The sequence below is a fragment of the Meleagris gallopavo genome, chromosome 12 (assembly GCF_000146605.3).
Source record: "Meleagris gallopavo isolate NT-WF06-2002-E0010 breed Aviagen turkey brand Nicholas breeding stock chromosome 12, Turkey_5.1, whole genome shotgun sequence".
Taxonomy (NCBI): domain Eukaryota; kingdom Metazoa; phylum Chordata; class Aves; order Galliformes; family Phasianidae; genus Meleagris; species Meleagris gallopavo.
In genome coordinates this window covers 4,809,737-4,875,487 of record NC_015022.2, presented here as the reverse complement: position 1 = coordinate 4,875,487, position 65,751 = coordinate 4,809,737, and the positions used below count along the sequence as shown (strand labels likewise).

At 37.5% G+C, this 65,751-nt stretch overlaps 1 protein-coding gene and 1 long non-coding RNA gene across 2 annotated transcripts; one reads left to right on the top strand and one right to left on the bottom strand.

The window, feature by feature from the left end:
* Positions 1 to 5,351: 5,351 nt before the first annotated feature.
* Positions 5,352 to 44,464, bottom strand: THSD4 (thrombospondin type 1 domain containing 4). The gene is made up of 7 exons (XM_031555273.1): positions 44,194 to 44,464; positions 13,876 to 14,051; positions 10,954 to 11,050; positions 9,813 to 10,055; positions 9,036 to 9,165; positions 7,201 to 7,405; positions 5,352 to 6,128 (listed from the first exon to the last, which is right to left on the bottom strand). Exons 1-7 carry the CDS (start codon positions 44,447 to 44,449, stop codon positions 5,913 to 5,915), a joined length of 1,323 nt encoding a protein of 440 aa, XP_031411133.1. The 5' UTR covers positions 44,450 to 44,464; the 3' UTR covers positions 5,352 to 5,912.
* LOC109369598 lies at positions 39,029 to 43,809 on the top strand. Its single transcript, XR_004161031.1, has 3 exons — positions 39,029 to 40,896; positions 41,454 to 41,557; positions 43,497 to 43,809. It is a non-coding gene; the product is annotated as an uncharacterized LOC109369598 (long non-coding RNA).
* Positions 44,465 to 65,751: the final 21,287 nt, after the last annotated feature.

Genomic DNA, 65,751 nt, shown 5'->3' with positions numbered 1-65,751 from the left:
AAAAAAAAGGGGGGTTGTGTCTAAAGTATCCTTATGTACTGCCAAACTTTAAGATAGTGTTACTTAAATGATTTCCCTTCAGAGTGCATCAACATATATAGTAGACGCTGGCTCATCCTGTGTTTAGTCCAGCAGACTATCCTTCCAAGGTAACAGAAGTTTAGAAATATGCTTAGATACTCCCTTCAGCGGGATCATGATTGCTTCTACATATGCACTGCTATTTTCCTTTTAAGTGGTTGCTAACACTGTTGCTACTTACATATTACTAATGAAGTCTGAAGTATTCCAGCTCAGAATAAATAGCACCAGCCTTTGAAGCGATGAGGATGTCTCAGAGCACCTGTAGGGCTGATTGGCCCTTACAAGCCTTACTCATGGTCTCCACCTACACCCCCAGCTCATGGGCCCAGGGACTCCCATTGAGCTCTATTCCAATGTGTCCGTCTTCAGCCACAGCTTTGCCATGGGCTTCACTGACCCTTCACCCTTGGAATTGCTTCCCAGCTTGATCTTAACCCTGTCTCATCACTATGGACCTGCCTAGCAATCTCTGGTCTATGTCTGACTCTGGTTACTGTCACTGGACCTAACTTGGATTAATTTCTCAGCTTGAGCTTGGACCTGCCTCATCACCATGATCTTCTCTCTTTTGAACTCTCCAATGCACCTGGCTGCTCTGGCCACCAAACTGGGATGCTGTGGCCCCAGCTGGCAAGGCCCCTGCTGTGGTGACTTTCACATCATGTTTCACTTCAGGTTACCAAACTGGATAAAGCAGAAGGTTTTTATCTATTTATCTAAAACCCTACAGAGCGCATCTATGCACAAAGTTAATGAGTTATGGAAAGCAATCAAAATTCAAAGTCCAGAAACAGGTTACATATGTCACTGCAGAGTTGGGCTTGAATAATTAATCCTGCTGAGAAGGCTTTTGGAGTTGATTTCTACTTCCACACTGGAGCACCAGTAAAGTTAGTATTGTTGAGTATATGGGCAAACCTAAATTCCAATAGGATACAAGAAAGAGAGCACATTCATTCAGATATATTCAAACACATTCAAAGTGGGCTACAGGTAAAAAGTGAAGAAGGCTGTCAGTTTTGGGCTCTGGAGGATGACATCAATTTGCTTGAATGAGGCCAGTAAGGCAGCAAGGAGAAAATAATGGTCAGTGAAGTAAAAGGCTGTCCCTTCCATGTGTTAGATCTCCCAAAACAAGATGAAGGCTTATAGGGGGCTCTTGGCAGGTAAATAGACAGAGATCCAGTGATAGGCATAATAGTGGTAGGAAATAATAGAACAATAGATTTTAAAATATTTGAGCTTGGAAACAGCAGTGCCTTCATACATGATTTTGATTTAGTTTGATTTCTGGGAGACATGAAACAGCAGGTTATACAAATATTAGAAGTATTTTTAGTATTTTTGCGAACACCAGGTATCTTTGTAAATAATGTCATTGTTGTGTGATTAAATACTAGCCTGCCTTACTATAATTCTAATCTCTGCATAATTTCCAGTATTAAGCTGTCCATCTTTCCTTTAAAACCAAATATATGACAGCACTGCACATTCACCAGATCTCTCTTATCTACCTTTAAGAAAAGCAGTTTGTTTTTGGCAGTTAGAAGTAGTTTAGAAAGTCTAAAGCAAATGAATTTTGTCAAAGAGAGATCAGCTGAGGAGAAGAAAAAACATTCTTTGTAGGTTTTGGCCACACTTCTATCGATGTCTCCTTCAAAACTCTCCTGGCTATGCATTTCATTCTGCAAATCATGAGGTTAGTCACAAATTTATGCATAGGGAACTTCTGCTTTCATATGATTTCCATATGAAATCCACAGAAAGTGATATTTAGTTTTGTTTTCAGTTTAAATTGGAAACAGCAATAATAAAACATAGCAAAACACTTGCTCAAGCTCCATGGTGGTCTCTTTGCCTTTATCTTTTCAGGATCTAGGAGATTTTACTTGAGCTATACAGATTTTAATAAAAAACTGTGAAAGAAGAGTGTGAGCTGCAATACGCTTCAGTGGTTCCACCTTTGACCGGTCAACATGCCCACCTTCACCAGTTAAGCAACACTGTGGGTGTGTGAGGAATAAAGCACCAATTTTTACAAAGCACATTGTAATTCTCTAATGAAAGACATACAGAAGTGTTCTGTAGTATACTGGAAGCATTGCAGTTACTCCTTTAAAATAAACTGAAATGCAGAGCATGTGTTTGATCATTCTCGATTTTGATTCCTGATGAGTAACATTTTCTTTCTCCTTTATAGTTTATTTTGGCCTCAGAATCTCATTAACATGTAAGAATTGTCTGTACTTCGGCTTTTTTTCTAAGAATGCTGTAAATCTAATATGACAAACAAAGGAACAGAGGAGACAGCAATGAGAAATGAATAAAAATGCAAGAAGAGAATGCTGCAGATAGTTGGCAGAAAACACTGATGAATCTCCCACTGCTGTAAATCAGAAGAATGCAGTTTTCTGCTTCTGAGCCATAGGAGAAGTAATCATTCCAGAAATTAGAGCTGTCAAACAATCAGTCATGTGAAATGTTTGCAACAATCTCATCAACTCCAGTCAATCTAGTTTTGTTGCTGAGTTCAGTAAGGTTCACTGGCATTACTCTGCTGATTAAAGCATGCAGTTTGGTGGATCTCTGCAGTTTTAATTCAGTATTCCATCCTAAAAGAATCATGACACAGGAAGCCATCCTTCCATAAATGCATTTAAGTACATCCTGAAGGTTTGCCTAGGTTGCCTACAGGTAAATAGATTTAAAGATGATGTAGAAGACGAAGCCATGAAGCTTAAGTCAATCCTCTTCATTTATACTGAAGATACAGAAATAATGTACACATAAATGTACTACATATGGGCACGTACAAAGCCAGATGACTCTTGCTAGAGATTTTTAACCTATACTCTTTCTTTCCCAATGAAACGAGTAAAAAAATCTGTTTCAAATAGATCCTGGGAAATATGAGGATATGGTATTTACAACTACTTTAAGGACAAATAAAAGAACTTGAAATTTATAGCAAATATGTCATTTGTTCTGAAATTAAGTATCCTATTTATTCCCATGGAGAGTAGAACTAATACAAAAAGCACAAGAACACTACTTGATAGAGAAAATTGTCAGCTACAAAACACTCTTTTTCAACATAGTCACCACCATTAGCTATGCATTTTTGCCAGTGATGAACAACAGCCTGCATGCCATGTTCACAAAAACTTTTACCAGTGGAGATGCCCCACTGTCACTGTCATCACTGCTGAAATGCATCTTCTACTGCCTAACATCCACTGCTTAGTCTCCACCAACATTCAGCAAATGTCAGTGAATGTCAATGGTTGCATTTTTTTCTGCATGAAGGAATTCAATTCCACCCCTTTGCATCATTCACATTTCCATGTCAGACACCATTTTGTCAGGTTGCCCCTCTGCTGTCATCTGTCACACGGCAAAGTGTCACAGAATATCTGCAGGAAGGTTCACCCTCTATTGGCAGACTACCAACATCCACATCTGCCATAATGAGCCAGCAAAATAAAACAGGAGACATTACCTTTGGAGCAGCCCTCATACAACAGTTTGTTTTTTAAGGATAAACAGCTTTCAGTTATCAAATTGTGAAATTTAAAACACCAGCAGTAAAGCACAGCGTCATTTTTATGTTAATATACTGCTTTTCTTGATGCTTCGATAATTAACCAAATCTCTACCGAAATACTCCATTCATTGCATAATTCTGTACAGGCAACTTTGATCCATACTGTGCATGTACTTAACCCACCTCTGCTCTACTTGCTGCATATGCACCAGTAGACACTAAGTGTTTGCAAAGCAGGATCAGAAAAGTACGGATCAGGCCTTCTCTTATGACTGTAATCAAGTTTAAGCTCAACCATTTTAAAGTTTGTGTTCTCAAAAGTTAAGATAGATTCTTTTACCTCTTATTTCTAGCCACAGCCATAATGTCAAAACACAATGGGAGAGACTGTTCTGTGGTATTTACATCTGGGTCTTGAAGTAAGCATGTAATAAATCTCACAATGAAGGTCTGTTCTTGTGACATTTCCACCACAGTTTTGCAGACTCAACAGGTTTGAACAAGGTTTCTTTAACCATCTGAACTTTCGGCTGCTTATCTGAACCATTTGTGTGCTGCCCATCACTGATCTATGCTTACTGCTGAAATGTGGCTTGGCTTGAAGTATTTTTTAAAGAATTTTTGGGGGAGATTACACATACAAAGCCCATGCAACCGGGAACGCCCATTTTTACTCCACGACATGTGTGATTCTGCACATTCCAGTTTTAATTTTTTCTTTTTTTTTTCCTCTTGAAATGAGCTGTTTTTTCCATTCTTCTTTTTGAATCAAACTCCAAACGAATTGCTGGCAGAAACGATGGTGAATATTGCCAGCAACAGTAGCAAGCATTTGGAAGTAATTAATTTGTTCACTTATAAAATCTGAGAAGGTAAAAAATCCATTATTTACTCTTTGACCCTAAGACATTTGTTGTAAGAAAAAACTCTGGTAAAAAAATTGTCTACATTACTTACTTCACTTCTATGTCTCATTTAATACATACAAATAAGCATAGTAACATTCTGCAGTCCCAACTTGCAGCTACAGAAAGTACTTTTAATTCTGCAGCATACAAAATGTCAGTGTAGGATAACAAAGAAAAAACGGATTCTAGAAACTTCATTGGAATGTGTGTGCTTCACATGGTAGAACTGTATTAGCTGATCATGGTAGCTGCAAATATTTTCCCTCCTCTCCGCCATAAGTCATTTACTCAACAATAAAATCTTTTCCATTTCTACTAATATACCTGTAATTCAATTGATAACTTTCTGCCATTGCTATGGAAGAATAGATCTTTTAAAATGTAATTTAACTCAAATAAAATGTATTTGAGTTGTCTGGAGGTTGAAAGTTTTGCAGGTCTCTAATTTTAGCAAAACTTGATCAGGGTTTCTAACATTGTTATAATTTGTGAAGTTCCTCACCCTTCTCTACACCTGAAAGGTGATGCAGATCTTTTGAGTGCCCAGATTTTTATATTATCCTGGTTTTTGGAGATTCTACTAAAATGATATAAATAATGAATCTGTGAAGTTAAGAAATCTTTATGTTTCTATAAGTGAAATTATTTGCCTGCCAAAACGATCAGTCAAAGAAAAGGGAGATATAATCAGGATTTCATAGAGAGTGAAAACTTGGCTTGTGGATAGATGAAATCTGATATGCAGTCATGCGTGAGAAAGACCAAAATACCGATTTTGTCCCAGCTTTAGTTCATCAGCCTTTTAATGAAAGCATGAGTACCAACGGTGAACAACTTCTTGGAACCTAGACATGAAACAAGGTACATCACCATACTCTGTATTGTTTTCATGCACAGTCAGACTCACCGGAATTAAAAAATATCTATATTCACGAAATAGAGGAAGTCTCAGTTCAATCTTTCCTGAGTTTGTGAAGTTGCTCTCCTCTTTTAAAAGCTATAGGAAAATTGTTTTATGATTTCAACTTAAAGCCAGACATCAGACCTCAAACCTCCATCACTTATAGAAACAGTAGGGAAACTCCTAAGATCTGAAGCTTAAGACTTGGGGCTAAGCAAGGCAGAACAATAAATCTCAACTCACTCAGTAGTTTGGGAAGCTCAGACACAGATCAATGCTAAATCCAGATGTTCAGCCACATACCCACAATCTATGCATTTTTGTATCTAACACAAACTCACAGTACCCTTGAGATCCTTGTTTTTTGTATGTTCTTGCCTGTTCTACAGATCAAAGACAAACATAGAAAATACGTTCACTTCTTCTATGGTAGATACATTTATATTTTTTTAAATTTTGATGCATCTAAGTTGTTTTAGAAAATTTTGCAGTACATAACAACAATGAGAAGCCTTACTCTGTCGCTCCATTCTGTAAGAAACCAGCTCTTAGCACAAGGTCCCATGTCACAGTTTTCAATATCATTTGGCCGCAGCTTCATGTTACATTCCTCATCATCAACAATGTCTCCAAGGTTGCTGACACATTTCACATCTCGAGTCCTCTGCCCCACTCCACAAGGTACTGAACACTGTAACAGACAGTAGTTTGCATCAGGACTCTATACAAGATCTATCACATCATACATAGCTCATTTACTAATAATAACATACTCAGAGAAACAGATTTAGAAATGGGAAATAAAAACGAGTTAGTAGTTTTAAAATCATATTTTCAGTCTGAGCATTCTACTGCATACTATGTAGATATATTTGAAAAACATAAAATCAAATCCTATCTCCAATGAGCCTTGCTGTATCTAATCAAAATGAACGGCTGACATTTGAATAACACATTGATGTACTCTGCAAAATTTTGATCTTGGTCTATATACAGATACAAAGGTAGAGAACTGAAAAGAAAAACATATTTTGAATCCCTGTTAAAAGGTAAGGCCTTCTGCCCTCTTTTCTTCAACCAGCTGGAATTTTTCATGGTCTATCTATCCACACAACTCAGCAGCTCTATAAAAGCTTTTTGCTTTGTTTCATGTCTAACTGAAAGAGATTTGTTTATCATTACACCTAATACATCAGAATACTTCCCCTCCCTACAATGGCCATAGAAGTATTGAGGATGGTTGTCATGTGGCCAGAAACTCTGTAAACTACAAAGAAATTAAAGCTCAAAATTGTATTATTCATGTTTATCTGAGAACCTCAGCATAGTCTCAAACCAATTACAGTTACTGACTGTCTCTATACTTAACACATACATAAGGTTAAATCAGTCCTCTAACTAAACTCCATATGCTAAGAAAAACCATCAGTTCTTCACCACAGACAAACTTACTAGCCTTCTTTGAACTTCATTTCATAGAGTATTTTTAAAAAGTAATCATTGTTCAGAAAGCTTAAGTGCTTCTGTACATAGATAACTGTGTGTTTTGTTCTACACAACCACTCTTCTTCACCTTTTGAAAACCTTAATTGTCACAATCATGCAGGTTATTTCTGAACTAATATTTCCTTATTTCTGGGGCTATTCACATTCTGCTTCCTTGCTTTAAAGAAAATCAAATTTAATTTTAATTGCTGATACGTTTGAGAAAATACTTATTCTTTTCTGAGGTTTTATGCCCCAAACTAATCAGTCATACTTACTGAAGTCCACTCTGTCCTAATCTGCCATTCACTGCAGATCTTCAGCTGGCAAGTGCTGGTGGTCTCTGGTTTCTCCAGGTGATGGCAGCGGTACTGCTGAACTGTCAAGGTACGGTTGGCATATATTTGCCTACATAAGATCTGTCGATGCTGCATGCCAAGGCCGCATGTTTTACTGCACTCAGACCACTCCCCTATGTCCCAACTAAAGGAAAGGGAAAAAAGGAATGGGAAAAAAAAAAAAGAGAGAGTAGCTTTTTCAGTTAAGATTCACAAGATTAATCTAACGCTAATCTCAATAGCACGCTAAGGACATGATTCTAATTGAAATGATACTTAAAACTTTGCATGCAAAACAATCACTTACGAAGATAACATTATATCCTACAATCAATCTAGCTGTATTGGATGGTACTAATAAGCACGTGTTTAGATTGCACAATGCACGGTTTCAAAGCATATTACAAACATTAAGTCACTAATAGTTGTGTTGTTTTGTTGTATGTTTTTTAGTTTTAAAGAATCTATAATATATATTTCTGCCTTAATGATACATTCTAAAAATTTAAATCATATTGCGTTTTTGGTTGTTTTTTTTCTGAACTCAGTTCAGCAAAGGCTTACAAAAATTACTTATTCCATGTAGGCATTAATTCAACAGTAAAACTGAAATGGCAAATGATCACTGAATATAGAATCACAGCATGACAGAATGGCCTGGGTTGGAAGGAACCTCAATGATCATGAATCTCCAACCACTCCTCCACATGCATGAATCTCCAACCACCCCTCCACCAACCTCCACATTTAATACTAGAGCAGGCTGCCCAGGGCCCCATCCAACCTGGCCTCAAACATCTCCAGGGAGAGAAGAAAAAATCCCTAGATACTTTTTTCTAATTACAACATAGATTTCACTGCATTTCTTTAATCTTTTTGTATAAGCATTACATTTTTCCTGTTCAATTTTAGTTTCAGGCATAACACATAAGGAAGGGAAATATCTGAATAGTTCAAACATTTTATTTTGGAACTCCTGTGGAGAATGAGTGAAATCTGTGCTCTTTCTAGTATTTATATTCTGATATTAAAAAATTACAAACAAATACTATTTTAAAATAATATTTACACATCTCTTTATATTCTTGATATTGATCTCTAAAAAAAATGAAATAAGAAGAAAAAAGGAATTAATGAGTTGTCAAAAAGAAAAAGTTGAGAAAAATGCTTTGCGATAGAAAAAATCTCCAAGTAAATTGCTCCAGAACAGTCACACCTGAGCCTGTGATATTGGGAGCTCTAGAAGCAATAGTTATCACTTTTAAATCCAGACTTTGAGCTGAGCTGAAGAACTATTGAATTCCAGAAGAGAGGTCATGTTTATGAGGGGGCTGTTGTGAGTTCTACCAGGTAAATCTCAGCTTTAAATACAACACCATGCAATGAACAGGCAGGTACTGCATCCCACCGATCCCACATGAGGTGATGTAACCTACAGAGCCTCTTCTTTAGACAAATATTTGCAGAAGGCTGTCACTTGGTATGAAAAAGATTCCCATAAAGAGACCATAGATGTAGTGTGTATGCCTGAATAACCACACAAAACTGAGAAATTACTGGGCTCACTTGGTGACAATTTCCCTTTTGACTCCTCTGAATGCTACTGCTACAGTGAAAATGGATGAAGATAAATCACTAAAGAAAAAATATACTCTGCACTTCATAATGTTAAGTGCACAGTGCTTAGAAGTTCAAACTCGTTTCCTACTCCAGATGTTCTGCAAAACTGCAATGACACTGGATTATTTCACTTGACTTAAACCACAGTATCTTACAAAGCTGGACATGGGAAAATGTTGCAGGCTTCCTCTTCTGGAATAGGTTTGGTGCTGCTGTCACAATAATTCTCAGGAACTTCCTCATGTGTGACTCTGTTGACACAGTGGAAAATTGGGTACTGGGATCCTGAAATGAAAATTAAATGATACATGGCAAAACAGTCTGCAATAGAAGCTTTTTATTGCAATAGAATCCAAAACAGATGCAGAAAGGAAAAGCATAACAAGCACAGCATAACAAGAGGAAATTCACACTAAGTTTTTGTCCAAAACTTCCAAATGTACATGAAAGCTATACTTAATATTACAGTGTAAGCAGTGAAGTGCTTAGTACATAGAAAGTACAGCACAGCATTGTAGGGAAAGCTGAGAAAACATCTCATTTCTGTTCCAGTAACATTCAAGGAGGTAAAGATTTGATGGAAGCCCTGCAAAATTGTCCTGTAAAGATCAGAAAACTGTTGACAAAGATACAGAAAGCAAGAAGGGTGTATCAGACAAAAGCTGGAGAAGCCAAACTGAAGTATAAGGAATGACAAAGAGCGTTGCGGAAAGCTGCTGTGTATCAACGGTATAAAAGAGCAGCCTGATAAAAAATCCTGAAATATTCAGCTCCAGAAGCAAATGCTGCATTCTCTTTTAATTTATATACTTTGTACTTCAGTTTTTTAAATTTTTCTATTGAAGTGCACTTCGTAATATTCCACGTTTCTCCTCTCCAATACCAGAATTCTGCTGTATCTATTTTCTGTGAATGCTATATGAAGCACTTACCTTTCCCACATGTAGTGGTACACTCAGTTTTTCCAATCTGTTTCCAGTTGTATTCTCGGTTTTGTCTTGATAGCTGCACAGCAGGCACCTGGTTTTCTGGCTGATGAGAAGGAAATCTTCCTGGCTGAATAACTGGGAAAGTTCCAACTGACTGTCCAGTGATAGTGTCTGTCTCCCTATGCAAATTCTCCTCATTGTGATTTGTACTTTCAGGCATTTCTAATTGACCATTCAAGGGCTCCCCTGATGATGGAAAGCATATTGAAAACAAAGGAACATAATGAACCTCACGTGCAACTAGTCTGTTTTCATCCACTAATAATCAGTACACTGGAGTATCATTAAACATGAAAGCAGCTTTTATTTCCTATGCAGAGACTTCCTAATATTGGTCTATGAAGACTGTGTTGTTTAAAACTAAAACAGCCAAGTTTTAGCCAGCAAACACTTTAAGAACAGAAGACTCTCCAATCACACTGTAGAATTAATGCACCCTGTCAACATTTTCCAAAGCATTTTTTGTAACATACTCTATATTCTGTGCCTCCTCACATCACAGTACAGCTGTCCTTCATTACGAACAGACTGCATAAAAACTTAGAAATTTGTCAAGGCATGAACAGGAAAAGTAGAAAATTTACAAGTGAGTTTGGTCGTACTGTCCTTCAGAAACTTCCTATTGATACACACAGCACCTCTCCACAGCACAGAATCAAGAGCATAATCTGCCCAAATTCTAGCTTGGAGAGGTACCAGTTTTCTCTCTCATCCTCTCTGGTCGGGAGAAGAAAGTGAAAATGAGAAGAATTATGTTAAATTAGCTCAAACTCTGAAAAGAAAAATCAGGTACAATCCAATTTCTGAGACACAGCTACAACAATCCAGCTCAAGTAAAGCCATAGTTAACGTCTTAAGAACAAAACTATTGCTGAAAATAGAAATGTATGATGAGATTCCCAGCAACTCAGGTCAGCAGAAATTCACTTAAGTTAACAAATCTATGCAGACTTCTATTTCAATGAGAAGGGTGAAATCCTGGGCCTTTCACAAATTGTTTACACTGAACTTAATGGTACAGATTTCTCCATTAGTTTATCAGGTAATAGAATGTGCTTAATAATAGGAAATACTGGCGTTTTACCTGGCCTCCTGTGAGCAAGCAACTGAGGACTGATGACATTGTCTCCTGGAATGATATACTCATAATGTATACCTGGGTTAGGCTGCTGATGTATCATCTAAAAAGAAAAGCAGCCATTTATTCACTTTTTCCAATCATTATATTACTAATGCTGAAAAATGTACTTCAACTGATCAACTGTGTAACATTATCTATCATTGGTCATTACAGAAATAATGCTTAATGATCGTGTTTAAAAGTGAAAAAATAAGGTGACTGTTTGCAAACTGAGATAGCTTGTGATGGCAGATAAACTGTTTCTCTAAACCTTCCATAAAAACCACAGGTCTGACAGGCTGTAGCTGAGGGCAGCTGCAGTAGGCAGGACCCACCCTGGCCTGGACAGTCCTGTGGTCACCAAAACACTGACAGGGGGAGCTTGGCAGATGCCTCTGGAAATATGAGCAAGGAAGAAACAAAGCAGAGAAAAACAAGTGCCACAGTCTCCGATCTACAGATCAAGCTGCCTTTTTAAAGGTTTATCAGATATATACCCAAACAGAACACATGCAAATCAAACAGTTTGTTTGATCATCATGCAGCCACCCCTACACCACTCAGTGGTATCTCAATTACCAGCTAGCTAAGTTACTAATGGTGCACTACTCTCATCATATGCATTACTCAACAAAGCTTAAGTGAACAGATTATAAAGGCCCCCATACTTGTCAGGGTGACTGGAGAGGCATCTTTCCTGCATCCTTCCATGGTCATTTGCAACTGAATGAAGATGTAATGTACTTGCAGACAGAGTCCCTGCTCACTGCTTTACAGCAAGCCATAACAACTCTTTCAAGTGTTCCTTATGAACACATGTGGGAACTTTAAACAAATGCAACTGTTTTCAGAAGGCTGCTGAACAGCCCCATGCATGTTGACATGAGCACACCTCAAAGGCAGTTCTTGTGTGCTTACCTAAGGAGACAGGCATAATAAAGCTTAAGAAGATATGACTTTAAGAAAGTTTTAAAAACTGGTAGCAGAATACTCTAGTTCCCGACTGGCTTTGCTGCTGAGAGACTCAGAACACCCATACCATACATACGCATACTCCCATCTGCAAATCTTTTCATTTTTCTATACAAAGTAAAAATGTAGACTACAGATGAAAACAATTACATGCAGGACAAAGACTGAAGGAAGACACTGTATCTGTGCGACTACATATTTCAAACTCGTAAAAGAGGCTGTGTATTCTGACCCTTGGATTTCTTTTAGCTAGCTCTCTTCCAATACAGTGTGGGAAGAAATGCACAGATGTCATCAGCTGCTAACTTCACTCACTTAGCTTTGATTACTTCAGAACTGCTTCTACTGCTTTAAAAGTCCTAAATTCTCTGAGAGGTAGAAGGTCCAAAGTACACTTTAACTTAAAATCTGTTTAAAAAGAAATAAATAAATGAAACCCCAGAGCTTGCAGTAGTTCTCTGGTCCTAACAAACCATGAGCCAAAAGGCAAGGAATCATGCTATGCCACTGGCTATATGACCTACAGTAGATTTATGCTTCAGGCTTTCAATAATTTCAATAATTTCAATTAACACCAACTAAGGACACAGACCTTTCTTTTTCCTCATCCTAGAATTACTTTTCACTTGCCAAGTATAATAGCTAAATCATTCTGTAAACCATGTCCCTTAGAGATCATCTACTTTAAGCCGTTTGATGATACATTATCTGGAGTATTTTCTGTAAGGGTTGGCCCTTCCAACATTACTTTGTTATTTAAAAATACACCTTCTTTGTCTTTTGTGCTGAGAAAACTGAGCACTGAGGAGTTGGCTGCCAAGTACCCCTCACCTTCCTGCATCAGGACCCTCTTCTGAAGATGGTTCCAGGATCAGCTTCCCAATTGTTTCCATGGTTTTTCCACCACACTTCTACAACAGCTTACAGGCACATTACAGTGAGCTCAACTGATGAAGTCCCTACGAATATTTGTAATAGCTTTCCCATAAGAAGGATGGAATTATACAGCACCGTTGCTTTTGAGATAGTGGACCAAAGTCTTTGAAGCAATGCACACCTCACACTTGTAAAGCTCTTCTTACCATCTTGCTAATGAAACCTGTTGTAACTTAGCGTTTTTCCTTATTTTATTTTATTGAGAAAGGAAGAAAGACTGCATGGTTTCAGCAAATAGGAACAACAATCCATTTGGAGCTCCGATCTGCAAATCTTTTCATTTTTCTACACAAAGTAAAAATGTAGACTACAGATGAAAACAATTACATGCAGGACAAAGACTGAAGGAAGACATTGTATCTGTGTGACTACATATTTCAAACTCGTAAAAGAGCTATGTATTCTGACCCTTGGATTTCTTTTAGCTATCTCTCTTCCAATACAGTGTGGGAAGATAAATATGGAAAGACAAGAAGATCCTATGCTGTCAGCTTATAATGAATTCTAATATTCCTCATATCTACAAGAAAACTCTCAGATAACAGTCCAGTCAAATTAGATTTGACAATCCACAGTAGTAGACACTAAGCAAAACTAATAAAGCTGTGTCCATCATGCCAGCTTTATTATATTCACTGTAAACGAAAAAAATACACCAAGTATAAATTTAAACATTAAGATATTTTATACTTAAACTGAAGTTGTTTTGTGATACTTATTTGAAAATATCTCCTTAATCCATTTCCTGATCCATTTCTTCCTGGATCATTATGTATTAGGCATCAACCAGATAGCAATAAAAACTTAAACCTCAGCTCAGAGCATTATGTGAAAGAGATAGTAAAATATTCAAAATTCTGTTGCAAGAATAAAAAACAAAACAGTAACAACTGTTGGTATTGAATGCAGTTAAAGTGTTGCATGTAAACACCAAACCATTTTTTTTTCCTTAGAAAGATTATCTTACAAGAAACTTACATAGACATCGAGGACTTCGTTTGTTGGACCATCAGCTAAAAAGGACTCTCCTGCAGTGCTGGATATTTCATTTGGGCGCTTATAAGTGAACATCGTCCCACCACCTTCGTATCTTCCAGGTCGATCAATTGCCCAGTTTCCATTGATGATGGACCGCCCTGATCGACTCCGCAAGGCTGTGCAGGATAGGGAGAGAGACACAAGGACACTGATCAGAAGAAATCACCTTCATGTACTGGAATCCTATCAGATTCCCAAACGTATTTTACACTGCCACGTATTCCCTGATCTTGGGGACAAACTGTATGATAGCTGAAAAGAACAGTTACATTAACAGTCGTGCAAGAAAAGGCAAGCTTAGAAAACTTTGCCTGAATGCTCATATGACAGACAGAAAAATTAGGCAGCTTGGAAATGTTTTCCAACAATTTTTCATAGGATGCCGTACAAGTCTCTCAGCCAGCCAGTGGCATGCATTCTGCACATAGATGCCAAGAAAGTGGTTTTTCTCACCTTCCTTTCTGTTGAACCAAATATTTTATGAACAAGGTACAACAAAATACAGAAGCAGATACAGAAATCCACTACGTTACACAATGCAGAAGAATCAAACAATCAGTTAGTTTATGGACACATGAAAATCCTAGGCTGACAAATATTCCCATTAGTCTTCATGAAGCCATTTGACTACACTTCCTTTTCAGAATATTATCTTTGCCAGAACATCTGCAGAGCCCTTATCTCCAGAACGACGTGGAATGATGAGCTACGTGAAAATCTTGCAGATGGGAAAGTGACTTGTTAATCAGATAATAGGTAAGGAAGTATAAATATGGATTCAATCATAGAATCACAGAATGGGTTGGAAGGGACTTTTAAAGATCATTTTGTACAATCCCCAATCCTGCTGCCAAAAGCAGGGACATCTCCCACTAGGTCACATTAGCCCAAAGCCCCAGCCAACTCGGCTAAGGAGTACCCACTTTGGGCAACCACTTCCAGCACCTCAGCACCTTTGTGGCAAAAAATTCTAATTACTAATCTACATCTAACCGCTTTCAACATGAAACCAATTACCCCTTGTGCTACACCACTACAATCTTTCATCACCTTTCCTGTAAGGTCCCGTTAACTACTGAAGTGTGAACCAACTGTGCAGTGCATGTCCTTTGTGATCACGGAGAACACGCTGATTATTAGGTGCCTCTGCTCCCTCTTGTTTATGCTTCTTTTATCTATGTGGCTATAATTGTAAGTCCCTACTTAAACTCTTGCCACATGCACATGCATAACTTCATACAACATTAAATTTCTGCAGCTCTTAAAATATAGTATGTCTAGGCTGAAGCCACGTCAGATGCTGTTTAAGTATGAAGGAAAGATATGATCCTTTTCCCCAAAGGCTCTACTCAGCAAATTTTCAATTTCACTATAAAACAAATTGTTCTCAAATGCAGACTTAGAACAGACAATGAAATTTACTAATAATTTTGCTGCACACTGTGTATTTAATTCAAATTCAATGTACTAGCTTTCACTTTATAAAACTTTAGAGTTGAGGACCTGGCCACATCAAAGATAGCATCTTTTTGTCCTGTCACAACTGTGAGAAATAGATAAAATGCAACACTTTCAGAGTCCTTGTTTGGTAAGCCAAAAGGTTTGAAGACTTTTTCCCCTATGGGAATACTTGATGCTGACTAACCTACTGTTTGCAATTTGTTTAATCTCAATGAAATTATTTATAGAAGAAAACTTCATTGTGTTTTTAAAAAATATTATAAAATGCGCTTAGATACAATCATGTATGTAGGCCTTTTGTAAAACCTTATTGTTATTTGATAATGAAAAGTAACGATTCATTAGACTAAGTGGGAGACTTAATCAGTCTTCAAGCATCAGCCAATTGGAATCTTCAGTTATGCCTGTAATTTGAATTCAGCTTGTTGAAGATCTTCTTATGTAGAAAATGAGATATGAAACACTGATAATATCAATCTACTCCTAACTGCAATTATATGAGCTTTATTAATCCTCCCTGTACTAAACTGACTGATATGACTGATAGTCGTATCTCTAGGAATGCTAAGGACACAGCAACCTACTTTTTCAAGATGGAGAAACAAACTACGTGAGAAGAACGTGTGCAATCTGCAGTATAAGTCAATTTGTAATTATATCCTAGTTTGTACAGGAAAAGTAAGATCAAATTTGCTTTTTGTTCAAAGGGAAGCCAGGTAGTAACTGAACAGAAAAGGATTTGAAATTGATAAATGAATTTAAAACTTCATATTATTGCATTGCCTTCTATCTAGAGTTTAAAGAAAGTATTGTTTCATAGCTCTAGATAAAATGTAAGATGTAGAAAGGTTAAAGCTTAAAGCAGCTGGCTACAGCCAACAGAATCTATGAGAATGAAGCCCTTACTGAAGTCAGTCAAAACTGCCATTTTTACTTTCAGGCAACATATAGGATAGCCCCTGGATGACTAGTCCCCGTAAACAATCTTAAATGGTAAAGTTTCATTCTTTTGTCTTTCCATCAGAAGTAAACAAAACCAAAACCAACCAGATTTTAGCAGCTGCACCATGTAAGCTCAGAAGGCACGAGTCATGGTGAAGAGCTTCCTGCCTTTTGGTCTCCTAAAGAAAAGTAATTCAGTATCATTCCCAAAACTACATTAAAACAAGTGGCGTCATCAAGAATTTGCCACATGTGGCTCACAATATAAATATTCGTTATAATTTTACTCAATTCAACAATTTAAATGGCATAAGAAAAAGTGCTGGCTAAGATAAAATTGGTGTTAATAATGAAGCTGTAGAAAGATGGCTGCCTGGGAAACTATGAATCCACAAAACTTTCATTTCAAATCCATCACCTGACAAGTCTGAATGAGGTCTCCCCATAAAAAAAGAAAATGCGCCCCTTTTATGATTTGATCATCCTGCAGCTACCACCTCAACTCTGCCCCCTGAAGAATTTTTATGGTGCTAATATTTTTAGCTGAAGCATGAAAGAGTACTGTAAGCTTTGCCCTTTATTCCTCATGAAGAATTTCATTTCTCATACAGTCTGTAGCTGATTTCATCTATCTTTCATCCTGGGCTCAGCTTCTTAACTAAAACTGTGCTGTTTACAGCGATTTTCAGTAAAGCTTTGCACTGGAGTGACAGAGTATTGCAATACTCTATCAGCATGTAGTGGCAGGCTACAAGCCTGGGCTACCACTTCTGTGGCAAAAATCTCAATAGGCTATAATTAAGATTGTATTTCAAGTAGCTGAAGAATATTAATTTCCAACAGTCCAGTTTACTGCTCTCTTTTTAAAGATGTTCTGCAGTTCATGCTTTCCTGCTTATTATTATTGATTCTACACAGCTGCCCCTGCAACTTGAAAAACTCAGCAGGAATTTAAAGCAAAGATAGCCAGTGCAGTGGTGCGCTGTGAAGAATGAACTCATACCCTCTTTCAAGGTCAGTATTTCCTGAACGAAGTTGATATCTGATGATTTGTAAGTGTAGCGTTTGTAATCCCAATTTAAACTGCATCACTGCAACCAGAAAATAAAAGAAAATCAATTTATCCAGTACTTCAAAGATAATCCTATTACTATATTTCCTTTTTATTGCATTTTTCACTCTTGCCAACTTTCTCAAGTCTAGATCATGTGCTGAGTCTTCTCAAAGCTCCAGTCCCTAAATCTCCTGACAAGTTCATACTCACAGATGCTTTTAAAATAAAAAACACTACAAAAAGCTTTGCATCACTCTGAACTAGAAAAATATATCATGGACTCACAGAATCATAGGGGATAGGAGGGACCTAGAGATCATCTAGTCCTAACCCCCTAGCAAAAGCAGGTTTCCTAGAGGAGGTTACATAGGAAAGCATCCAGGTGGGTTTTGAGTATCTCCAGAGGAGACTCCACAGCATTTCTGGGCAGATTGTTCCAGTGCTGTCATCCTCACAGCAAAGTTCTTTCTCATTTTGTATGGAACTTCCTGAGTTCATTCCCCCTTGTCTTGTTGCTGGACACTGCTGAGAAGAACCTGGCCCAATCCACTTCACACCCTCACGTATTTTAAGTATTGATATTCATCCCTTCATCCAGATCACTGATGAAGTTGAATGAGAACAGACCCCTACACGAAGATGTAAAATCAGCATATATAAAAAGTAACTCAAGTTTCCCCATTATTTTTGTTTTTGTGAAAAAATATCATCCAGTCTGCATTAAAACTTTCTATAAAAGTAAAGGTAAACTGCAATAGTAAGTTACAAATCCTGTACAGAAGAAAATGCAGTGTTCTTCACCATTTGCTAACTCATTAGTTCTGGGATAAATCAGTCACTTCCCATCTTCTTCAGCTAAGGTAAGTTTCAATGTTCCAGTTCACAACAGTTTCACTCAACTTTTTTTTCAAACACAAAATTTCTTTATCAAAACTACGGCATCACATTTACAGCATTACCACGAAGAAATCTTAAGAAGTGCTGTGGATGAAATTCTAGTAAAACAATTTATTTTTCTGGTCAGAACTCCCCTGCCATTTTTGGAAATTATCTTCAAGAGAAGCAATGGTATGAATTGGTTTTGAATTCCTTTCTATCTAAAGCTTGAACTATTCTAAGCCTTGCAAGTTCTTAAATGAGCACGCATGATGTTCATTTGGAAAAGCTGTTCTCTTCCAGGAAACAGACTGCATTCTTACAACTGTGGTCGGTGGGAAATAAAGTGAAGACTTGTGCTGCTGAAGTTAGATCCAAATGTCTCTCTGGTAATTTATCCCAGAGAACCTTGACAAATTGCAGGGATGCTCACAATTCTGGCCAAGGGCTGATAAAATATGGTAAAAAATTAACCAATTAACATCTTCAGCAGAGGCAGTTATAAAAGATGAGTGGCTGAATGGATTGGGCTCTCCAGCCCTGCTTGTTTTGTAGCTGCCAATTAAACCAAAGTGTCTTAGAGGGCAAGTGTAGCAACTGCCTCATTTTTTCCATTTCAGCGCAATGATTTTTGCTTGTCAAGTAACATTTGGAATATATTTTGCTGTTATACTTTAAAAAGCATTTTAAGTTGAATTAATGTTTAAGAATGTTTTAGCTACACTGTTTTGACTTACAAGGAAGGCCTTCCCAACACTGTCAGAATAAGTACCCAGAAACAGCTAGAGTAAATAATATGACTACTTCTGAATAAGCACTATGACAAAAGAAGCAAAAGAAACACAGCTTCTATTAATTTTTCCTGCAGGAAAATCAGTTACATGGATCAGAATGCCAATCAGACTTGCAATACAGAATGCACAATAATTACACAATTAAATGAACTTATTACATTTACAACAATCTAAAAATACTGAAAGTCATACATGTGACAGTGTAGTACCCTGATGCATACAAAGAATAAGAGAGTAACAGCTAAATGCTATCTGAATATTCTAAATATCCTAATAATAGCCTAATGCTATCTATAATAACATACAGATTAAAAATAAAGCAATAGAGACTGGTTCAAATGGATTCTCAGAAATAATTCCTTTCCAAAAATATGGCACAGCTCCCAGAGGACTCTGAGTTTAATTCAGGAAACATTAGTATGGCTGAGGGATTGTAACCAGAAAGAATCAAGAGATAACAATCTGACGGTTTCTTCACTGGCAACCAAGACAGGGGAAGGGAGAGATTTTTCCTGACCAAAAGCAAATAGGATTTGTTTTATGATTCTACTGACCTTCTCAAACTTCAGAAGAAACTTGTGACATGATAATGCATCAACTAAAGGAAATGATAAAAGTTGATAGAGACAAGTTTCTTCTTTCTAATTACATCTTTTCCTACTATAATGTTTCACCTGAAGCCTTATGGGCACTGTGTATGTACTCTTCTGATGCATTCATTTTTTAATGTCATCAACAAACCTGTCGCTGAAGGGGCAGGCAGGAAGATCTGTAAATAATACTCATATCATATTAAAAAATCCTGCTTTGTATCCTAGCAGGTTTCATACAGTGAATTGCATTAAATTAATTCTCCCAACTTTGTCCTGATATTCTACTTTTGGCTTTATCTTTCCAGAGCAAAAAATCAAAAAAAGCCAGCACAATAGACTGAAGTTCTGTCATCTTTGGTCTCAGTTACTGTTGTTTCAGTTGTGCAGGAACAGACATTCTGGATGCACTTCCTAATAATTAGAACAATTTTATTTTTTAAAATGTGATATAGTAAATTTTTTGTCGATTGGAAGATTGAGCACTGCAATCTTCACTGTTAGAATGGATGTAGAAAGCCTAACAGTAACTAAGAGCAGAGGAGAATAACTGAGATGATGAAAAAGAATTATACCAAGAAAATTTATCTTTAACTTTAACGACTGACTATAAACTAGCATTTTGAATGTGTAGGTTTGTATTGCCAATGGAAGTTACATGGCGATGTTAGAAAAACTATCTTTATCATCAGTGCAGATCAATGTGATGGAATCCAATTGCTTCAAAGTTCATTTACTTTTTGCTATTTGCTTTGCTTGACCACTTTAAGATGTCATCTTCCTCCTATCTTAGCTATTTCATTTAACCTTTTTTTTAAGTGCAAAATCATCTACCATATATATTCATGATTCTCTGGAATGCTGCATAGTTTTAAAACCTTTTTCTTTTGAGTTTGACTATGTTACAAGTGAACCCAACATTAATAAATTAATAAAGGTAAACTACAAGATCTTTCTGTGCTTTTCTCTTGTAGGTTGTGATCAATGTGTTCAGCTCTGCATTATGCACTAAGATGTTTCAGTGACTGCAGCACTGCATTCACAAAAGACAAACTATTGTTCATTTTTCCAACTATTTTTGGAGATATGCAGCTCCCTAATTTTTCCGTTTAGATTTTCCAGCTACTCTTCTGAGCTCCCATGCTGCTCACTATAATGAATGGTCTAAAAGCAAACAACTGATGGCCATTTCTATACTCTCTCTGGACGTACTAGATGTACCAGCTCAGCCAACAAAGCCAGGCAAACCCCAAAACCAAACAGCATTTTTTTGGCACAAACAGAAATGGTTTGCTTTGCACTCAGAGTTGTAGTATCTCTGGTCTGACTCTGAAAAACATAGATTGAATTTGATATTGTGCCAAAACAGAAATTTAAAATTACTGTTTTGCAAGCACTGTCAATTTCTTGAAAAAGTGGTGGACACAAGTACTTCCCAAATCTGACACAGATGCACAAATAATTTTCAGCCGGTCTCAGCCCTTCTGGAACTTGCTTATTTTTGGCAGGGATTTCCCAGGTTTTCATTACAATGGCAAGTCAATTTTGGCTCACTTGTAGATTTTCTTTTTTTCTTTCTGTATAATCAGTTGATCAAATCAGCAGCAATAGTAATGCTGCCCAGTAATATGCTGCTGTCAGCAATAATTCTTTCTTTCATTATTGCTCAATTTGTCCTCAGAGCATAGTTTAATCTTGCTCTGAGTTCCTCATGTGCTTGCTCTTGCAAATCATCTCAGGCAACAAGTCCCAGAAAAATACTCCTGATCTTTTCTAGCTGCCAGGAGAAAATAAGACATACTTGCTTAAACATCAAGGTTTCCAGTTAATTACTGCAATCAGAAATGCTCATTTTCTACCACCACAGCAACGAGTCATTTTCCTCCTGGAGCATCCATTAAGCTGCTGTTCTAATTTTCCCCTGTTGATGCAGCTCCCTCCTCATTCAGTTTTGCCTATTTTTTCCTTCATTTCTAACTCCAAAAATAATGTTGACACATCAGTAAGGGAAATGCTGGGACAGCATAGCAGAGCAGAAGAATAATTACCAATGCAATAAGTAACAGTCTTTGAGAAATAGAACTGGTTTATCATATAGTCATACAACCTACGCAGACTCACGCACTACAGCAGAATTTGAAGTTTCAAGAACTGTCAATAGAATCTTCAAGCAAATCAATCCACACATCATAGAATGGCATATGCCTTCAGCATCTATCAGAGAATGGAATATTTCCCCACATTGTTTATATCGTCTTTCCTGACACATATTGGTAATAGTCAGCTGAAATAAACAAATCTTCTCCTTCTCTTTCTGAAGTCTTTTTGATGAAAAAAGAAGCAAAGTGAAGTGAACATGCACACTACAGCATTCTCACACCAGTCTCCAACACTGACACCACTAATACCGAGAGATAATTATGACATGTACAAGATGTATGATTATGTAGAATTTACCATGCTTCTTCGCCACTATTGCTCTTCCATACATCACACTCAATCTTACTGGGGAAAACTACAATACTGAAAATCTAACCAGGGATTTTTTGAAAACAGATAGAAAACAGTAGTGTTAACCAATCAGAGGACTTTAACAGATAGTATACTTATGCTGCTAAGAAAGGTGGTAAAAACTTATCTATATAGTAGTTGGAACTTCTGAATTATAGAGTTTATGAAGTAGATTAGAGGATGCAAGTAAAAAGGGAATTAAAGCAGAATTTCAGCATTTTGGCAATTCTTCCATGGGAAGGTGAAAGCTTTTCCAGATACTTACATATTCATCTTTCATTTCTTTCTTTAAAGAAGGACATAACTAAGATTAAAGTTTGTAAGTGGCCGTCCCAGAACTTCAGCTGTTCTAAGGCCTGACAAGAACGATGGTGACATTACAGTGTAAAGGCATAGTTTGGATTTTTAGAATCATATATATTCCTCACTAACAGTAGCTGTAAACCAAATATTAAGAAACAACAGTAATGTGAAATAAACAACACTCAGGGCTGGAAACTAATAGTCTCTAGGAGGGATACACTTTCAACATAGCAAGCGATATTCTAAGTGTGCAACTTCATTGAATTCTGCAGATTTTAGCATTTGGCGTAGTTGGACCATTTCAGTTAGAATCTAGTTCTTATATTTCAGAAGCTGATGGGACTGGCTCTTAATGGGTCTGAAGGCGATAGCTGAGCCTTCTGGCACAGCTCAGCTGCTCATTAGTTAGCCCAGCATAGAAACATTGCACACATTTGGCCTAAGTCCTATGGGTGGATTGCATTATCTTTTAATCTAGATACCACTTCAGTCAGAATGGCCAGATTACTAAAAAGCACATGTGCAAATATCCCACTCTTTTTTCCAGTTGGCATACTGAGAAGTATTTTGCAACTCCTTGCACTCTCAACAATTGCCAAGAACTTCAATAGTTAGGAGGCAGCTGAGTAAAAAAGAGCAGATTGTGGTATCTCTGGAGAAAAACAGCACTGTATCTCACAATAATCAAAAGTTGAAATAGAATTATAACTGCTTCTTTTGTTTGCTAAATAGCTTTAATTCCTAGCAATGAAAAACTGGAACTGGTGAATGTTTCTAAGCTGTTTTAAATTTTAACTGGAATTTTTCAAACATTTTTTGATTATTGCGGTAACGTCCAATACTGTAACTCAAAACACACAGATGTGGTAGCTACAAAGCATTCCTGGGTGCCCTAGTTTAGAACTAGTTTAGTATCCTCTGCCCTAGTTTAGTATCCTCTTCTGGCACAACGTCAGTCATCCATCCTCTGGGGAGCTTCTTCTACACTACCTACCATCTGATTTCAGGTAAGTCCAACAAAAGTGCTGAGTCTCCAATACAAAACTATCTGAACAAATGCAGGTAACAGGATAGAACAGAGATCCAAAACAACTTTGTCCTACTGGAAAGCAGGTTACAGCATGAGCCTAGAAGCTATCTGTAATGCCAGGCAGCCAACTGGTCTGTCAGCCTGCGCAAAGCTGAGATCCTGGACCAGCAGGCAGGGCGGACCTGAACATGGAGACTGAAGTTGTTTACAACAAGGTGAGTGACCAGAGGGTGTTATAGGTGGGAAAATTTGCTTTGATTTACTTAGTGGCTATTACAGTACTGACACTGGACACAAACCAAATCAGACAGACCTTGTTCCACTGCCCACAGACCAAGTTCAGTGCTGAACAAATCTACTTTGTCACTTGTTCTCCCTTCCAATACAAGCTCACAACAACTTAGTACTTCTTGGTCATCAGCTTAAAAGAACACTGGTTTATTACAGAGTCTCCCTATTATCTGGCTCTCAGCAAAGAACAATAATACATACATTAGTGAAAAGGTGTCTCCATTTACCTGAAAACATATTGTCTGAAGATAAATTCCTGCAACAAGAAGCTGGGTGGAAAGAGGAAAGCTGGAAATACAGCAGGTCAGTTCAGCATTGGTCTCCGCTTTCTCATACACAATTTTCTGGCCACAAACGCTCAGGGCAATCTTCCAGATGTTATTGGTTATGTCATCAAATAGGCAGTCAACACATTTAAACATAAAAAAGATGCTCTGAGACTGAACTGATTTGACATTTATTTAATAGAGCTATCAAACCATGTGAAGCAGCTGACACATGCAGGTAAGCCCAGCAATCCATGAACATGGCAAAAGTAGAAATAACCTCATTGTACTGATCATTTTCATAGGTCCAAGAACAAGAAAGAATACAATCAAATTATTTCATCGATAGCAGAGGACTGTGCCAAATACAAATCATTTCAGTGCATCACTCCTCATTCTATCATTGTTACTCATTCCAAAACTATAAAGGTAGTGAAACAATTTTTCCCTGGTTAACAAGGGAAGTATGGCTTTGTACGTTCTAAGCCTCCCACTTAATCAGACTGGCTAATTAACTGCAGTACGTTGTCTGTGGCATACACAAAGCAGCAGAGTTCAGATAACAGAAAAAAGTGAGTTTAGTATCCTTAGTACAAACTACAATTATTTTGCCAGCGAGAACTACACTTAAATTTTTAAAGCTTATGCTGGAAGCATGATACAGAATAAATGGTTAAGTGAAAATAAAGTCTTTTCCCTTCTTTACTAAGCATTTATTATTTAAAGTTTTATAAACTATCTTCTTTAAGATCACTTTTTGAGAAGTATAAAAAGCATACATAAGAAGTATAAGAAATATAGGATCAGAGAACACCCCAAGTTGGAAGGGGCCCATAAAGACCACTGAGTCCAATTCCTGGCTCCACACAGAATCATTCAAAGTTCAATCCCTACATCTGAAAATGCTGCCCTAATACTTTTTAAACTCTGGCAGCTTCAGGCCATGGCCACAGCCCTGGGGAGCCTGTTCCAGTGCCCAACCACTTGCTGCTGAAGTGCCTTTTCCTAACACCATCCAGACACCCTTCTACTTTCCTTCAAATGTACTGTAATACAGTGCAACTGAAAAGTTTGAGTGTGGGTTTTTTTTGTTTTTTTTTTGGGGTGTCTTATCCTACATTTATCACGACGGTTATCTATAGCCCTCATTTTTGTCTTAACCAAAAATTGCACAATACATAATCTTACTTTTTCTGCATTTCAGACAGCATTGTTCAAACTGTTTAGATTAATACCAAATTTAGTTTTCATTGTAAATAATTTCTTGTCACTTCATACTTCTTAAAAATGTATACCTAGTTTGATATTCAGCTAGAAACATCTTATCCATATTTACAGTTAAAGTATCTTCTTAGGAATGCTGCCCACGGGTCAAGAGCTCATCAAATATTTAACCTCCAGAAAATCATTTAAAATGTTGTTCTGCTACAAAGACAGAAAAACCAACTAGTACAAATGGCAACAGGTTAAACATGTAGAAAAACTATGTCATACTACCAAACGACAGTGCAGATTATTACATGGAGACAAAGTCTTTAGCTTCTAAATGACTTGTTTCAATTTGATTCAAGATAAAAACAGAAGCTTTATCAAGGGGATGGTGAATAAATAGAAATGAATCTTCTTAATCCATGTCATTGTGGGCTACACCATAACAACTACCATAATTTATTACTTTCACAGGCCACTGCCAAGTCATGAAACAGACCACTGGTACTTCTATGCACATCTTATACAGCTAGGCCAGTACCTTAAGAAGTCCTCTCCTCTACTCCAGCATGTTAAAAGAGCAAGCTATAACTCTGGTGGATAAAGCTATGTAACTGTATGTGCTATGATTTATTGCAGGATTATCCTGCAAACAGGTTTGACTTCAGGTACCCTCTTTGAGTGGCACTCAATTGGCTCTTAGTCTACAACCTTGCCAGGAACAAAATGAGATCAAAGTTGCTTAAGCTACCTTAGAAAATCTTCATGCTCTGTTAAGAGCAAAGCCTGACTATTCTGCAATACTCAAGTAAATTAAAACACTTCCCCCCCCTTTTAGTGGCTCTTGCTTCCCCCAACTAAGCTCTTCGTGTATTTTTTGGCTATATAATTGCAACTGTTAAACTGGAGGCACATGACACATCTTACAAATTATATCTGATTATTGACTAATAAAATACAGAAATACTCCAACTACTGACCAAATAAAATAAAACAAAAAATTCTGAGTCCAGAGAGCCAAAGAGGATCAACTATATAAACTTAGGAGATTCTTTAGGATCCTTTAGAGACTTTAGGCCCATGGTATGCAACTGTTATACACACCTGATAGCAGACTAGCAGTAATTGCCCAGGTTAGCAGAGCTGTTACTTATATAATGTTAAGGAACTGAATGTGAGATACACTCATTCAGTAAAGCTACTAAGTAGCTTTTTTTAACGTACATGCTAAAAAAATAGAAAGTTCCAATAAAGTAAATAAACAAAAAAAAAAAAAAAAACTTAGCAAAGATTATTATTAGTCCAAGTAAATAGCAATCCATAGATATGTTTGATTAATTTTGATAAAAATATAAATCCAGATTAAAATTCATCCTTGCATTTTTAAAGTCATTGGTAGAGAGTTTAACTTTGAATGATTTTTGATTTTTTCCATTATTCTTCCTTTCAGTTTGTATGTTCTTTACCTTCTCCACTCCTTTCTTTTTTTATTCATTTTTAGTTTCTATGACTAACTGCCAAAAATTTAAACTAAGGCACAAACCCTGCCTACCTCATCCAAAGAAACCAAAACCAGCTGATCCAATAACAGTATTTTTCCCACTCAGGCCAACAAAGTCATTCCATACATCTGCAATGACAGAATCTTCTCAAAGAAAAAAAGAAAGAAAGAAAGAAAGAGAAAAGTTAAAGAAAGACACAGAATAATACTGTAAACCTCTGCAATAAATAAATAGAGTACTGGCTAAGCAACTCGTATAATAGCCTTCGCTGGCATAACACACACAGTCAAAAAGCAGCAAGTACTGTTCTCTGAAGTTCTCTGAAGCCCAATACTGCTGCCCTGCTAATCAGTTAAAGGAGCTTCTATCAAAGGAGAAGTTCAATACTTTTCTCAAATACATCATGTAAACACAGCATTTCTTCCACTTCTAACTGCATCAAGAGAAGAGAAAGACTGAAAGGCTTTGTAATGTCTTTCAGTTACCCAGCAAAGACAGATGCTAGGAGCCTTAGCAAAAACAGACTTCTCTGACACCTCCATTTGAATTGTGGTGGGAAGCTCAGCACTTCATCCGGTAACTGATGCTGAAGGCAGCAAAAGACCTTCAGCGCACAGATTCACAACCAAAATGGTTGTACGTAACTTCAGTGGTTAGCAGAATTTGTTGCTTAACTTCAGTGAAGACTGAAATAAGTCTCACTCTAAACACTAAAACACAAATAGGCTCCTTTTACAATGATTTACTGCCAGATACAGTTTAGGACAGTCACTCAAAAGCAGAAAGAATGTTTGGTAATTCAGTGGGAAGATAAAAAATATTTTTCATTTTCATACAACAGTATGCCCACAAATACTGCCGACTGGTTTTATTTTGTTTACCTTTCTTTTACTTTCATTTAATGTCTTTCTTTTGACTGTATCACATAAAATCTGTTCCAGGTGTTTGTAAGTATTTCTTCATTACAGGTATTATTACTATTATTATGAGATTTTAAAGCTCTTTATTCAGGTCAGGTGTTACTACATATTGCTTTACTTCCCAAGCAAAAAGCTAGGCCTTTTAGCATGTTTAGGGCAGCTTAGTTGTGGTGAAATCAATGGCACCATTGTAATTTACAAGCTGCTGAGGATCTGCCCCTGCTTGTTTGAACAGCAGCTTTTTTACATCCACAAGCACATAGGCATAAAAGTCTGCTGAAAGTTCAAAAGCACTTTTAATTTTTGTGCACTTCTTTTCAAACACTTCTAAAGTTATTTGGGCAGTAGAGAAAATACTTTTATCCAGCAAGGCTCCAAAGGTGTTTAACACAGTTCATTGCAGTACGAGTGCTTAATGGGTATTTTCAGGCTGCTCCTTATCCTGCTCACAGGATCGTGAGGATCCAATTAATTAATGTCAGAAAAACACTTTGAAGATAAGAAGTACTTTCTGAGATGCTTTTCTCAAAGAACCAAGGAGCTTTTGTTTCAGCAGCCAAATTTGGGATGGAAGCATGAAATACAAACCCAAACACTAGTAGATTTCAGTAGAAAACACCACAGAGAGAAAGTGAAGGAAGGCAGTGTTGCACAGCAAGATGATTTAATCACTGCTCTCTCACCTTCCCTCTGGAACTTACTACACTGAATAGATCCTAAGCACTAAACAGGTACACTGCTATTGATTACTAGTTTTAAAAGGCAGTGTCTTGAAATACTCCTGTAACATACAAATGGTCTACTAAGGCCTGGGAGCCTTCCAAGGAAGGAGAAACCAAGGCAGCTCTGCTTAAACTCATAGGCACATATGCTAAACCTTGTGCAAAACATAAGTTTTGCCCCATTACTGGATTTCCTCAGACAATTAGTTCTAGGATTTTTCTCATATTGATTTGAATTCTGAGAAAGCTGGATGGTGATGACAGTCAAGAGATTCAAAATAAATGTATAACCCAACTGAATCCACCCTGTCATTTTGCTGGAGACATGTCATGTGAAAAAGGGCAAATAAGTTTTGCAGAAAATAAATCCCTGTATATTTTGGCTTGTCCTCAGATGTCATTGAAGCAGGGAGTAGCTGAGCTTAGCTTCTGAGTAATGCCCAATTTGGCACTGGCCGGTCGCATTCAATATACAAAGTATTGTGATTACAGATTCACGAATAGCAAATTGCTCATTTCATCTAATTGTGTTCAAATGCACTTCCACGACTTCTCCCTTAAGGAATTTGGCCATGCCCAATGAAAACTCTCACAGCTAGATTAGTGAATAGAGCAGCTTATTAAAGCAACAGATTACAGATTCTTTTGAATTGCTGGGACAACTCTATCTTCAAAGCATGCGAAGTTAACCAAGAACATGAATGCAGATACAGAGTAGGGAACGAGATGTGATTGCACTGCTCTAATCTGCTCTGGTGCAGCCTCACCTGAAGTACTGCGTAGAGTTTTGGGCACCACAGCACAAAAAGGACAAAAAAAAACTATCAGAGAGCATCCAAAGGAGGGCTGGAAAGATTGCGAAGAGTCTAGAGGGGAAGACATATGAGAAGTGGCTGAAGTCCTTGGTTTGTTCAGCCTAGAGAAGAAAAACAATGATCCTTAAATAAAGAATCCTTACAGGTCTCCTCCAACCCAGGACATTGTATGATTCTATGATAAAGTTAGTTTAGCAGTTTCAGTAGTATCACCAAGGCCTCATCCCTGCATAACGATCATGGTGTTTGGCCATGGGACCTGAACCCCGCTCCATACTCTATGTTGTTTTTCTTAGAGTCCAGGCTCCCCTGGTGTTTGCTAACAGATAAAATCACAGGTTACATTCTTAGGGAACTATAATGGAATGGATTATCCACCACATTCCATCCTAAGGGTTTACCTTCTCTCAAAATGTGGAGGTTTCAGTAAGTTACCTCTAGTAAATATTCCACATAACCCACTCTGAAACTATAGTCACTCAAGCTTCACAATATTTAGAAGGAATTGGAGACATCGCATGCAGTCTTGTTATCGGGATTAGAGCTCAAGGGTTCTCAGGCTGCTCACTATTTATGGGGTAAGATGATTGACTCAGTCACAGTATTTATCAAAACAGTGTTATCAGTCCCAAGCAAGGCCTAAGGCATAATGGCCAGGCCAAAGGAGGAGGTTGGGGGCAGCAGGGAGCATATCATCACAAGATGGAAGCATGCAACCTTCGGTAGTACCTTCACTGACATGTCAGTAACAGAAGCAAAATTTTGTGAAACTCAATACTTTGTACAAGTTTAGTATAATTTTTCTCATATACAGTGTGAAGAAACTTAAGATACTTAAGTACATTTGACTAATTAAAAATATTAGCATTACCTTTAAAAATTTGCCTGAAAACCTTACTTATGCAGTGTGCTTTTAATAACGCTTTAAGTTGCCAGAGCCAGGACAGATGCAGGAAAAAACATCTACTATTCTGCGCCATTAGGTAGAGTAGAAAAGTAACCCTTGCAAGTGGCAAACTGCCTTACCAGGAGAGAAGAAAAAGACACAAGAATTGCCCCCAGGACATTAAAAGCTGCTGCTCAGTAATTTTTAAGGGGAGAGCCACATGACAGACTGCTTTAAACTGGATGAGGGCAGAAAAAAACACAAGAAGGTGGCGGTGGATAACAGTCTTAAAATCTAAATCCAAATGAAATTTGGCCCTAGGTATACAGTATTGTAACTATACAAGTTACATATAGGTATTGTATTACAATAAGGTAATACAGTATTTTAAGAACCAGGAATGCCAGAATGAAGGAGTAGCAGAAGACAACTCCTCTATGAGCAGATGCTATAGTCAGTGGTTATTGTTAAACCTCATTAACTTATTCTACCTATAAGACATGATGAAAACTCAAAGATACTAAATGAAAAAAGCACAGTTCAGCTAGATGAAAATGTCCATGACCAATTACACCACATTCACCAGGAAAATCTACAGCCTCCAATGCATACACTAAATACACTAAGGAAAAACTAAAGATTCCTTTATACATTAATATAGTAACAGTATTCCTTAGCCTTAACTTAACTCTGTTTCAGATTGTTTTACAATCTAAGAGGTAGCTTATTAATGCTTACACTAAAGAGAGCTTTATACTATGGAGAGTACTTCACAGAGCACTCATCAGCACCTGCAGAATTATGGCCAATTGCCATCTAACTATAATTCTAGGTCTAGCCCGGTTCTGACATGCTTGATTCTATGTGGATTTCATAGGAATCCTGACCGTATTACCACTGTTTTCTCCTGAAGTTTTAAAGAAACTCAAAGGTCGGTACAAAATTGTTCCATCTGATTTCACCTTTGCTTCAAAAATATGTGGAAACAGTGATGCTAAAGACATGGGACACATATTCTAAACAGAAAAAAAATAATGAATGCTAGTATCTCCTGTGTGCAACACTTATCAGGTTAACTTTCAACTTCAACAAGAAAAAATAAATCAAAGAACACAACACAAGCATGTTGTGCTGATACATGACAGGGTATCAAACATCATAGTGACAGACCTGCCTGATTCTCAACAAATAGTAAATAACGTCCATGTTCCAAGATGTATACAAAAAGTCACGCTCTTGTTTTCTTAACTGTTCAAATTGCTGAAATAACTGGTTTTTTTTACAATAATATTTTGTTCTACTTTTTTTTCAAAGTCTGTTAAGTAAAGATAAATACAGGTAGAGAACAAAGACAAGCTGTACCCATCTAAGGAGCTTGTGAGTTTTCACACTACTTCTATGTTGTATACTTTTTGTGCATACTTCTCCTGAGGTTTTGGGTATGCACTTCTGCAGACACACAAATTGCAACTAACTAAAGCAGATTGTCACGAAGAGGCATGCTAAAGGACCACTATCAGTACCAGGCAATCCCAGGTTGATTAAAATAATCAGAATTTCTGTTTTAATCTTTTAAAATTAAACTACTTGCAACATACTATATAACAAATATGTGACACTTCCAGAAATAATAGAAGGGAGAAAATACAATGGAAGAAAATCCTCTCTTTTTCCTTGTAGAACCTGTCTTCTGTCCAACAGCTCAGAATGGAGTCTGTATTATAAGGCACGGGGAAACAATGGTCTGTTTCATTCATGTACCAGTGAATCATTACGTATAAGTAACAGACAAATTTTGCAGTTTCAAAGCATGATACCTCTCCCTCTAATTAAATTGACTGCTACTGGCTAACAGTAAACTTGGTCAGTTGCTCATTAGGATCGTAAGAACATTGTTAAAATAATGCATGAAAAACTGTTTTGAATCAGAGACTCGAAAGCTTTAGGAACGGACTGTGATGTCTATTAAGAGAGACGAAGGAAATTAAGGAGAACTTAATTTCTCACTGCATCAGTAGATACAATTGGAAGACACTGGTAAGTTCTTAGGATAATGTGCTTTCAATGACACTTAAAAAGTCTCATAAATTCTAGTTATGTTAAAAATACAACAAGAAATGGTGGTGATGAAGAGTTACAAACTCTTAACAAAACTGCTGCTTCTTTATTTTCTATGTTTTAATAAGACAACCAAATAAAATTATTATTCACTTATAATACAAATTTCAGTTCAAAGGAACCCCCCTGACTGACCTTCCCCTGTATTATTTAAGTCTGGGGAAGGAATGGAACAGTTTTTAAAAAGAACAACAAAAAAATGAGAGCAAGCCATCACTCTGCATACATAGCCATCACTCGTAGCTCTGCCAGACTCAAGGAAAAACCAATCCTCCCTACCTTCTGGAATATGAACTAAAAAGAGAATGATGAAGTGTTACGACAGAAATTTAACAGTAAACTTATAATTCCACTTATTGAAGGAATCTTTATTCTGTAGTCTGACTGAACATCTGTGGACAAATTATACACTACAACATTGTTACATTAGGTCCTCACAAGCAATTTAGAAGAAAAATGACTGGACCTCTTTTTGCCAATAAAAATGTATCACTTCCCTAGGATTTCCAAAGCCCTGATTTTACTTCTTATAAACATTCTTTGAGTAGACTAATTTTGCTCAATGAAACAGATGCTTACCTTACGTATTTATTAACTTGGACTGGGGAAGGAATGGGGGTTGCCTAAATTACCTTTGGAAAAACAAGACAGACATCTAATGCAATAACCCAGCGATTCAAGTTTAAATGTAATCCAATTATTAAGAAATAATGTACTTATTTAGTCAAAGAAAAACAATACGATGCTAATCTATAAATAATTAAAACAAACAATAATAATGCTATTTTGATTATTTATCTGAGAGCTTAATTTGCAGAATTTGGTCTGAAGGCTCATTCATTGGAAAAGGTCATTGCTTTGTTTACTTTTTGCCAGTGTCTTTCTCATCACAGAACCCATATCTGCTGACAGAGCAACCTGTTTGTCTATCAAGTGTCTGCCTTAACACTAAAATTTGATGACATCGCTCTTGAAAAACACACTGCTACTTTATTTCTTTCTTTAAAAGGTAAAAAAATCAAGACAAATAAGTCTAATAAGTTTCAGAAAAATCACACTTAAAAGTAAAGTATATTCATCTCTCCCATTCCCAATCTGCCCAATACATTCCAGCTAAAGCAACCTTTCTCCACAGTCATTTGAACCATTGCACAATTATCTGCTGAAGGTATGCTCTGGCCTCCTCACCCTGATTAAACACAGGTATGTCACCTGAGAACTCCACGAGCTCTATACAGTCTGCTTCTCTATCACTGCTGGTTTTGGCAGGGCCTTACATGCATCAGTATGCCTTAACTATCCCAACCAGCTTTACCTGGGGCCTCCACCCACCCTCCAGCCCCTAAGCCTTGCTCCTTCTCAAATTTAACCTCCCATACCCAATGACTTCAGTAGAATCACAAGTCAAAATCCTTATTTCAAGTTATGTTCAGAAGTTCTCTGCTCTGTAACAGCTCCATGTTAAGAGCTTTATAGGTGCAGAGAAAGCAGTTCTACCCTCACGTACCAATCACCCACTTCAACTGGCTGCATGCTGATTAAAAGCTGAATGTTATTTTATTTTGTAGAAGTGCTGGTGTAGGTTAATGCGGGTGAATGAGATACAGACATTAGCCTTTTAATACAGACTGGCTGCAGCTGGACTATCATGCCCTTAATAAATGCTCTCATTTTCACTTTGTTTGACTGATGATCAACAGGTATTCAAGCTTTTCTGTCTAAACCATGTCCAGGTTAGTCCAGAAGTACAAGCTGGTCACCTTCATTGAGTAGCTCACTTAAAAACATCTAATCTCACAGCAGACATTCATCTGAACTGTAACACAGGCATGCTATCAAAATTTTTAGAATTGCAGCAGTTTAATTATAACACATACATAAAATAAAATGAGTCTTGACTGTGGTTAACTACCTCTGTCATGGACACAAGCACAAATGAAATAATGGGCCTGCATGACCTCTAAGTACCAATTCTTTTCTGACACAAAGACGTGAAGCAATATTCAATAGAAAACAAAGACACTGGGAAAGCAATGAAGATAAGGATAAAGTTTAATCTCCCTTGACTAACTCAATCACACAGTCTATAAATCAAATTTTAAATCCTCATGTATACCTTGGATTTCTTTTGGAATTTAATGCTGCAATGTAAAAATATTCTCTGCATATGAAGTCTCTTTATTGGATCCAACCATGAAGCCGCTAATAATGTAGATTTCTTCTGGCTGATTATTTTACTAAAAGATGTAAGAAAGAGTAAGAAACAAAAATGCTGAAACTTACAAGTTCAAAGGGAAATCAGCAAAGCAAACAGTAAAAAAAAAAAAAAGATAAAACAGTTTCTTCTATAGAATCAGACAATGATGTAACAACATATTCCAACTAAATCAAGGGATGCTTAGGGAACAAAGAAGTAGGTTTTTCACTATCCAAAAGAGAATTTTGCTCAGAATAAAATAAGATTAGGGAATAAAAGAATGCTTTACAGAAATGTCCAAGACAATTGAAACCAGGTTCCCAGACATTTTTTCTTAAGTTATGTTCTGCAGCACTTGAACAGCTATTTAAATAAGTAACAACCTCTCCTTTGGCTAGGAAAAAAAAAGATATGTGTCTTGATATGATTTGGGAATTTGTCTATAGATAGTTTAAGAATTTGGACTGTTACCATTCATTCTTTAGGGGTAGCTGAGTCAGAGCATAACAATCATTTTGAATGAAAATTTTTAAGAAGAGGACAGTACTGTGACTAACACACAAAACAGCCATGACTTTGATGAACTCACAAAGCTAATGATTTCCAAAGGATGCATGACATTCCAAAACTGGTCCCTCATTGGCTATCTTAGAGGAGAAGAATAGAGCAGGAAGTCAGCTGTATTAAAGAGAGGAGAATCATCCATGTTACAAAAGAAAAAACTTATGCAAAAGGCAAGGATAGAAGCTGAAGTTTTAGATCTCTTACAAGGCCTGGCTGTAAACCAAAGACATCTCAACAGCGGTGGGCACCCTGACACACAGAAATATGTAAGATGTCCTATGTAAATTACTTGTACCGCCTACTCTGAGATGTAACTTTTTAAGTATTACTATTGTTAAGTTTCTAGAAGACAATGTGTACCACACATGGACAACCATACCGTTAAGGATATAAATAGCACCTCAAGAAAAGGCGGCAATTAAGTACAGTCATGATATGGAAGAAGAAAAGAATATATCTATTTCATGCTGTTGTATGAAAGAAAGCATGACTATTACAGCCAAAAGGCAGAAAAGCCATATCAGGTAAAAAATACGAAGCTTACTAAAATACAGTGGATGCTTTAGAATCATAGAATTGCTCAGGTTGGAAAAGACCTTGAAGATCATTAAGTGCAACCACAACCTAACCATACTACCCTAACTAACAACCCTGTGCTCAATCACGTCCTGAGCACCACATCCAGGGATGGTGACTCAACCACCTCCCTGGGGAGCCTATTCCAGTGCTTAACAACCCTTTCTGTAAAGTTCTTCCTGATATCCAACCTAAACTTCCCCTGGAGCAACTTAAGGCCATTTCCCCTCGTCCTGTCACCTATCACCAGTGAGAAGAGACCAACCCTGCTCTTTCTACAATCACCTTTCAGGTATTTGAAATATTCCAAACATTCCAGTACACAGAACCAAACAGCATCCTGATGGCTACCCATCCAGAACTGTGATGCAGGGAACCACCAAACTCTTCTAACAAGCCTCTTCTATCAGAAAGCTTTTATTTTGTAAATTGGTTTTCAAAACCGTTTTACCGATCTTTTTATCTAATTAACTTTCATGTGAATAACAGCAGAAAAATAATACTTTATGCACAGCTGAGAAGAGCCTCTTAGTTTCTCCTATGAAGTGAGAAGAGAAGGAATTGAAGTTTCACTCTGTTTGACAATGGAATTTTTGTGAGTGGGACCAATGGAATTTCTCCCTCAAGGGAACATGCATGAACCTAGATGGTAACGTAGATGCATTGTAGATTTCATTGCAATGAAAATTTAAGATTAAAGACTCACCAATGACAAACAGAGATTAATTATTATTTAGTATGACAAATGTTTGAAATAAAGACTGGAAATGAAGAAAATAGTCACCAACATTGGTCAGTGGCAGAACAAGTATGTTCCTTAAGATGTTCAACATACATTGTTAAAAATAACTTAGATTTTTAAGTAAGCTTGGAAAACTGTGCCAAAACAAACTACTATTTTCATGTAAACTACTTAATGACATATTCACCTAACAGAAAACAAAGACAAATCTAAATATTTGAGATCTATCAAGTTCGGGTTAATTGAGTTTAGATAAATAAAAACTCACTGTTTTTCAAGGCTCTTTGCTCATCTCTCTCTCTTTTTTTTTTCATACATTTTCTTTGAAATTTTGCATTCAAGTTCCTTGGTTTTGTTCATAACTGGAAACAGAAGTATAATCAAAACACTGTGAGAAAGACTGAAATTAAAGATTTTGGGGTCTGATGAGAAGCAGGAAATACCAAAAATCTTGCAGCCTCCAGAGGCTTCCACGCCAAGGGGGTTTGGAAAGTTATATAAGCAACCAGACTGCCGGGTGCTTTACAAGCCAAACCGAGCAGCCAGCCTTTCAGAGTTTCACTATTTTGCATACCTCTCTTTATTCCTTTCCCTTCTGTTCAAAACAACCTTTCCATATTTCAAGGAAAGGAAAAAAAAACATTCCTTTAATACAGAACTTATGAAACAAGCACCTCAGTGGGACTCATTGCTGCTGGCTGTTGTTCAGATGATGTATTTGCAGGCAAAATCATCAAAGCAACAGCAGGCTTCAGCTGTAGTGATAGCTGCTTCTGTAAAAACATTGCTTACAAACAAATGGTAAAAAAACAAAACAAAACAAAACAAAAAACACCACTTTTGTTAAATGCTGACAGAATCAGGAAACACAGGAAATGAGAACACTAGGAGCTCCAAAACTGGTAATAAGTGTTGACATCAGTGAATAGGTATGAGCCAAAAATCCTAGCCACTGGGTGCTAGAAAGAGATACATGAATAATATGGTCTCGTTTTGTTTGTTTGTTTGTTTTTAAGGATCTGCCACTCAATATATGAAAAACAATACACTCAAAATGTGCCTGGAACCTAAAGATCACTGTATGGACTGTCATGTATCAGTTCGCTATTTAATGAAGCCAGGTGGGAAAAGGTCACCTTGGAACATATTATAATAAGATAACCTTATAAGAAACTCTAAAATGTGATTAGTTAAGCAACACCAGTATTGAAAAAAAATAAATGGTCAGGAAAGAAAAATGTCCTCGATGTATTCTGGTTCAACTACAGGTCATTATGCAAGGTAAGATTCTTGTGCAACTTGAATTCAGTGGAGTTGAATTCATTAACACCAGGGTTGAATTTCATCCAAAGTCTTAACAACTTCAAGGGTTTTAGTAAGTGTTTCTCCCTAGCCAAATGCTACACGTTGGCTATAATATGATGAACATTTTAAGGAAAGAAGCTCTCTCTGCAGCAAATTGATTTGAAATTATGTTAAGGAAAGTAATTCAAAGAATATGAAAACTGCATACGTATGCTAGAAGAATCAAGCAACATAGAAATGAATTTCAAGTAAGAAGTGTTAGAAAGATAGCTCTTGCACTTTTCTGCATCTTAGTTTATTGACTCTAACCAGTTCTTAAACCTCTAGCATTAAAAGCAAACATTTTGGTAACTTATCTACATGCACATTATCCTCAAACATGTGCCGAACTCCAAAAGTGAAATAATGTCACAACTTGCCAGTACTTCAAGTAGCACTTTATCACTCCATAAGCGAAATCCCCTTTACAGATTCAGAAGTGTTCACACTACATTTTAGATTGCCTCCCACTCTACAACATTTCTTGTGAAGTAGTCCCAGCTTGAATCATTAGTCCTGGCTTTATCTGTTCTTCTTTTATATTCAATGATAAGATCAACGCACAATGCTGTTTTCTAAAACTGTACTTTGTAAAGGCTTTTCCTAGTGGAAGACCCAACACTCTCCCAGGCTTTGTGTCCTCTAGATGTTTCTGTAGCATCACCATAGAAAAGGCTTTTCAAAAGTGAAATTAAATAAAATTACTATTAATTCAGATGATCAGTATACCTACAACCAAGCATCCAGTGTTAACTAACCTCAATTATCTGCTCTGAGCATCAGATCTTTTCAAAAACTCAAAGAGGACTGAACCTTTTGAGATGCCTCTGTTAAGTATCCATTAAGCAGAATCAGAAAATCCCTAAGCAAAATATTAAGAACTGTGGGAAAAGACACAAGTCTCAGAGTAGAGAGGAGACTCAGCAGAAGCCAATAAATAGTATTTATTAATTGATAATATCATATTTTAATAGGAATACTCCATTTAGCAAGTATTTTAAGAAAAAAAAGTTTTCCTCTTTCTGTGTAGAATTTCTGAACTCTTCAGTTCAATCTTCAGGAAGTAACTACAAAATAGATTTGCTAGTATTCCTTATGTCAGAAAGCATATTTAAGGAACATTATTCAAAATGTCACTGCTAGCTTTACAGAGATTAACTGCCTGTTCAGTTATTGATAATTTAATCCAGAATTTCCTTAAGGTTTGAATTTGCTGTGTTTATTGTCAGTTTATTTGAGATTCAATTCTTTACATCTTTTCTTCACAGTTTGGAGAAAATCTCTGTCATCTGTACAAGAAAATGATGAAAATGTCTTTGTTGTTGTCTTTGTTTGTTCAGCTCCAGTGGAGAACCAAGGACAAAAGGTAAAAAAAACAGTTATCCTAATCCAGATAACACAATTACATAGCTTACAAGTAATGCAGACAGTAAGCTGTAAATGTGAGATACACTCCAACTCTGATGCATACACCAACACATATACAGATGCACTCAATGAATAATGTACACCACAAAAAACACCATGTAGAAGTCTTTGTGGGGATTTCACAAGTCTATCACAATAAACACATATAACAGCTTAGCTTTTTCTTGCTGTACTTACTAAACTTAAAAGAAAAAATGGCAATGTTTGTTTCTGAATAGAAGTGGATGGATTATTAACAGCTCATTGGCAGCTCTCACCACTGATTTGGGACAGTCACTGAAGTACTGTAAAACTGAAGTTTGCTGTATATATGGTAACAGAAAATACAAAAAAACCCTCTCCTTTGACATACTCTTGCATGTTAATTCCAAGCCTTGAAAATTCAAGCACATATTCTCTCTTCTCTGTATTACTGGGTAGTATCTGTTGCAATGGCTTTGCACACCAACCTTATTCTTATCTTCCAAAATAAAAAAGTGTAACAGTAAAAAAATTCAAATAATCAGAAAGAGCAATTCTAAAAAAATCTATAATTAAGTGTAGTAATTTATCTAACTAGCACCACATGAAGAAAATCAGTGGCTTTTTCATGAGCTAATATTTAAATTACAAAACGTCTCATATGATTGCTTGTCACACAGCAGTGTCTCCAACAATGTTTATGTTCTAAATTCTCTGCCAGTGTTCTAATCTACTTCTATACTTGCTGGAAATTTGAATCTCTAAAGTGATTTCAAAATATTATTTTAAGCTCAAGAGCTGCTAACAATATTTCATCATGAGACATGCTGTTTGAATGCTATCTGTGCTGCAGGGTATAATGAATCAAAATATTTTTCAGAGCATCTTTTCACTGCCTCTTCACTGTTATTTTCACGTGACTAGTCCCATATTCATGTTCTCACTAACATTCATAAGAATACTAATAAAATATCTTGGGCTTGTATTAAAAACAAACAAACAACAACGTATACTTCTTATTTAAATCATGACTAAAGTATGCCAGCATGTGGTGAGAGCAGGTGCTAGAATAGCTCAAAGTCATTCTACAGAAAGCAAGGAAAACAAGTTAGTTCAGCGATCTAATCTTATTTAATAAATGAAAAACTTCATGCTATGAAAAACAAAATTAAAACACATTATTACATTCCATTAAGGAATAGCAAGAAGCCTTACAACTAGCTATAAGCATCTCCACCTAAATAGTATTCACATAAGGCACTAAATGTTAAGAGGCTTGTCCAAACTCTAATGTATAAACTTTCCCTTCCATAACATCTCATACATGTGTACTGCCAATGACAGCAAGCAGTTGGTGCTTCTTGGTACTGTCTGCAGAACTGAATGTTCTAGAAACAAACCGTTGCTTCAATTATAGGACATCACCTACCTCTTTCTGATTACAGGTTTGCAATACATGGTTAATGTATTTCAAAACTAATTCATTTTCAACCTCTGTAACTTTCATACTTTTATTAAGCTAAATTTCCATTTTTACTTTTGATACTTTCATCATATGCTCTTACTATTAAGGCTATGGATATGAGTAACCATCAGTATCTTTAAATAAGGTTCTCAACATCCACCAAACAAAAAAACACCTTCCAAATAATCAGATTCATGTTATCTGGCTTTATATTTTTGTCATCCTAAAATTCAGACCCAAAGATGCTGGATTATTTATACTCAAAACCCACATTTTCTGCAGCAAAAGTGCTAAAATGATCTGGTTTCACACAAGGTATTATGGTCCTCAATGGCAAACTTTCTATTTCAGTATATGAGAATTTGCCAGCTGTTAACTACCAGTGGGATAAAAGGTATGTTTGTCTCTTTCCTATACAAGATTAGCATGTTAGAAAAGTGCTTTTGACAATGGAAAAGTCTCTCCAAGGTTAGCAGTTCTGCTGCCCTAAGGTCTAGCTGATCAGCCAAGAAGAAAATATTTAGGAAAAATACTTAGAGGATCAAGTCATTCTGTGCATAGCTCAGGACTATACAGCCTACAGACTTGGCTAGAGAGTTTGAACATACACTGTAATACATACCTTTTGCTTCAAACTGTAAGGAAATTACTAGAGTAAACATACAAATCGATTAATATATTGTGAATATATTAATAGCCATTTTTTGGGCAGGTTAATACCAAAATCGGGCTGCTTCCCTTCCAAAACTGTTTTCCTAGGAAAAAGTAACAGTTCACTGAAAATAGCATAGGCCACTAGATGCACAAGAAACCTGTGATGAGGTAGGTGTGGTAGATTCAGTAAAATATTGGTCGTAAAGGTACATAACTAGGCTGTTTCAGTGGTTGTTCAAACATATCTCTATCATAATAATCATCATCATTAAAACTACATTTTCTACGAGGTCACAGGTTTTGCTACAAGGAGCGATGGATTATGCCTCAGAACTTTGCAAAAGCAGCATGGAGAAGCTTTCATATGTTTGGAGGACTCAGCTGAATGTGAAACTCTTTCAGTAAGAAGCATCACATTCTTACCTGCTTTTTTCCAGTACAGAAATCTCAAACACCTCCCAGTGAAAAACCACTTTCCTGGCTGCTGGTTTGCTTAGTATCTTTGACAAAGCAGTGAAGATGTACAGAGCTGTGTAAAAATTGTTTAATGAAATCATATGGAACTCAGATGGTCTCCTGAAGAGACAAGCAGAATAATTCAGAGTCCCAGAACCACTGGTTGACATACTTAAAAATAAAAATAAAAATTAAGTGACCTTGAGCTGATTTGCGATTTTGCATTGAAGAAACTATGAGATGTAAAAAGCAAAGGGAAAAACAAACTTATATTCCTTACAACCATAAGAATGCTGCTTACAAGCAACTCTGATGGTTGCAGTTGGACTACATCAGAACAATGACCTGAAACTTCAGTTTTGCAAAGTACTTCAGTACATACTTAAAGAAATGGCTACTGGGTTATTGTTGTTTTTTTTTGTTTGTTTGTTTTGTTTTGTTACTGCAGCATACAGAAAAGTTTAAAATTATTTACCAGTTTTACAATTCAAGACTTACGCCTACTAATATTGACAAATCAGTAAGCATCAGATGTGAGTGTTCAAGCTTCCCTGCTGTACCAGGATTAACTGTTCTACAAAGCCCTCAATGGCTAAATTTTAAATGCTGTGACATCAGTGAGAAATTTGTGTCCACTAATAGACAAGAAACAAAACAAACAAACAAAAAAAACAATTTCCCAATTACCATTTATCTTGTATACTGCATTGCTTGGTAAAACTTTTTCTAGTTTCAGTTTTTTGATCTGCTGGAACATGTTCATTCCTGTCCTGGAGCAACTACACCTGCCTCAATAAGCCAAGTTTATAGTGTTACAGCATAAGCAGAGAGGCTGGAGGCCTTCTAGATGGAACAGCCTCAGGAATTCAGAACAGGGGAAGGAGTTGGTAAATTTAGCAGAGTAGGTCTGTACCAACAGCTTTAAAATGAAACATATGTAATGAATAAAAAAGGAGAAAAAAGTTGATGGCATAAACAAAGAGCTCAGGGGAGCATAGCATGGGAAAGAAAAACCTTGCAACTTTCTCATACATGCCAACAGTCTTGATTATTTTTAAGCAAACATTACTATTTCTCTGTCCTGCCAATTCCAAAAATGTACTTGTAGCTCAGAACATTTTAATATAGCTAAGCGACCTTTTCTGTCTGCTGTTTTCACATACTGACATGTAAATCTGATAATAAATCATATTCAGTTTCATAATTTTATAGATTAGTAGTGCAGTGACTTTCATCAACGTGCTAAGTAAGTCTATTCTCATCCATTTGCTAGTAAACATACAGTATGTATATGTATAGAAGCTCTTCCCATGGAATAATTGTTTATTTCCTTCATCAAATGAGTTAGTGTTGATGGATACTACACAAACTGTCCATTAGAAAAAACTAGCACTGGTGTATACATGTTATCTGTATCCAAAATACATTTGAATAAAATCAGGACAAATCAGAACTGATGATGAGTTCACCCCAGAAGTGTGGTCCTGAACTTTTGATATTTGTGGGCTTACAGTTTATATTCTTTCTTCCCTTTTGAAGAGTCCGATTTTCTGCAAAATGATGGAGATGACATTACAGTACACTCTGTCCCCACCATAAACTCCCATCTACATGCAGATGTTTCTGTAAAACCAGTTACTGCTCCAACAGAAACTGAAGGCAAGAAGATTCAATAATGAGCACTTTCCTTTCTTAGACTTGAGCAAATTGTGTGATACTGAGATGTTTAACAGACAGAAGTGAGAAACAGTGGCTGTTGGAGTACAGGGATTTTAAACTTCCAGTATATCTGGATAGCTCTACTGATAAAAACACTGAGCTAGCAACCAAGGCCTCCTGTAGTACCATTTTTGTTATTTACTCTGATAATTCTTTTCTCTCCAGATCTCTCAGCAAAATTGGCTCCTGAACAGAAGCACACAAAGACCTCTGTAACCTGGAAATGAGTTTTTAAACAGGAAATGTCTCAATTCACAAAGGCATACAAGACATAATTTCTTATTTGCAGCATGCTATGCACCTCAAAAATATATCTCCAGAAACTACGATGTTGATATAAATATTCCAAGATCCTCTATCGTTTTGAATTAAGGACCTTCTTTAGAATAAATAACTGTATCAATGATCTGTAATCTGAGAATACGATCAACAAGACTTTATCTTGATGCAATTTTGGTATAATTTTCACATTAAAAGAGCTGACATTCTTAAGCAATCAGATGTTTTCTTTTCTTCTCTAGAAGGCTTGATATACTTTATGTAAATAAGTAGGCCTCAGTGCTGGATTCTTGTACATACAGACTAGGTTAACAATGCAGGGAGTGTAAGCATAACAGTGGATTAACTGGTAGGAAACACCAAAATCACATCATGCAGACAGGGAAACAGACAGTAACACATCTACAGTGTCTGTCCTGCAAGATCAAGCCAGAATTACACACTGTCAGTTAGTTCTGAGCAAAATACCTGTATAGTCAATTGTCTTTCCATTTTCTGACATCTATTTCACAGTCCTTAGATGGCACTCCACCCAGTTACACTAGCACACAAAAAGTATTTTATTCACTGAGATACAACTTACCCAAATAGTTGTTGCTCTTTGACATCTCAGTAATGTTAATTTTAGTAGCTCCTTCAGGAATTTCCACTATCTTGTGATAGCCGAGATTTGTTAGTGTGTGTTTGAAAACTCCAGAAACAACCTTGCAAGCAGTGTTGTCCCCTCCGCATATTCCACACTTGTCAATCACCTTGTCTGAGCCCAGATAGTCGTCACAGCCAATGCTCTGCAAAATAAAATAAGATTTCTGCTTCCAACATCTTACAACTGCAGACATCAAATATAACAACTGAGGATAGTATGACTTTCAAAGAACAATAAGTACTGAAAGGATTTTTCAAGTTATTACTTCAGCAGTTTCTGCCCTTGTTCTTCTGACTTGGGGAATTCAAGTTAGCCTTCAGCTTTTTATGCTATGTTACCAAATATATAAGAACACACTAAAGATCACCAATGCATTTATCTTTGCTGATTACACCATCACACCAAGAACTTCTTAACAATGCAGCTTCTCTAGCTGCTAGTCGGGAAATAAATCTAACAGAGCTGTGGCTCTGTTCTGATCCAGTAGAACTACTTTTTACACAAGTAGATCTGCGTTACATATAACGCCTTAAATTCCACAAAAATATTAGTACTGAGACTATTCTTGGCAACTTAGGTTCCTAAGAAGACTTTATACTGTGCCAAGACAGTATAGAAACTGCCTTACCATTCACTGAGTAAAGAGTGGCACAATCTAATGTTCAACAAACCCAGTAACAACTAAAAAAGTCTCATTAAATAATGTAAATTAAAGGCTATTAAAAAAAAATTGAACTTATACTTTAAAAATATACATATTGCAGAGATGAGCTCCTCTTTTGTAGAAACATTTCTATTCATTATATTGCTGTTTTGTATTTAAAAACTTTAAAAATCATTTATCATGTACACTTATCATCTGCCTGTATGAATTATCATCTATTGGAAATGATGTGTTGGGGCACGTGCACAAAGAACTTCTCTTTTCCATTCAGATAAGAATGAAAAAAATCATGAGCTGGTAGAATATAAGCCTTTCACTTCTCTTCTATTTACATGAAATGTAATAACTTGATGGAAAATATTCAATAACTGATTGCTCTATTATTTCAAATTCCACAAAATACTTGCAAATATTTGTTAAAATAAAAACATCATTGTTCTATGGTCTTTTCTGTAAGCAAACAGCCAAGTAAAGAAGGAGAAGAAAAAGAGATTTTTGATACCACCAACATAGGGAGTTTCTCGAGCCTTGAGATCGCTGTATTTCTTTCCAATTCCCAACTCTAACGCTTGGCCCTTGCTGCGAGAAATGTTCTAAACTGAAAGCCAAAGTCTGCTTACTTCCAACATAAATATTTAACACCCAACACGTTTTTTATGACTGTCCAAGAAATACAGATAAAGCCATCTAAGTCATCACTGCCAGGATCATATGGAGCTTGACAATTATGCTTGTCATGAAGCAAGAGTTAGAAGATGATTCCCAAGCATGGTGTTTCATGGCAGGATAACCTGATAAACAAGTGCCTAATTTATCCCATTAAATCTACTGTGAGCAATTACTGCGTGATTTCAAAGAGATTTTGAATTTAGAGAGAAACATCTGGTTTAGCATCTTGCATTTGCCTAGCACAGCAGAAATAATAAGATCACATATGAGTGTAATTTCTATGTTTTGCCTTAAAATGCATTTTACTTACTAACAAAGCATTATGTTTAAACACAGAAATTACCACTGTAACTATACCAAATCATGCAATATAATTTCAGACTTGCTAAAATTTGCTAAAACAACTCAAAAAATGTGATTTAATTGAAGATTGCCATGCCCAATAACTGGTTAACATCTACACTCATTCTCTTGCTATTTTATTGAGAATACAAATACTTTCTCCACTACACAGCCTTTGGATGGAAATGTAATAAAGCATCAACCAGTGCTATCCAGTGACTTTCAGGAAACTTCCACTGCCAGCAAGTTGTTTTATGGAGGAAATCCCTTCAAATATGAGGTGCTATTCCATATAAATTGCTAGCATAAATGTTTAATGGTATTCTGCATCACTACTGAGTCCCATAAAGGTTAATATAATTTTCTTCCTTTTAGCAAATAAAAGAGAATAGAGAAATACGTGTGATATTCATTGAGAGCATAATGCAGAACTACCATGGGGCACCACGAACAGAACTTTTTTTGACAGAAACAAAGCAACCAGTCAGTACAAATGTGATTTTTCCTAGGGAATAAATATCAAACCCATTTCAAACTCACACAACATTCTAAGTTAAGCATTAATGGATGTACAAAACAGCTGCCATTCTTCAACTGTACATCTTGGAATTGTTGCCATGCAGCACAAATAAATGCTCTTTCAGAGAAAATGACTGATAAAGATACAAAGAATGAATTAGTGGAAACAAGAACCTAATAATTTGAAGCCAGTAACTGACAATGAAGAAACAAATACTGAATCATGACTAACAAAGATATAAATACACCACATGCAATATGCAGAGTGCACTCAGATACACATTTTACATACCAATAGACAGGGTACCTAACAGCAAATCACAGTTTTACAATGAAAAACTAGAAAACCAGAGAGATGGCCTACTGAGACTTCTGTGGAAATGATGTGCTTTAAAGTATTGCACAGATTTCTGAAGAACTGGCCAGTAAAAATTGATACATTCTGGAAAACCTTGAGATTCACTCAATACAGTTTAGGCAGGCATATAAAAATGACTGTGTACTGTCTTCTAGTCACAGATCTGGCAAGGATACATACAGCAAGTCGTGTCCCACATGTTCTATGGGAATCTCCCACTCTAACTGTAAAGGACCATAGATTTCTATCAATCACAGGTCAAAAGATACTGGATTAGACACCTGCCACCGGTCCAGAGTACATCCTGGGCCTTGGTTCACAGTTAATGCTGGTAAGATGAAGAAATACCCTTCTGGATAACTGATTCTTCTAACTCTACTTCTAAACAGACTCTTGAAGCTATTCAGCGATTTGGAATGGTAGCATTCATCCTCTCAAAATAAGGCTAGTAAACAGGATTAAACTAAATAAACTAAAAATGTAGAATTCATGCAACTGTACTGAACAGATAATGTTTGTTTGTCCTGACTCCAAATTAAAGAAATATCACCTTACTATTTGGCAAGCATACAATCACATAAAAAGACAAACCAGCTCAACATGTACCCTCTCAGGTTGTGGTATTTGTTACATTGAAGCACACATATATGCAACAAACAAAAATCCCCTTACCACACTGCTTAATACACAGCAATTCCTCAGCAAGAAAAAACAATGTAAAGAATTGTTACCAACTGGAATCCACTGATAGTGTGTCCTTCCAACATTTGCCCAGGGAGCACAACTTCGTCTTAACCATTTCAACGGATATAAAGATCAGACGTTCAGCAAGATAAGCAGATAGATATGAAATGCCAGATAACCTTTTTGCACAACTTTGAAACATAAGGTGGGTGCCAAAACACTAGTGCCCAACTTAACATCCCCATACACTTTCACAATGGTAAAAGAAGACTTTCATGTATAAAGAATTCCTACATCAGTTTTTGATTGAGCAATATATATTTAGGAATCCAAAAGCAGATGTTGCTTTTAGAAATAAATCTTATACAATATTCCTACATGAAAAATACTAGGATTGTGAATAGGAGATCAGTGAGAAGACAAAGGTAAATGAAATGCATTTTGCCCACCAAGAGGATTTTGAGTCATGCCTACTTTTTGGACAGGACTCTTGGAAGCTGTTCCATACCTATCAACATGAGGACAACTAGAAGAAGTCTGTCCCTAAAAACAATTTTGCTGAGATGTGTTGTTTCTCAGAAGAGCTACTTTCGTCTTCTAAATTTAGTTTTGATTTAGATATATCTTCTGTATCATTCAACTGATCTCTGCAATTTGGTTCAAGAAGCCCTTTTAAGTTACAGGTTAACATGAAAGACCTTGTTCAAGAATTACAGCCAACAGTATGACAACATTAATTCAAATAATAAGTATTGAGAGAAACAAGAGGCAATCTGGATGAAATATTCAGTGGTGGACTTAACAGGGATTTAAGACTATATATATGTTCAGGACAATGCAATGGGGCTGGTGCCAAGCATTTGGAAACATGAAATGCTGATTCTTGTAATGGAAAACAGATGTTGTAATTTCAGTTCTAAATGGTTGCACTAAAATTGCAATCTACATGGTAAAGTGACAAAAATAATACAACATGACAATAACTTGCTTCTATTGTTTGAGCTGCATCAGGTCAGAAAGCTACAGTTGTCCGTGTCTAGCATGTCAATACCATTAACTTCAAAACTTAGCTATACTGATAATTCATTGGCTGAAAGTAGTAATTACTTAAGCAGTTTGGAGCCCAGGCATCCATGGGGATAAAAGGCAGAAGAATAAAATGCTTATTAGAAGTTATATTTAAAAATAAGTGAAGAAAAAAAAAATCTAAGAAAACAGTCAGGGAGAGTTACAGATTTATCACTGCTTTTCCAGCTGCTAAAGAAATGTCTGATAGTATATGGCAACGTGAGAAGAGTAATCAAGCAATGTGTATACATAAAAACTAAAGAACTGAGAAGCAGCGAAGTACAGAGTATTGGTGAGAGACTTGCTTGAACAGTACATTATTCATTAATTCCAGTTCTACAAATTAAGGAGACTACTGCTGATTACAGTTTATATGTTACTGTGTTAGGAAGCATAGGCTTCATGAGAGCCATCATATTTGCCACTCAGCTTGAGCAATACTGCATCTCCCCCAGCTTGGTGACACTGAGCTATCAAAAAAAATGAATTCTTCCAATCATAATATGAAATAAATAGAAGTACTGATTAATTATTACCACTGTAGTGATTTCTGGGAGTTAACTAAAAAAATGATTCCATGTATAGAATTAACTCAGAAAAAAATAGATGACTTTTTAAGGCTAAGATCTTTACAAGGACTCTCTCAGCATTATACAAATTTTTTACTTAGCTTCTCATTAGTATTCATATAATGAAATTGAGACATTGCCATTATTTTGCTTTTTGTGTTTTTTGTGCTTCTTAGGCCCACGAAGAGAGTTCAGTCTTTAAGAAATCCCATTGTTCGTTTCAGAAATGATTCATGTGCTGGATTCCACAGCTGCTGCTTATTCAGCGATTATTGTTTGTTGCCACTGAGATTAAGTCAAACAAACAGCACTGAATAGTAATTCCAACACAAGTGTAGTATCTGGGTATGGCTCAGTTTTCACTCTTCTTTTTCCTTCTCCTAGAAATTATTCCTTTTCCATCAGTCTCCAAGATGGCTCACAGGGTTATTTTTGGCCAGCACAGAACAAGAAATATGGTGCACCTTTCAGCCCTTGGTCTATTGTTATTTTATTCTATCAAATGAAGCATTTAGAAAATAGACTTATACACTATCATACAACAATTTTGCACATGAAATTAAGCTAGAAATTACTACGGCACCTTTTGAGTTCTAATTGTTGCATGGCACTAAATAACAATCCAGTGCTTCGCTTACCCCCGCTGCAATTCAGAAGTTGTCAGAGAAAGCCAAATTCCAGTGAACCACAGCTATGTCAGTAGACACTCCCTCTGCTGAGTTTTTCGCTCTTGGTTTTCCTCTCAAGCAAGACCTTCAGGGCCCCTACTCCTATTCAATCTATGCCTAATCAAAGTCCATAGAAGAAAAGATTTCTACACATCTAGTCCCTCCTTCTAAAAGAAATGAAATTAACTATGGACTTTGAGAACAATGAAAGAGAAATTTAAGTTTAAAACAAAAGGAAGCATTACAAATGCTAGTAAAACTAGTTTAATTTGGCTTTTCTCTAAACTCTAAAAATTCTCCCAAACTTGTTCATTCAGATCTGTCAAAAATGCTTATTCAAGCACAAAGAAATTCTCAAAATGTACAATCAAACCAAAGCTAAAAGTCACAATGTTCTAATAGCTAGTGATAGCTAGCAGCAAGTAATAGCTAGTAGCTGCTCCTAAGAATATGTGATGATGAATATAAATCTCTAACACAAAAAACTTCTACAAATACTTTCTGGGAAGCTTTCCTTCCAGTATTTTAAGTTAGGAATGTCCTGCAGAGATTTCAACTGAAGTTCACTGAAATCTGTTTTGAGTGTTTGTAGCTGGAAGAGGCCTTAGGCAGAGCAGCCATCTAATGCTTAAGCTTCTTTTCTTTTCACTGTGCTCACTTCTGGTATTACTGATTTTGCCACTTTTTATGCTAGATGTTAGAGCTTGTTTCTCACCACATCCTGAAAGGGGAAAAATACTGATTCAGTCTTAGCCATTCCCTTCCACCATTATCACCCCCCTCCCTGCCACTGGTGGTCAATGACGAACTACCACTTCTTGAGAAAGATGATGATTCATCAGCATTTTTTTGCTTTTTCTTTTTTCTTTTTCTCTTTTGGCTGCTAGCATATGCTTCATTTCAAATGGATACAAAAAGAGGCATATCCAGTTACCCCAACTCAGTAATGTTTTTGAACACGTGCACAGTCATTTGTGATTACAGAAAATACTCAAATTCCACCATTCAAACCGAGAGAAGGGGAGGAAAACTAAGAAGGAAAAAACAGATGAAATCCCAGATATGGGCCAATGGAACTGCAGTTATTCTTTGCAAAATAGTTCTCCCTAATAGTTGTTCAAGTATTATTGAAGCAGACAACAGAATTTTACTCTGACTTCCTATGGTGCAACTACAGTTGTGTTTCTAGAACTAATAAGATTTTGCTTCTTTCCATATTTTTTTTTATAATTCCTAAACTTAGGTGATTCAGCAGATTATTGCAACTTAGAGTAAATCAATTTACTTCTCCTATATATATTATGTATTTTGTACTACTCATTCAAGACAGAAAATGTGTTTATTGTTAAATATTCACTCTAATTCTAGTTAAGCATTTTGATATTATTTAGAGATCTTGCAACTTTTTAAATAGACATTATTTGGAAAGCCCAAAATGGAGAAGATTGACCTGACTGAATTCAACAGATCCGTACTTCTCAATATCTATCCTTCCATGATTCTAGGAGCATCTACTGCAAAGCTTTGTCATGATTGAATTTTATTTATTTGTTTTTGGAGATTTTTATTCTTGTGTTCTCTCACACCTATAAGACAATTCTGAGAACCAAGATTCGTTCATTTAAACAGAGAGCTCTACTTTACATATAAGCTCAATGCTGAAATGTTGTGTGCATGCAATATCTGAAACAAGACAGCACCATGTATTTTCTGAGATATTCATTAGCGGGCAGTAAGGCTGTCAACCGGAATTTAAAAGCCTTTGGGAAGAAGCATGACAGAAGAGCTGTTAAGAGGGAAAAAAAAAGTGTATACATGTAACATAGTACAAACTGCTGATAACTAAAAATTACAAATGTTATTTCATGGTATTGCACAAATCACTGCTAACAAGCCACTCTCACACTGGGACACTTGGGATCACAATGTAAAGAGCTTGCCAAATTATCAGACATCTCAGATCTGACTCCTATGGCATTCCACAGAAGCCTTACGCAGATGATGCCAGAAAACATAGCAGTCTCCTCATTATAGATGTAGAAAGTACTCTACACTTTCCCTTTAGAAGGATTCCTTGCTTTCACTCCTCAGTCCTTAAATAAACTCCTCTTTCTCTTTTCTATCAAAAAAAAACAAGCAGGGAATAAGTCAGCCATAGCATAAAATTTGAGACACAGCTCAAAGCTTTGGTATTTCATTTTCTCACCAGCATTCAGCAACAGTCAGCTCAAAGATGATGTATTGCCTTCATATAAAAAGTCTCACTTAGTGACCACTGTCTAGACACATACAGCTCAGTGACTGTAGTGAGTTGCAGAGCCACTACTAAATAGGCAACAGTTTTGAAAGGATTAATAAAAATGTTTTTTTCTGAATTTCTTCTAGTTTCCCTACTCCCAAATTCAAAACCATAAAACATTCACATCAACAGTCCAGGCTTTATTTTTGGTAGGAGGTCAGATATTTCGAAGTTTATCTGACAATATCTACTTTATGCAAAAATGTACTTGTATTCATTAATTGCTGTTGATCAAAATCCTTCTGAAATCAGTGGAAAGGCTTCCCTTGAAATCAGTGTGAGTTGGACTTAGGAATGCATATGAAAAGGAGCATCAAGTCTCATATCCAGTGAATTGCCATTTACAAAAGATATCAGAATAAATATAATTTACCATTCCCAGTTCACTAGGAATAGCTTGCTGAAATGTCAATTTACCTCAAGGCTCTTGCTAAGTGTGGAGAATTTTCAAATTAAAGTTGTGAGATTTATTATACCACAAACGCGCAGTGATTAATGGCCTTTCAGAGCCCTTGCACCTCAGACAGTAACTCAAGAGGCCCCCACGGGGACTACTCTTCGCCAGTATCTCATCTTACAAAGGTCCTAAACTCTGAAGAATCGTAATGCTGTTCATTTTCTCAGCTGGTTTATGATTCTATTCCTTAGTCTTCAAATTCCATCTTAAATTAAGGAAGTCTCAGCGCACCAGGACAACGACAAAATGATAGACCACACAAAGAAGAAAAACTCTATGCTAATAGTGAGCACCTTTTTCACTTGGTGATGCTTCACAGATACCTTACTCTTTAGAACTTCTGCGATAGGAATTGATCTCTTTATCAAACCCAACCTACTTAAGAGGTGTAGTCATTTCAACATTAAATTCACACTCGCAAAAAATTTTGCTGATTTTTTAGAAAAGTATTTAGTGTGTAGATATTTCTGTCTACAAACAAGATTTTTTTTCTGTCTTTGATAGAGTCTCTAAGCCATAAATGTTTGGATTTCTGGGAGTCCTCTTCCATGCCAGATCCCCCACAAAGGAAATGCCCTCAAAGCTTTTAAGAACCATGCCTGTGTTTCTGTATCACAGGCTAACCATATATTCCCCAGTTTGTCTGAGAAGCTTTTACATGCATTTTTAGTAATGATATTTGTTCCCATTCTGTCTTGAACACAGCTATAGAAGCTAAGAAAAACGGTCAGTACTCTGCCTATCACCATGACTCCACTGCAATCAGAAACTGGAAACTTGGGAAAATAACTAAACTGAGTAAAGTGTTAGGAAATCAAACATAAAGGACAACTCACCAGAGAAGTAGAAAGTGAAACCTAAATGTTTTCTGGCTCGTTTCACCTCTCCATTCTAGGCCTGAAGCGGATTAGGATTAGTTCCAGTTGAAGCCAATATCAGTTAAGATGGGTAACATGGTTGGGTAAATAGCTCACATTGCAAAACATGAGAGAAATGTTAGGCACATGTGACAAAAGCTGGCTTACAAAAAGGTGCTTTGGCTAGGAAATCAGTTAGATTCTCTTTCCTGCTCCTAGCCAAAGTGTTAGGACCTCTGACATCTCAGTGTTGCAGCTGCATCTGGTAGTCAGAGCAGGACTGGCTAGAAATTCTGGCAGTGCACTTGCTGTGAAGGTGTTTCAGAAACACTACAGCCAGAGCTTGGCAGCTGCAGGATAGTGCCTCTCTAGCCTTGTTTCCCAGCCTTTGAACTAGGAGAAGGTAGTTCTTAGATGGCAACTCTGGTCTGTTTTATTTCCTGTTTCAGATCTTGAACACAACTCCTGTGGGGGTTTAGCTGTCCAGGCTCCGGGCCAGCCTTCTTAATGCAGCTGTACAGCCTTGAACCAGAGTACAAATGCCTGGTATCTCAGGAGGTGCTTCTGAGGTCAAGGATTTCACCTTTAGGCTGTGTCCAAGCTATGCTGCACGTACTTATCTGTGGGTCCTGTAGCTCCTTCCCAATTCTAAACCTGGTCCTGACCTGCTTTTCTGCCTTGATGTTGAATGTCTCATCACTAGGGATTTGCCTGAAATCTGGACTGTTAGCTATACTGGGCTTACAGAGCAATGTCTGGGTTGTGAGGGGATGCAGGAGAGGTTTTTGTGAGCAGAGCCCCTGTCAGATCAGAGCCAGTTCCAGCTGCCCCAAAAGGGATCCACCACTGGCCAAAGATGAGCCATAAACAATGCTGGTTGAACCTCTGAGAGAGGATAGTTCAGAAAAGGAAAATAATGCTGCAGTGCATTTGACAAAAAAAAACAACCTAGATATTTCTGAAGCTCCTAGTAAATTGTAATTGCCCTGTAAACCAGATCTGTGATACACACAACCTAGCCTCCAGGATTGGAAAGTGACTAACATAGAAATTGCAGTAAGAAATCCAATGATCTTGAAAAGTAAGATTCTGCATTAAGAATAACAGAGTTTGGCTTTATTCACAGCCACTAAAGTCCATGGTTAACTGTTGACTGACTCCAAAGTCCTTACAGATTACTCAGATTCTAAAGTCTCGGAAACTAAAGTCTCAGAATATCAGTGAGCAAAGTTCTGCAATTCCCGGAAAACCAATTCAAGTTATCTTTGCACACAAAACTTGAAACTGAATTTTACCAGGCTACCTCACCAATTTGCATTCTGTAATGAGATACATGATTAATTATGTTGTCCACAAGGTGGCACTTAAAATTCTTGTGAACCCAGTATGCAGAAGTTCTACACACATAAACACATAAATAAATAACTTCTGCTTATACCTACATACAAAATTCATATTCTTCTTCATTTCAAATTAGTCTCTACTACACAAACAACAAATACTGCTATTTTGTTATTGGTGACATGTTGCTAAAATTTATCAGTCAATCCACAGATTTCTTTTTGTTTGGGAAGCATTTAAAGCTAAATTAAAATGTTACAAAATGTTATAAAAAATGTAAATGAAGAGGAAACACTGGGAACTCATTTTCCTCCCATCATCTGCAATCCTTGTCCAGAGACCAGGTGGACTTCATCTATTAATCATAAACAAATATTTTAAGCTAAGTCCTTCCATCTTCCCTCAAAAGAGAAGCTTCACTGATTTCAAAGTTGACACCAATTGGAAATTTGCCAAGTCACAGTAGCTGGATTCTATGTAGACTTGAAAGAACAAAATTATATTAATGCCAAAGTCTTTATAATCTTGAAAATTTAGTAGGCAATTTCAATGACTATTATTTTTAAGTGTATCAAATTTCTTCATTTTTATTTTTGTTTAAAATTATATCGCTGCCACTGAGTCTATAGGAATGAAGCATTAGCAAAATAGAGGAAGAGCAAATTAGAGAGCATCTAAGAAAATGACGTACACGAGTCTTTGGGAACAGATGGGATGCATTGAGTACCAACAGTGGATGACATCAGTATGAGGTCACCGTGACTGGTGGCAATACTCAATACACATCCATCTACGATGAGGCAAGGAGCAGGATCTGAGCCCCAGTTGAACGCTAGTCACCCTAATCCCAGCCCTTAGAAAGCTACAAAGCCAATCGTTCTGGAAGGAATTTCTAAGCACAAGAATAATAAAAAGAAAAACACCCTGCTGTTAATAACCGGTTAATTTGAGCAGGATTACCTGAACAAGCCAAGCCACTGTCTCCTGTGATTAAATGACTGATCAGTGGACAAGTGGAGAGCAGTCTATTTTCCTTACCTAGGCTCAAGCAAGGCCTTCAACACACTCTCCCACAGCATTCTTATAGCTAAATTTGAGAAATATGGACAGGATAAGTAGATAATGAGCTTGGTATAAAACCAGTTGGACTGCCAAACATGAAGGATAGTGACCACTGGAAGCAGGACACTCCTCAGAGGGACCCTGCCAGGCTGCAGAAATGGGTGGACAAGAACCACATGAAGTTTTATGAAGATCATGCAAAACCTTGCCTCTGGCCCTCTGGTCTCAGAGTAATGCCATACACCAGTACAGGCAAGAGGCTCACTGATGGGAAGCAGCTCTGCAGAAAAAGACCTCAGGTGTCCTCATGGACAAGCTTAACAAGTTTCTCAAACCTCCAGGGACGCTTCATATTGTCTGTTTAGAGCTGGATCAACTGACAAGAGAGAAATGAAAATCAAAACTTTCAAGTAGTTTCCTTTGTACATATTGTAACTATAAACCACAAGTACCACTCCATTCATTCAGCACTCAAATGTCCAGGAGCTTATAGTAACATAGACTCACAGAGGCTTTGTTTCTCTTCAGCTTGTACCCTTATAGGAGATTCATATTCTTCCCTTCAAAGCCATGTGTACTTATATTAACATGTTCTGTTTATAATAGCTGAAATTTATACACCAAGTAAGGAATACAGGAAACAAGAAACACACCAATTCAAAAATCTAAAAAAAAACTAACAATGAGCAGTAAAGTTTAGTTTCAGAAAAGGTAAATCTAAACACGAGAATTCATCTGACACCAAGCTCAAGCTGTTTGAGAAATTTGATTCTTCTAAATTTCTCACTATGATTACAAACATTTGATGCACAATACTAGGGAAATAAATTTTAAAACAGTTTTGCCATATGATGATGAGATTTTTCTCAGATCTGTCACTTTAACCTCAGTAAAAACTGCAGAACAAAAATATTAGTAAGATCAAGTCTTCACAGAATTCTGCTCCATAATCATTTAAGTACTTGGCTACAGCAAAATGGTGCAGCTCTATAAATAGGTTTCTACAGCAATTCACATCAGATGAGTATTTGACACAACTTATAAGATACTCATTTATCTTCAAATTCATTTATGATATTGGACTGATAGAGCTAAGTAAGTCATTAGATGAATCCTTGCAGCTTAACTTTAGTTTGGTGTTTACACTATACGCTCCTACTTCAGAACTTGTACAGGAAAGCCTTGATTAAGAGGGCAAGAGACTGTATCACAAGAGATAAAAACTGAGGAAGCCCCAAGTTTACTAATTTCAGTTCACTGGAACTCACAGAGGTGCAGCTCATTTAATCATTTCTCTCAAGCTAAGATGCAACTTCGATTAGTAAACAAGAACACAGATGGTATTGCCCTACCATCTAGAAGTTCTGTCAAAATTATAGTTTGCTTTACTGGACCAATATTCCATTTCCATTCTTTCAGTTTGGACTTTTCCACCAGCTCTCATTTATTCAATTGTAACTTCATTCAACATTGTTGCTGTGCTGTTCCAGGTCTGGCAATGCAGAACACCCTCATAGTAGAGTCCTGTTGTGTTTCCACGCATAGTTGCCATTTTGTCTGCTCTTTTTCTTCTCAGGAAGCACAGGGCTGATGACCTGGTAAAGTTTAGTAAGATGAAAGAACCACTGTGCCATGTGCCACATCATCCAATTCTTCTAGTGCTTCTGTTTGTTTTGCCTTCTTATTCAAGCAGATTGCTTAAACAGGGATATCAGAACATTTATGTACTAAACTCCATGCCATATCCCTTAACTACTTGGTTTCAAAGTGTAAAATGATCAGTGTTATTTATAATTAACTGCCAAGTCCTTTCAAGTGCAAAAAATTGAAGCGTTCTTGGTGTGAACTGCAACTTTTCACAGTCTTCTGGAAGGTCTCCTAGCATTGTCTGTGATGTGCCTTTGATCTATGTCCCTCCTCTTCTCTCATGGAGGATCCCGGCTTTTATATTTTGTTCTCTGAGCCTAAGCATGGTTTCCTACAGACTGCCTTGATGACCTTCTCTCCTTAACACGTGAAGAAAGTGAGTATAACAAACCATTTTTCTTTGGCCACATTTAAAATGTTTGACCCTCATACCTGAACTTGCAGACTGAACTCCTATAGCTAGATGAAGATTATTCCTTTTATTGCTATCTGTGACAGGTATTAAATTAGACATCAGTGAAGATTTTATGATTGCTGGAGAGTAATAGTTAGCACATCAGTATGCCACTCTCCTGGTGGGACTCCTTCTACATGTATAGCTCATTCATGTGAGCTATTTGTAAATCAGAAGAATGATATAGATTTCCAGGAACTGCTTTCAGCTTTGCTGATCCCCAAGGGAGACAAAGTGTTTGTTCTTTGTAACACTGTAAAGAACAGCAAGCAAATTACACTGTACAGCCAGCTTCGTAAGAATTTTATTTATAAGGTTCAGCTGTGAAAGTCCGTCAGTGGATACAGTATTTAATACTGTAGAACCATGCCTTTAGTTGTAAAGCAGGAGATACTTTCAGAAAACTTCCAAAGGCAGAACACAACAAAACCAGTATATTGTACATATTTTACTGTCTCACATCTCTTGGAGGTTCCAGCCTTACCCTCACTTGCTTTACAAATAAAAGGAGCAATGTTGAGAATTTACATTCAACCACAGGATAACAAACAACGTTCTAATGGCTCTCACTTGATTTGTGGTTAACTATTACCATCATTTTTACCCAAACATTTGATCCTACTTTGGCTTTCAAATATTTCCTGCTGTCTACAGACTTAATACTCACAATCTTTGATGCTATTTACAGCCCTCTACAAATAGATTGTGGTTACATCCACATGCCGCCCACTTAATTAATTACAGATTTTCTACCTGCACAATAAATGTTTTCATTACCTATCTGTGCTTTATGTTGAAGTTCACTTTGTCAAATAAATTGCAGACAAGAAGAAATGAACTATTCATTTTTGACAATCTTAAGAATCCAAATGACATTTATAGTACCTGGATATTCAGCAGTTTAATGAAAAAAAGGTACTTAAAGACTCTTTCACTAAGACATTCAACAGCTTCTTGCTGGCTAGAAAATTACAAAAGGGAAGTTTTTATTCTTGTTACAATGGAAAAAGTAAAGCTATCCAGGAAAAGAAATCATGTGAAAAGATATTCTTAAAGATATTACCTTATAACAGCCAACAAAAAAGGATTAAAAACAAAGCATACATCTCACACTGATACCTCTAACAATCAGCAAAACAATTTCTCTCACACTGCTTTTGTTCTAAGGGACAATGGGACTGGCAGCTCTCCCATATGCAAACATTACATGGTGTATGAAACCAAGCTAACCACCAAGAGCATTGCATCAAAAAAGAGCTGCAAATGAAATAGATGTTTGTTGGCTAGAACCTCATCAAGGTAAGGAGAGTGACTCAACTTGGAGACTTCTACTTAAAATAGTTTCTTGAAGATTTTTGTCACCCAACTCTTTTTGTTGGGCTACGCAAGAAGCATTTTAGTGTGAAGGAGATAGGATGTCTGATCATCCTATATAATATTTTCTGGGAACAGGAAGTTATATACTGAACATGAGAGTGAGGCTTGCAGGACTTTTTCTTCACTTAGTAGCATACAATTCAGTCAGTCTCACTAATTTCTGCCTGGAGTAGAAGAAATCTGTCTTAACCTTTCAGGAGCCCTGAGGCACTGAAGGCAAGCTCAAGCACATGACTGTAACACAGAGAAAGTCCAGTTTTTCCATGCCTAGACCCTAGGGTCAGTCTGTTCAAATACAGAATCACAGAATCACAGAATTGTAGGGGTTGGAAGGGACCTCTAGAGATCATCGAGACCAACTCCCCTGCCAAAGCAGGTTCCCTACACCAGGTCGCACAGGTAGGCGTCCAGGCGAGACTTGAATATCTCCAGAGAAGGAGACTCCACAACCTCCCTGGGCAGCCTGTTCCAGTGCTCTGTCACCCTCACCGTGAAGAAGTTCTTACGCACATTCGTGCGAAACTTCCTATGCTGCAGCTTATGTCCGTTTCTCCTCGTCCTGTCTCCACGTACCACTGAAAAGAGACTGGCCTCACCGCTATGGCCGCCACACCTCAGATCTTTATAAACCTGGATCAGGTCCCCTCTCAGTCGTCTTTTCTCAAGGCTAAACAGACCCAGTTCGCTTAGCCTTTCTTCATAGGGGAGATGCTCCAGGCCCTTCACCATCTTTGTGGCCCTCCGCTGGACTCTTTCCAAGAGATCCCTGTCTTTTTTGTACTGGGGAGCCCAGAACTGGACACAGTACTCCAGATGAGGCCTTACCAGGGCAGAGTAGAGGGGGAGGATCACTTCCCTCAACCTGCTGGACACGCATTAGCACCCCAGAATGCCATCGGCCTTTTTGGCCACGAGGGCACACTGCTGACTCATGGCCAACCTGTTGTCCACCAGGATGCCCAGGTCCCTCTCTGCAGAGCTCCTCTCCAGCAGCTCACTCCCCCAGCCTGTATTGGTGCATGCAATTATTCCTCCCTAGGTGTAAGACCCTACACTTGCTTTTGTTGAACCTCAACCGGTTTCTTACTGCCCAGCTCTCCAGCCTGTCCAGGTCTCGCTGAATGGCAGCACAGCCTTCAGGTGTGTCAGCCAATCCTCCCAACTTCGTATCATCAGCAAACTTGCTGAGGGTGGCCACTATCCCCTCATCAAGGTCATTGATGAAGATGTTGAACAAGACCGGACCCAGCACAGACCCCTGGGGGACACCACTGGTTACAGGTCTCCAGCCAGACTCTGCACCACCAACGACGACCCTCTGCGCTCTGCCAGTCAGCCAGTTCTCAACCCACCTCACTGTCCACTCGTCTATCCCACACTTCCTCAGCTTTGTTATAAGGATGTCGTGGGAGAGAGTATCAAATGCCTTTCTAAAATCAAGGTAGACTACATCTACCGCTCTTCCCCCATCCACCCAGCATGTGACAGCATCATAGAAGACCACCAAGTTGGCCGAGCACAACCTCCCCTTGGTGAACCCATGCTGACTACTTCTGATAACCTCCTTTTCTCCCAGTTGTCTGGAGATGGTATCCAGCACAAGCTGTTCCATCACCTTTCCAGGGACGGAAGTGAGGCTGACAGGCCTATAATTACCCGGATCTTCCTTTTTGCCCTTTTTGAAGACCGGAGTGACATTGGCTATCCTCCAGTCTTCAGGGACCTCCCTTGTTATCCAAGACCTCTCAAAAATGATGGAGAGCGGTTCGGCAATGACCTCCGCCAGCTCTCTCTGGCGGGACCCATCAGGTCCCATGGACTTGTGGACTTTAGTACTGCCTAGGCGTTCACGCACGTCCTCTTTCCTGACTAAAGGGAAGTCTCCCATTCCCCAGACCTTCTCACTAACCTCCACGGTGTGGGATTCCTGTGGGAGAGCCTTTTCACTGAAGACGGAAGTAAAGAAGGCATTCAGTATCTCTGCCTTCTCAGCATCCCCGTTACCAGAACCCCCCCTCACTTAGTAAGGGCCCACATTCTCTCTAGTTTTCCTTTTGCTGTTAACATACTTGAAGAAGCCTTTTTTATTATCCTTTATCACTTTAGCTAGATTCAATTCCAGACGGGCTTTAGCCTTCCTTGTTGCATCTCTGCAGGCCCTGACTACATTCCTATATTCTTCCCAAGTGGTCAGACCCTTTTTCCGCATTTCATGGACGTTCTTCTTTCCTTTGAGCTTGCACATGAGCTCCTTGCTCATCCACACAAGTCTCCTGCCACCTTTTCCCAATTTCTTGCTCACAGGGACGCATCGATCCTGAGCTTGGAAGAAAAGCTGTTTAAATGCTGACCAGCTCTCAGAGGCCCCCTTACCTTCTAACAACCAAGCTGATGGGATAGCTCCAAATAGGTCCCGGAAGAGATCGAAGTTGGCTCTCCTAAAGTCCAGAGTAGCAATCCTACTTATTGCTTTGCTCCTTCCGCTCAGGATCTTGAACTCCACCATCTCATGATCACTATAACCCAAACTGCCCCCAACCTTTACTTCCTTAACAAGTCCATCCCTGTTGGTGAGAATAAGGTCCAGTAACACCCCTCCCCGCGTCGGTTCCTCCACCACCTGCATCAGAAAGTTGTCTTCAACACACTGCAAGAACCGTCTGGACTGTGAGTGCCTGGCCATGTTGGTCGTCCAACAAATATCTGGATAATTGAAGTCCCCCATAAGCACCAGTGCCTGGGAGCGTGACGCTAGATCCAGTTGCTTTTGGAAGGCCTCATCAGCCTCCTCATCCTGATCAGGGGGCCTGTAGTACACCCCCACAACAGTGTCACCCTTACCAGCCTGCCCCTTGATTCTCACCCATAAGCTCTCCACTGCTACATCACTCTCCCCTAAGTGAAGTTCAATACATTCTAGCTGCTCTCTCACATAAAGAGCAACTCCACCACCCCACCTAGCCAGCCGATCTTTCCTAAAAAGCACATAGCCCTCCATGATGACATTCCAGTCATGCGAGCTGTCCCACCACGTCTCCGTTATCGCAATGAGATCATGACCTCACGACCGCACGCAGAACTCCAGCTCTTCCTGTTTATTCCCCATGCTACGTGCATTAGTATACAGGCACTTAAGAGAAGCAGCATCCCCCCACCCCTCTCCAAGCCTTTGAACAGCTCTGCTGCTGAGCATTCAGAAGCACATCTAGGGCTTGGGGCTTCAGTTTTGTCTTAACACCTGCAGGTAGATCATATTGTTCACTTATTAAGGACAGGAATACTGATACAGAAAAGAAATAACAAACAAATAACAACACATTTTTTTTTTTTTTCCCAACTGAGCATGGTGTTCGTAATTTTTCATTCCAGCTGCAGACAGAAAACATCTCAAGAATGACTGCTGCTTTTGCATTACTATTTCCTGCCCTTGTAGGATGGAAGTTCTAGCCATGAGCAGATATACAGCAGCATCTTGAAAACATCTAAGGACTGATGTAAAGTGAACCAAGACCAAATGCATTTTTTTTTTCCCTCACTGTACTTAAATGGATCATAACCAGAACTCAGATGAGCAAAATGAAAATGAAAAAAAAAATCTCTAAATGGTTTTTAATCACAACAAACTGCAAAACAACATAAAAGATGGTGAATGCAAATGCCTATGTCCCAAAAAGCTCTAGTACTCAACAGCTACAGTAAAATGCAAAAACTATACATTACCCCTAGAATGCACCAAATGCTTTATCCCTTTGGAAAATTTTAAACCACAAGGACAGAGAAGTTGCTTCATCCATGAGAATAAATTTAATTTAAAATAATATAAATCACATTTAATGAAGCCTGTCTGCCTGAATATAGTGATCTGCTGTAAATATACCAAATCCCTACTCACCACAGATTCCACAGGAAAAGTGGAAAACCATTTCAATACCTAAATTCAGATACCAACTTCCACACATTACAATTTTTAAAGAAGGACATCTTGTTTCCTAGAACCTCTACACAGCAATGAAATGCATGTTCATGGCATAGATTGTATGACTAAGGCCTTCAAAAACATACATAGTGTTTAGACATGTAATGACTTTAGTGACAGTGCATCTAAAGACTCATGAAGAATTTCTTAAAAGGTAGCTTCATAGAATCAAAGAGGTTGGAAAATACCTCCTAAGATCATCCAGTCCAACCATCCACTTACCACCAATGTTTCCCACTAAGCTATGCTCCTCAGTACCACATCTACAAACTTCTTGAACACCTCCAAGGATGGTGACTCAACCATCTCCCTGGGCAGCCTGTTCCACTGCCTGATCACTCTCTCAGAGAAGTTTCTCCTAATACCCAATCCAAACCTCCCCTGGTGTAACTTGAGGCTATTCCCTCTCATCCTATTGCAGTGAAAAGAAACAGTTTAAAAGCAAAATTCAATTGATGTCATTTGATGTTAACTCCATGCCTTTTTAAAACACCTCTTAACTAAGTGGCTCAAACAAATACTTTAATCAGCACTGCCCTGATAATATCTCAGTATTATCGTTGGCAAGTAATACTATGCCCATTCCAGAATGAAATAAAAAGTCTCTAAAATTCTCTTCAAAAGAATAATACTTCAGAAAGCAAGTATGATAAATTCAAAGGCGTGGCTGTTGCCCCAGCGTAACATATTCACTACTTAAAATCCAATCTTTTGGAGTCAATGAGCTTTTCTCCTGAACTTTTACAATACCTGTCTTTATTGCATTATGGTTCATAAACATGATAAAGAACAAAAACAAATAATATTTGATGATAACATCAGGAAGAGATCTGAAGAACACAAGCTGTCTCAGTTATTACTTATGTTTAGATTGGTCTCCTGAGCACTTAAGGCAAACATTCATCTCCGTCATGCCGCACTGAAAGCCCCTGCCTGCCACAGCAAGTATGAAACTGTGTGAAGAAAGGTTCTATCTCACGACAATCTCTGTAATGCTGTTTTCATCATGCTGTGTAGGAAAACAAGATAGAAAAAGAGACTGGTGGATTTTTTTTATTTGAACGATGGAGGAATACAGCCCTTTTCTTTCTGGAAAATCAGCAGAGCAACTGCTCCACAATGCACAGACATCTACTACATCCAGGAGCAAAATCCTCCATTCAGTACAGCTCTCTTTCTTCCATCCTTGGTGCTGAACAGCTATATAATATCATTGTAATTAATACGCCTTTCAACAACAGAATAAATAGGTGATTTTGCACAAGTGCAAGTGGGGACTAATGCAAATCCCAAGCAAAACAAATAAAATCTAAACATTCTGTAGCTTTATGTATTCTCACTGAGTCAAAATTAGGAAAGGAAGCAATAGACACTAGCTTTGTCACGTAAATACAAAATCCATTTAATTTTCATCATCTAGTTTTTTGGCTGTACATCAGTGCAGGAGAAAGAGATGCATGAATCCAAAAGGGAGGAGGACACAAGAGCAGAAGATGTGATGGTTTGTGAGAGCTGCTTCCAGAGCCTCACAACTAGCAGAGAAAGCAGCACCCATTTGCAGTCAACATGACCAATATTCAAGATTTCTTTGTGGAAGATTCTATACAGCTACAGAGAACTTCTCTTTGGGAATGCATGCGGCCCTGACCATTTATCAGACTTTTCAGATTGAACTTGAAAAATGTGGTTGTCTTCTTTGCAGCCAGTAAAGACTGGACTAGTGACTGTTTCTTAATAATGTACGAATGTTAGAGGTGGGCCAAAAAGTACAGTTCTGAGATTCAGTCATTTCACAATCTTTCACAAAACAAAGTTAAAAAATATCCAATTAGACTCGCCTTTGATAAGAGTTGAAAAGAAGATATTACTATCACATTCAGTCAATTTATGCTATTGCTCCTAGGTGTAAGAGAACGTAGTCCAAATAACTCCTTGTCTATACAAGTACTACTGTACAGGAGTAATGCTGTTCTGTGCTGCAGTAGGCTATTTCCTCTAATTACAATCTCTACCTATTTGCAAGAAATTATCTGCAGATATGAGCTTCTTTTTACGGTGTGGTTTTGTGGTAATAGACATGGAATCAAAGAGAAGCAGCGCACCTTCCTTACTTTTAGAGCTCATGTTTGACAATGCACAGGATACATTTCTGGTAAAACAATTAAAATTAACTTTTTTCCTATGCTAGCAAATACAATTTTACAAAACTGATGTTAATATAGAATACTGCAATTTTAGGCAACAAACAGCCGTCCCTTTGCCTTGTTTTAGATCAGACTGCTTAAGGGTAACTAATCAGGTTAGGTCCTACAAGTTGGTAGTGGATGGTTTAGTGGATGGGGAAAGCAGCTGGATAAATAGAGCTTCCTCCCAGAAAGCATGAGGCAGAGTGGAATGATACTGGTTGTCTACCTGTGTGACCTGTCATAGAGAATCTGCTTTGGCCGGAGAGTTTGACTTGATGACCTCTTGAGGTCCCTTCCC

Coding starts and splice junctions, on each gene's coding strand:
- THSD4 (XM_031555273.1), bottom strand. CDS start 44,449: ATGTCTGCAGTTGTAAGATGTTGGAAGCAGAAATCTTATTTTATTTTG. Junction 11,051..13,875: donor ACGAAGTCCTCGATGTCTAT/GTAAGTTTCTTG, acceptor TTTTCTTTTTAG/ATGATACATCAGCAGCCTAA. Junction 10,056..10,953: donor GCTTGCTCACAGGAGGCCAG/GTAAAACGCCAG, acceptor TTCCATCATCAG/GGGAGCCCTTGAATGGTCAA.